Here is a 72,089-nt window from a genome sequence, read left to right on the forward strand (position 1 = left end):
CATTATTTCTTGTATGTATATAACAAATCTTGACAATAAAAAAAATGTAGACGTATTTAGACTTGCATCTAGAAATACCAAAAAGGTTAACAAGTATTAGTTCTTCGTTAAAATTTTTGTTTTTCTATACTTAAAATTTGTTTTGTAATGAGCATGACATATTTATGGTAAAATGAGAAAGCAAGCATAATTTTAAAAGAATTTATGAAGCATTAATACAGCAGTAGTATAGGAGTGATTTTACCCTGTTATTTTTGGAGCATGGGCAGTTGGGAAGTTTATATAAAAGTATTCTTAATTTCAGTTGACCTTTTAAAATAGTAGATTCATAGGGACCATAATGCCTTAACTTTCCTGGAAAAAATAAAGAGAAGACAACATGAGTAACTGGGCTCCTAGAGATAAGATATAAATAGAACTCATCTCTCCTGTGAGATGTATCTTCACAAAAGGGCTATGGACCTGTCATCCCCAAATGGGAAGATCTACACTAGTTGCTCATTGCCTCAGCATAGATCCAGCAATAACAGTTGACACTGTGGTCCAGGCAGCCCTCATCACAAACAGAGAAGGGGTGTGACTCAGCAAAACTGACATCTCGGAAGTCAGGAAGCTAAACACCTGCTCTACATAACATGTCTGATTATTTGGTTTTGTGCATGCATCAAAACTAAATATTTTATATTCACTGAGTAGATCCTTGAGAGAAATGAGGACTGAAATGTTTTCTAGCAAGCTACCATTGGACTTATCATTTCATGCACAGTCATTATACAATGGCCAAAGTCAAATAAAACTACAGTTTCACCAGCAGCCAGTAAGAAAAGGCAGATAAGACGAGCCTCAGTGACTATGGTGCTGCAGCACTCTGTCATTGTTTTCCATTCTGTCCAGAATTTTTGTATAGACTCTGAGCAGGGAGCACCCAAATCCACTTCTTGGGTACATTTACCTGGATGCTTTGCATGATTTTAGTTCCAGGGAAGAGGTAGTAATATTGTGTCATGGATAGTCTTTCAATCGTGGGCATCTGGGTCAGTACATTTGGGGTCTCAAATGTATGTTGAACCTAAAATAGTAAAGAAATCTTTTTTAAAAAAATTAAAAGGGAATTCTGGACTTCTCAGAAGTGAGTATATAGTATATAGTTTGTATTAAGGCTGTGGTCAGATAGTACAATATAAACAGAAGAACTTTTTAGCTTTTCCTTGGATATTGTACCTACACAAATGAAATTGTACTCTCAAAAGCACTCATTAAATAAGCAAGCCTGGGCTTCCCTGGTGGCGCAGTGGTTGAGAGTCCGCCTGCCGATGCAGAGGACACGGGTTCATGCCCCGGTCCAGGAAGATCCCACATGCCGCAGAGCGACTAGGCCCGTGAGCCATGGCTGCTGAGCCTGCGCGTCTGGAGCCTGTGCTCCACAGCAGGAGAAGCCACAACGGTGAGAGGCCCGCGTACCGCAAAAAAAAAAAAAAAAAAAAGCAAGCCTATCAGAATCAGAAAAACTCACTCTGGTTCTACGTAGTGTGCTTCCAAAAACTTCCTCTTTAAATAAACTTGGAGTACAGGAAGGAGCATCAAGATGACTTAAGAGCTTCAGGATTGACAGAAAAGCTTTGCAAACAGTTCTACAAAGTTTTCTGGGACATAAATTGAAAAAACATGGAGATTCCTACCTTTCAAAAAATCTCCTCCAAGTGATAACACCAAGAATATTCACTGAAGTAGTAGATAAGTTGGGAAATGAAGAGAGAGCCATTTGTGTCAAGTATCCAAGAAACATTACCTGAAAATAAACGGTTTTAAAATGATGGGGGAATTCAGCCACTATATAAGTGTACAAGACTCTTAGAGCCATAGCTTTTGAACAAAGTTTGATTCTGTTGCTTCATAAGAAGGAAGGAGGTCAAATCTGGATAATGTTGAGATGTTTCCATAACAGGCCCAGAGAAACCATTATAGACCCTCAATTATAAATTCCTTTGACTTTCTTAGTAGGCAGGGCCAACATTACGGACTTTAGGACTGCAAGTAGTAGAAAAGAACATAAATCCTTTGAGCATTTACTACATAATAGAATAAAAGAAGCCAGGTCTTGACAGTCCTTGACTCTGGGCCTCCTCTTCATCCATATTGTTTTAATACTATAATTTTTTGTACTCACTATTTTATTGAGTGAACATCTTTTTTTTTTTAACATCTTTATTGGAGTATAATTGCTTTACAATGGTGTGTTAGTTTCTGCTTTATAACAAAGTGAATCAGTTATACATATACATATGTTCTCTTAACTCTTCCCTCTTCCATCTCCCTCCCTCCCACCCTCCCTATCCCACCCCTCTAGGTGGTCACAACCATCAAGCTGATCTCCCTGTGCTATGCAGCTGCTTTCAACTAGGTATCTATTTTACATTTGGTAGTGTATATATGTCCATGCCACTCTCTCACTTTGTCACAGCTTACCCTTCCTCCTCCACATAGCCTCAAGTCCATGCTCTAGTAGGTCTGTGTCTTTATTCCCGTCTTACTCCTAGGTTCTTCATGACCTTTTTTTTTCCCTTAGATTCCATATATATGTGTTAGCATATGGTATTTGTTTTTCTCTTTCTGACTTACTTCACTCTGTATGACAGACTCTAGGTGAACATCTTTTGAATTACTACGTCCCTGTACCATTGCAATGTGATCAAATTTCTCTTATCAGAAAAAGCTTATATTCTCTTAATTGTCACTTTATCTGCAGCTACCTTCCTATTTCTCCTTCCTTTTTATAGTTAAATTTCTCCAATGTATCTATAGTCAACATCTTCATTTCCTACTAGCCTGCTCACTCCTGTCTGTCTTCTCCTTCCCACAACGACTTTACCAAATGACTTTCCACAAGGTCATCCATGACCTTTAATTCGTTAAGTCTAATGGTCATTTATCAGGCCTCACATTTACCTGGTCTCCCATTCACATCAGAAAATATTGGTAACTCCAACAGATTCTTTCTTCATAACTCTGACAACACATCCTCCTAGTTTTCTTATTCCCTGACCATACTTTCTTAGTATAATTTGCTGATTAATATTTATGTCTCAGATCCAGAACTCTAGAGTTCTTCAAACCTTAGCTTTAGGATCTATTCTCCTTCTATTCTCTGTTGCTAGATAAATTGATCCATTTTTAGAATATTAGATATCATTCTTAGGCAAGCATCTCCCAAAATTCAAACACTCTCTCCTCTGGAATATACAGCTATATAACTCTCCACTCTTCATTTCATCTTGAAATATGCCAAAGGCATCTCAAATTTTCTGGCAGGATTCCCATTTTAATGAATGAACTATAGTTCTCTACTTGCAAACTTGAGTCACCTCAATCATGTCTTCATGTTCATCAGACATACTTGCTAAACTACTAGGCCATATAAATTTTATATACTAATTATTTCCTGGATCTAAATATTTACCTCATCCCAAGAATATCATTATCACCTATGGCTTGTAATACTGCAACAGCACTTTAACCTATCTCCCTACATCTAATTTTGTGGCACTGTAATTCATTCTGCACAGAATCCTCACAGTGATCATCTTAAAAGAGACACACAGATGGCCAAAAGGGACATGAAAAGATTCTCAACATCACAAATTATTAGAGAAATGCAAATCAAAACTACAGTGAGGTATCACTTCACACTGATCAGAATGGCCAACATCAAAAAGTCTGCAAATAATAAATACTGGAGAGGGTGTGGAGAAAAAGGAGCCCTCCTAAATTATTGGTGTGAATGTATATTGGTGTAGCCACTATGGAAAACAGTATGGATTTTCCTTAAGAAACTAAACATAGAGCTATCATATGATCCTGCAATCCCACTCCTGGGCATATATCTGGAGGAAACCATAATTCAAAAAGATACATGCACCCCAATATTCATAGCAGCACTATTTACAATAGCCAAGACATGGAAGAAACCTAAGTGTCTATTGACAGATGAATGGATAAAGAAAATGTGATATATATATATATATATATATATATATATATATATATATATATCTCACAATGGAGTACTATTCAGCCATTAAAAAGAATGAAATATGTCATTTGCAGCAACATGGATGGACCTAGAGATTATCATACTATGTGATGTAAGCCAGACAAAGACAAATATATGATATCACTTACAAGTGGACTCTAAAATTATGATAAAAATGAACTTATTCATAAAATAGAAATAGAATCAGAAACATAGAAAACAAACTTATGGCTTCCAAAGGGGAAAGGGGGGATGGATAAATTAAGAGTTTGGGTTTAAAATATACACACTATGATATATAAAATAGATAACCAACAAGGTCCTACTGTATAGCACAGGAAACTATACTCAATATCTTGTAAAAACCTATAATGAAAGAGAATGTAAAAAAAAAGAATCACTTTCCTATATACCTGAAACTAACATAACATTGTAAATCAACTATATTTCAATAAAATTTTTAAAAGAAAAAAAAGCAAGAAAATCTTATCATTTAATTGCTTAAAGGTCACCTAAGCAATGAATTAGTATAAAGTAAAATTAGTAGTATAAAGTAAAATTAGTATTAAAATATATTAGTACAAAAGACCAAATCCTTCCTTAACATATGAGACCTCAAATTACGTGGCTCTTGTGTACTTCTCCAAATCCCTTCTGGTTACTGTCCCCTGGCTCTGTGTTTTAGCCACACTGGTTCTCTGGTTCTCTTTTCTAAGCTCCTTTCTTTCTTTCTCACGCCCTCCTCGTACACTGTTTTTTTTTGTTTGTTTGTTTGTTTTTGTTTTTTTTCCTGTCTGGAATATTCCTCTCTTACCCTTGTCAGCCTAAAAAATGTTAACAGGCAATAATCAAACAAAACCATTTATTTGGGATCAAATAATTGTTATTCAGGGCACACAGATTTGGGTAGCTATCCAAATAGTGTCCCACTAAGGATCAAAATCAGATGTTTTTAAAGACAAAAAAGGGAATGTTTACATAATTTGCTTACAAAGAATTTTGATCGCTGTTGCAAGGCAGAAAGCTAGACTTGACTTAACATGATTGGTTGCCAAGGTTATCACTCAGTAAAAGTCCATTACTGGAGCAAGTAGCCAGTATTCTTGCAGAGTTATTGGAATATTTGGCATATTTGTAGTTTGGTCCAGCTCAAAAGTTCATGTTTCAGCTGGTGAGATGTGCATAAAGCTCACTTCGTTAATGGCCTCTTAGCTCCATTTTCAAACCACGTGACATAAGTGACTCTGTTTGATTTTGTCTTTCATGCCCTTAATATGCTTAACTCCTTCATCTTTCAAATGTAAGCACAAATTTTTTTCCTTAAAACACATCACATTTGACAATCATTATTTATTTCTGTTAAACATAACAGATACTTTCCCCTAATTAATTTCTGTTTCTCTGGCCTGACCATACACTCTGTAATGTTTAGTGACCATGCCTGCTTTAGCTGTGCATCACATGCTCTGCACCTAGTACATTATCTGCACATAGTTATGTATATAAAAATATTAATGCAAGAATTTCACATGTTAGACTTTATTTCCTCAATTAAATTAAACAATCTCTTAGAGTATGTACCAGACTGCATATACTTTTTGAACTTCCTTTAATAGCTAAAAGCACAGAACTCTTCTTTCAAATAAAATATAATTAAAACTCCAATATGTAAAACAAAGAGAAGCAGAACTATTCCAGTTGTGGAATGGGTGTTTCCTGCATAGTCTTTTTCCTATTTCCCCAGGTAGACTCAGAGGGTCCTCTAATCCCTTCCTAGTCACAAGCAGCCATGAACCAACAGCACTGCATCACCATGGAGCTTTTAAAAAATGAAGAATCTCAGGCCCTGCCCCAGACATACTAAATCAGAAATCTATGTTTTAATGAGGTTCTCAATTATTCCCATGCACATTAAAATTTGAAATTACTACACTAAAGCACTTAGAACTTGTATAAACTGGGCTTTTAAAACTGCCCTTGTTGGGCTTCCCTGGTGGTGCAGTGGTTGAGAGTCTGCCTGCCAATGCAGGGGACACGGGTTCGTACTCCGGTCCGGGAAGAACCCACATGCCCGGGAGCGGCTAGGCCCATGAGCTATTGCAGCTGAGCTTGCGCGTCCGGAACCTGTGTTCTGCAACAGGAGAGGCCACAAATGTGAGAGGCCCGCATACCACAAAAAAAAAAAAAAAAAGAAAAGAAAGATATGTTCTTCCTCTGATCTAAGTGTGATACCACTCCTTATGAATCCCGTTCCCCCTCACACACAGGAACTTTACTCAAGCATTTATACAGCCCTATCTTCTAGAGCATCAATTTCTACCTCTCTCCCTTTTATGCTATCCCCGTTGGCATGTTAGAATCTTAATTTATCTTTTAAAAACATATTTCCTTGACTCTGTTTCCCCTCCATCTATTGTACCATTTTTCTGCTCCACTTCTCAGCACAGTCGTTAAAGGCATTGTCTGTTTTCACTATTTTCATGTTTTCAACTCTGATTTTTTTTCTTGTATGCATAAAATGGTCATTATCCTCACAACTTAAGCAAAGTACCTGTTACCAAGGTTACCACTGACTATTTGTTGCTTTCTTAGCATTTAGTATGGTTGAACACATCTTTCTTGAAAAATGCTCTCTAGGCTTCTGTGATCCTGCATTTTTCAGCTACTCTTTCTAAATCTGTCTGTGTTCATTGCTAACTTTTCCTCTTCTGTCAAACTTGCAAAAGTGGGATTATTCTATATTAGAGTCTCTGTTTTCTCTATCAACATCTCTCCCTAGGTGACCTCTTCTAGGTGGTACCAACATCTCTCTGTGAATTCCTCAGTTGTACATCACCATTTATTCAACATTTTTTCTTGGATGTAACATGTTTTAAACTAAACTTACAAAGAAGGACTTCTGATACCATCTTCTTCTACAAATAGGTTTCTCCCAAGTTTTCTCTAAACCACAAATTTTCTCTCTCTCAAAATTGGTGAATTGATATCTTTCACCCAGTTGCCAAGCCCAAAACTTAGAATCTTTTTTTTCTAGTTTTTTTTTTTTTTAATTGGGGTATAGTTGCTTTACAATATTGTGCTGGTTTCTGCTGTACAGTGAAGTGAATCAGCTGTATGTATACATATATCTCCTCTTTTTTGGATTTCCTTCCCATTTAAGTCACCACAGAGCACTGAGTAGAGTTCCCTATGCTATACAGCAGGTTTTCATTAGTTATCTGTTTTATACATATTAGTATAAAATACATACAGATTAGTGTATATATGTCAATCCCAATTTCCCAATTCATCCCACCTCCTTCTTTTCCCCCTTTGTGTCCATACATTTTTTCTCTACATCTGTGACTCTATTTCTGCTTTGAAAACAGGTTCATCTGTACCATTTTTCTAGATTCCACATATATGTGCTAATATACCATAATTGCTTTTCTCTTTCTGACTTACTTCACTCTGTATGACAGCCTCTAGGTCTATTCATGTCTCCACAAATCCTTCATCTCTTTCATTAGCCCATATCCAATCCATCTGTAGTTTCTGTTGACTCTATCTCCAAAATAGATCCCAAATATAACCACTTGTTATCATCTCTATTACTGCAACCCCAGCTTAAACGCTATTATCTCCTAACTGAAACACTTAAATAGCTTAAAAGTAGATTTTCTATTCTATGTTTATCACTCTGTTCAAAAACTTCTAAAGGCTTTGCACTGCCAATAAAATCTGAATTGTTTTGCATTCTCTCAGAGGCCCCACATGCTATGGCCCTCCCAGTCTATCTGACAGCTCCTGCACCCATATTCCCCTCATTTCCTACTCCCCAGACAGACCAGCCTTCTCTATTACCCTTTTATATGACAAGACCATTCCTGACTCACAGCCCTTGCTCTTGTTTCCTCTCTCCATGGAATATTTTTGCCTTAAAGTTTGGCACAATTCTCTCCCTATTGTTCAGGTATATACTGAACTATAATCTCAAAAGAGTTCTCATAACTGTTCACCCTGACTCATGTGTACCCCTCCCATCAACAACAATATTGCTTTCTATGGCTTAATCCTCTTTCTTGTGTACATCCCCTGAAATTATACTGTTTATTTTTTGAGAGTTTACTATATATCTGCCCTCACTACACTGTATGAAAGCAGTAACTTTATCTTTCTCACTACTATACACACAGTAATTAAAGTAGCATACTGTAGATTTTCAATTAGTATATGAATATATAATGTATGAATGGATATAACAATGAATAAAGATGACAAAGTTTTTATTCCTTTTGTAAGTTTTTCTGTAACTTTTGAAAATATAGCACTCAGAAGACAATACTATCATTACCCTTTTTCTGGATGCTATGGTTCTTTAATGTGGCCCAATAATTCATCAGATTCTTTGGTGACCACATAGTATGTGTGACTCATGCTGTTTTTTTTTTTTTAATGTGTTTTTCTTAATCACATCCTTATTCTGTTTTGTGCAGTTGGTAGTTGCCTATATCTTTGATGTTTTATGAATCCTTTCAAAGATGTTATCAACTCCATTTAAAAATGTGAGTCTCAGAAACGTTGGTTATACCAGCAAATATGGTTAATCAGTGACAGTGATGGGCTCAGTATTACACATTTCTTGGGTTTTACTTCAGTTCTCTTTCCACTACACAATAAGGAGTTTCTTTATCTGTCTTTGCTCTAATAATGTCATTATGTGTCCATGATATTACCTATCATAGTTAGAACAGATACCTGGGACAATCTAGCATTCTTCTCAGTTTCATAATCTTCACTTTCAACTTCTACATTCTTAGGAGAATTGAATATCAGGGATGTAAATGCTAACCTTACTTTTAAGGGACTTTGTTAGGTGCAGAGGAGAGAAATAAGCCAGATTTTCTGAGCCTCAGTTCAGTGGTCTTTCCACTATAATGTAGGGATATTGTACAGCTGCCTTAATCCAAGTAATGAATGAGGGTTCCCATGAGCCACTGGGTTTGGGGCAGTTACCTGTTAGAGGGAGAGCCAATGCCTGGGCTGATTCAACTTTTCCTCATCTCTACTTTTTTTCACTTTCATCTTCAGATTCTGAGGTGGAATGAAAAAATTTAAGGATCAATGCTCTATTCTGAAGGTTATTTCCAAAGTTGAAAACTGACTGAGAACATAGAATTTCTAGGTTTTTAAGGAAATACCTTCTAACAGCACTAGAGGTCTAAGAGTTTTCACTTGGGATGTGAGATTTGGAGGCAGTTACCTCTCAAAGAAGAAGATGACTGACTCAGTGCTCTCAGATTCATCATTCTCAGTTTCCGGATGAGATCCTGAAATAATAGTAAAATAAAATGTGTTAGCAGAACTCAGTTTATAGAAACTATACACTTCAAACTCTTTCCCTTGCACTGACTAAGAAATGACTATGCTCCTCATGGGACTGACTACTCCATGAAGCATGGAGATTTGCCCCATTCTCTAAGTTCCAGGTTTGTTTTAGAAAACTGTAACTTTGTGCCAAGTGAAAGAGGAGGCAGATTTTCTCTGAAACAAAGAAGAGCTCATTTATCTTCCTCTTCTGTAATTCAAGGGATATTCAAATTCATTAATCAAGGTTTTCTGAAATAGCACTTTTCATTATGAGGAAGAAAAATACATTGTTGTACAAAAGTTAGTCTTTCAACAATAGCAAAATAGTCCCAGAGGGTATTCCAAGAATTGGGGATATACTCATGCATAATTTTACTCTGAACTAGGGGTCAGTAAACTATGGCCCACTGTCCAAATTCAGCTTGACACCTGTTTTTGTAAATAAAGTTTTATTGGAACACATTCACACTTATTTTGTACTTACTTTCTATCGCTGATTCTATACAACAACAGTAGGCTTGAGTAATTATTGTAGAAGCCATATGGTCCGAAAAGCTTGAAATATTTAATCTCTGGCTCATCAAAGAAAAAGTGTGCCAATACATGCTCTAGAGAGAAGGACACATCTATGTTCCTCAAACTTTCAATTTCCCTTTGTCTTCCTTTAACAAGGAGAAATACAGGCTCTCAGAGATTTGTTCCTTGGGTAATCCACATCTAAGAAGAAGATGGTGGATTTTGTTCTACTGATCATTCTATATCTGGGAACGACTCTAAAGGCCACAGTGTATGGCTAGAGTAACACAGATTAGTTAAAGACTATCATTTAATTTAATACAGCACCATCACCCTTTATTCCTTTAACAAATAATTACTCAGCACCTAATCTGTGTCAGACTGGGGATGATGGAACAGGAACTGGGTATATCAGGGTATTTTGTGGCATTAAATAAGACAGACAGTCAGGCAAAGAAGGTGTTAAAAATGTGAATAGTATATTATCCACTTGCAAAAAGAAATACAAAGACAAAAACTGCATAAGGATAGTAGATAAAGAACAAGTTACTAGCCCTTTACTAAGATACTCACTTAAACTCAGTTTTTTCTTGAGGTTGAAGAAATGGTCCTTAAATATTTTGCCTGCCATTTGCGTTTTCTCAATGAGATCATCAACCAGGTCTCCAGCCCTGTTCACAATGTGGTCCACTTCTTCCCCTAATCTTTGTAACTCACACCTATTTAACATTTTATTTTCCATCAAATCATCAAAAATACCATCAAGCACGTTCCTGGCCATTAACTTCACCATGTTGACTGGTTCTTCTTTTGGTAGTCTCCTCTCTGTGAGGATGATAGGATTTTAGATACAGAAAGGAGCTTAGATATCTGATTCCAGTTCAGTGGTTCTCGATTTTAAAAAAGAATCTCTGGAAAAAGCTTGATAAGCAGAGCTTTTTGCACTCCACTCCCAGAAATTATTTTTTGATAGATCAGGGTGGAGCCCCTAAATTTACATTTCTAACAATTTCTGAGGTGGTGCCAAAGCTGCTAGTCTGAGGACAACACTTAGACTAATACCTACGGAAGTTCAATTATCTAATTTTTTTTGGATGGGGAAACTGAGGTCCAGAGAAGTGAAGCAACTTCACTGTACGTCAGTGAGAGTTGACTGACTCAGTTTAGTCTTTGTATCATCCATGATGCCTTCACTTCCTGTCATTTTTATCAATACCTAATTTAAAAACACATTATATTCAATATGTATAGCAGTAAAACATATTACACCTGTAAAAGAATGCATTTTTGTTTCCATGGGCAGGGCTGACAGGGCGACTCTCTGTGCAGAGAATGAGAGCATAAACTGCATCTGGTTTGCTCACTGTTATCAACTAAAATTCACACACAGAGCAGAAATATGGAAGAAACTCGAGTTACTCTGTATTTTTACTGCATGGCCTTTCACTGTGACAAGGTAACACTTGGGTGAGAACTCTGGGTCAAGTACAGAAGTCCAAAGAAAAGCCTAAAATCAACAAGAAAGTTTTAAGAACATAGGTCCAGATTTTCTAAATTTTCCGTTTTTCCAAGAAGTTGTAATGTATTGTCTAAAACACTTTGTTAGCATACTCATTACTGTGCCCAAAGCTTCCATCCCTTACAGTCTCAGAGTAAAATAGTTGTGTCTCGTGTGTGCCCCCTTCATTGCTCCTTCTCCTCTCACCCGTTCCTTCCTCCTGAGCTCTTTCTCCCCACAAAACATAACCATAAACAACAGAAAACCTAGAGCAACTCACCAGCCATTGCTGCTCCAGCTCCCTGGGCAGGAAAAGTGGTGAAAATGAAAGCAGTTTTCTTTCTTTGTTCTCAGTGGACCAGCATTACCTAAAAGGGAAACTGCAGTTTCTCAAATTCTCTCATACTTTGACAGGATAGAATTTGACTCCCCCTCTGATATGTAGCTTCTCTCTTTTAGAACACAGGAAGTGAATACTGACTTTTCTCCTTACTGTAACAAAGTCACCAGAATGAAATACATACACACAAACACACACACACACAGGGGCACAAACATAAATTTCTATGTTCTGTTTTCCAGACTATTTTTAACACAGTTAATAAGTCAAATTGACCCTTATTGTCTCTGTGCCACCCCTTAGCCACTAAATGGTAGGGGTGCCTCACTTGATTGATGTCTCCTCAACCCCGGAAATGAAGTGTGAACTTAGAAGCCTTGGGGGAAGTGGAGTGAGAAATTGATGTGCCAAACAATTCTAAAAACCCAGATAAATGATCTCTTTTCTTCTCTCCTCATCTGCTATTTTGTCAACTCTGGGTATTGTTTATCCATGAGATTCATGTGTATACTTTTATCTGTTAAATGCACAAGGAACTCTTAAAAATTTTCTTAAAATAATACATAGATGTTTTCCATGAAAATGAAACAATAGAAAATTTTGTGAAACAGAGTAAGATCATCCAGCTTCTTGAATTTCACATTACAAACATACAACACTATAAATATATAATGCAATTATATGTTTAGCTTGCATCTTTGTGAATCTTTTTCTATGCTTATAAAAAACACATAATACAATACTGATTTTATTGATGGCCATAATCATTGGCCTACTTGTATCCATGCCCTTTGCTCTGACTACAGACTGGCCTTGTAACTTGGTTTTGTCCAACATGATACAGTAGAGGGACATTGTGTAGTTCTGAGCACAGATATTCAGAAGCATTGTACACTTTACCCTCTTGGACACCTGAACCTCCATGTGAATAAGCCTGGCCTAGTTTACTAGAGAATAAGAGACATCATGTAGAGGAAAGCCCAGTTGTCTCAGCCAAGGTCATGCTAGACCAGCTTTTCTTTTCTTTTTTTTTTTTTTTTAATCAGGGTATAGTTGTTTTACAATGTTGTATTATTTTTTACCCTACAGTGAAGTAGAGCTCCCTGTGCTATACAGCACGTTCTTATTAGTTATCTATTTTATACATATTAGTGTATATATGTCAATCCCAATCTCCCAATTCATACCCCCCCAACTTCCCCCCCTTGGTGTCCATATGTTTGTTCTCTACATCTGTGTCTCTGTTTCTGCCTTGCAAACCGGTTCATCTGTAACATTTTTCTAGATTCCACATATATGCATTAATATATGATATTTGTTTTTCTCTTTCTGACTTACTTCACTCTGTATTTACACTTTCGAAAGACAGATGCTTTCCAAAAATATAGGAGGTCCCAACAATGTCAGTATAGATGCTTACCCTACATGCAGGTGATCTCAGACACATGAATAAATCCAAAGACAAGAGCCACTCAGTGAACTGGTCAACTTGTGAACAATAGTAAATGTTTATTGTTTTAAGCCACTGCAGTTTGGGGTAGTTTGTTACTCAGCAATAGATAACAGACAAACACATATTTACCTATAACTTCTTTCCCATATTATCAATAATTTGCTTTTAAAAAAATTGACAATGTATGACAAACCTCTAAAAAAGTCAACACATTAAGAACTATCTCATTTTTGATGACTATACAGTATTAAAGTGTTGATAGATTATAATTTAAAAATATTTTGTCAAATTATGCACACTTAAGGCAACTAATCCAGTCGTACAGCAAAGTGTTTAATAAAAACCATATTCTCCAGTATCTCTCCCCATCTTCGATCCCGTATCCTACATGTCACTTCCCTAAATGATTTCTATTTTTATTTTCTGGTGGTAATCTTCAGAATTCTCTATAACTTGCCTATTTTATCCCCCTATTTTCTTATATATCAAATACAAACAATGTTATTGATTACCTTGAAAAATGAGATGCAGTTCATTTACACCACCTCATTTACATCCTATTCTACCTAATATTTGATATCACAATTTTTAAATATTAAATAATATATTTAACCCTCATTTCCTCTTCCATCAGTGTTGCTCAGTAGCTTACTTTTCTTCTATGTAAATTGAAAAGTTTTGCCCTCATACAGTCTCCTCTGTCTTTTCTCACCTCCAATTATACCAATATTTTTAACCTATATTTTTATTTTACATTGTCAACTTATTAAGATTTTCATTCACTTGTGTATCCACAACCAAGCCTTCTGTGCTTTGTCTGTTATAATAACTAAATGTTAAAGAACTAATGAAGAAAATTTATATTATTTTTGGCTATGTACATATTGCCATCTGTCTGGAAAAGTGATATGTTGGGACTATACTTCCTTCTCTTTGGGCCCAATCTCCCAAATAATTTTATCACAAAGGATATTTCTAGTCTCAAGATATACTAACTCACAATTATCTGGTCTCCTATACTTGGCCTTCACTCCTGTAATTCTATCTAAGGCCAAGCCATCACTTTCTTCATTCTATTCACTCACTCTCACCTACTCAAGGACATTGTTTCACAATAGTCACATTGCTCTCTTACATCATTGATTTCCCCACTTACTCATATCAACACTATAACCATAAAAATACATTATAATACCCCATATTAAAAAACCCTCCCTTGATCCCACTTCCCCATAATTCCTCAAAAACAGTGTCTATCCTTGCTGTCTCCAAATGTTTTTTTATTCTGTCTTGAACCAGCTCCAATCACCCTTTTGTCTCTAGCCCCCTACCAAAATGACACTTGTTAAGGTAACCAGTGACTTCCACATTGTCAAATTAAATATTTAATCCCCAATAGCGTTTTTGACCTATAGAAGCATTTCACAGTGATATTTTCACCTTTTCCTGAAACCCTTCATTAATTAGCCTTCCAAATAACAACCCTGTGTTGATTCTCCTGCTACTTCAGCTGGCTGCTTCTTCTAGTAATGCTTGCCAGTTAATTCATAGCTTTGGTCTCTGCTCTGTTTTTCCTCACTTATTTAGCAGCCTCATCCAGTATCTTGGTTTTCAATACTGTTTATATATAGGAAGCCACCCAACATTTTAACATTCAGCCTATGCCTGTTCCCTGAATACCATATTCATATAGCCAATGTCAACGGGCATCTATTTGAATGTCTGGTAGATATCTCAATCTTGACATTTCAACCCCCACCTCCCATCTACCTCCTCTGAGAGTGTTTTCCATTTTATTCTTACAGTTATTAAAGCCAATTTCATTGTTCCAGTTATTCAGAGTGGAACATGTAATTCTTTTCTTCTTTCTCAAACTTTATCCAATATGTTGGCTTTACATTCAAAACATGAATTTTGCTCATGACCGTCACTTCTCCTCTTATCTATTCTTACTATCTCACCTTCCAAACAAACAGTATAAACAATCTGTCAAGTTCAAGAAAATACTCTGTTAGAGTTTCTATGGGATTCTGTTGGGTTTATAGATTAATTTGGGTAAAAAATTGAAATTTTTATTTATTTGTCTTATTGATGATGGTGATCTATCCCTCATTCTAGTCAATCTTCTTTTATATCACTCAATGTTTTTAAAAAATATTTTTCCACATATACTTTGCAACTATTTGTTTAGAATTTTCTAGAAGTATGTTATATTTGTTGCTTTTGCAAAGAGAGGCTTTAAAAAAGCAAAAAGTACTTCCTAATTGGTTGTCTTTTGAATATAAGAATGTTATTAAATGTTGTATATTGACTCAATTCTTGCAAATGTGGGAACTATATTATTAATTGTAAGAAATTTTCAATAAGTAATGTCATATTTTTCAGGAATAGTGATGGTTTTGTTTCTTGGCTTCCAAATATTTTTACTTTTGGTTTTCTTGTCTTGGAAATCTAGTGCAAAATTGAATTTTTAAAAAATGTTATTTTATCTAAAGATAATACTTTAATATTTCTGTACAAGAGAGCTATAGATTTTCTCATTTTAAGTGTTATTCCTGGGCTTCCCTGGTGGCGCAGTGGTTGAAAGTCCGCCTGCCAATGCAGGGGACGCGGGTTCGTGCCCCGGTCTGGGGAGATCCCACATGCCGCGGAGCGGCTGGGCCCGTGAGCCATGGCTACTGAGCCTGCACTCCACAACGGGAGAGGCCACAACAGTGAGAGGCCCACGTACTGCAAAAAAAAAAAAAAAAAAAAAAAAAAACGTGTTATTCCTCTGTTCCTATTTTCCTGATAGGCTTTTATTAGATACATGCTCTTAGATTAAGGGATTGCTTTTCTCTCTGTTTTTCTTTTTTATTATGAACAAATTCTGAATACTATTGAATGCCTTCTAAACTTCTTAAAAATATCACAATTTTCCCTTTAATCTCTTATTTTGAGGAATGCTATCATAATTATTTTTATTATCAAACTATAACTGCATTCCCAGAATAAATACTAACTGGTTAAAAAATACTAGTAATGTTTCATATATGGCTAGAATTGCTTTGTTAACATGTTTTTTAGAATGTTTACATCAATGTTCCTGAAAAATCAGCCTGTATTTTTCTAACTTTGCTTCTACTTCTCTAGTTTCATATCAATTTTGTACTAGATCTGTAAAAGAATTGGAGTTTACTTCTCTTTTCATTTTATGGAAGCATTTATGTAAAATTGAGTTTATCAATTTCTTAAACGTTTTGTAAGACATTTGTCTACAATCACTTGGGTCTGTTAGTTATTTTTGCCATAGATATGACAAAAATACTTAATTTAATGTTTATTGATCCATTTGGCTTTTCATTTCTTTATATATTAATCTTGTTAATTCACTTTTTCTAGAATTCCATCTATGTTATGTATTGTATTCTCTTATTTTTTTAATTTATGTTTATCTCTATTTATTGTACCTTTCTATCTCTAATATTGTCTTTGTGCTAATTCTACTTTTTCATGCTCAATCTTGCTGAACGTCTGCTATCTGACCAGTCTTTTTTAAAGGACCAGGTTTTTTTCTTAAGTGATCTGTTCAATTTTTTGTTTTGTTACCATCTCATATTTTTTTCTTTTAAATCTTTATTATTTGCTCTCTTCTATTTTCTAAGTGGTTCAGTATTTTTCTGACTTCTCAAGTTGAATGCTTAGTTTATACTTTTTTCCTTTCTTCTTTTTATATGTGTTTATGTATATTTCATAATTTATGTTTGTATATGTATATGCTATCTGTGTGTGTTTTTATTTCCAACTATGTGGAAATGTGTAGCAGTCTTTATGTTATTAGGTTTCTAATATTATCATGCAGTAGTCAGAGAATGAAGTCTCTCCCTGTATATTTTTGAAACTTTGTGATGTGTCTCATGTCTCCACATGGACAAATGAAGTCGAGAAACCTAAACATCATGAATCTTTGTAGTGTTAGTTAACCTTACAATTCAAACTTCAGTTAAATTGAAGTTTGAAATACAATTCAAACCCATACACTTTCAGTCTCTCCTTGCTTTGGAGATGTAAGGTGGTACAGTGGTTAATAATTCATATTCCAGAGCAAGCCAGATTGCCTTCAAATCCTGGTGCAGCCACCTACTGACTGTGTGACTTTGGGCACATCACTTAGCTCTATTTTCTTTTGTTTCCTTACCTGTAAAATGGGAATATTGATAATGATTACTTTATAGGGCTGTTATGAGGGTTAAAGTAGCTACTTATATACACAAAATATCTTATAACAATCAAAATCCTTAAAATAATCCTGACATACAATAATAAATATTACCTATTATGGTTGTATTTGATATCTAGTAATGTTTTTATTTTTTTAATGCAGTTCATAACGTACTAAAATATTTATTCAGCATTCTGTGTGTATGTAACAGAAGTGGTACATCTCCTTACTTAGTAGCTCAGATGACCATGTTGTCAAAATTCTTCTACCAAGATTCACCCTTCCAGAAATTTTAACATTCTCCTCTTCCATTGCTGACACTCCCCACTCTCTTTGCTGTTCTTTATCTAATAATATTTGTCTTTCCATACAAACATACTCAGTTACACAATCTTGAATCAAAAGCCCAATTTATTTTAGACAATAACCAAATGTTTGCTAAATAATAAAATTTTCCTGAAGCTTGGAAATATGCAGAAATCTGGAAAGAAAATAATCAACAAGAAAGCAAATTAACTTATAGATGGGAAGAAAGATACATACATGTAATTTGCTAAAATAACTTACTGAAGAAAAAAATGAACTCAAGTTATGATGTTGGTTAAATAATATATTAGGAAACTTCTTCTACACAATTCTAGGCCTGGGGTTTGATGAGTATATAAAGGAGGAGCTGACCAGTTTACAGCTCTTGTCTCCAGATGGGCACCATCTCCTTTCACCCTATTGCTGAGGGCAAGTCATGACCAGTTCCCTTCACTCAATGAAGTGCAGATATTATATGCAATAAAACTAGAAAATCCAGTTTGCTTCTTCCACTTCATTTCCATACATCCACCATTTTAACTGAAATTCTATTCTCTATTAGAAGACCCCCAAAAAAACTGTTCATTTGTTTTCATTTTCACTGAAAGACAAAAGGTTAAACATGTGTTCTGTACTGGTAAAAGTGCTTCTTGAAGTTGAAACAGCTGAACTTCCTGTGATTTTCTGAAGAAGAGAAAAAGAACAGAAAGTTAAGATAGTAATCCCTGGAAGCCTTCAATCCAACCCTTACTTTAATTCTTCTTTGATTTTCTTCCATATGCTTTTGCCATTTCCCTTGGCTTCTATCTGTGACCTTTGTAGTCTATTCATCAAAAAGTACTCAGAGTGATCTTTGCAAAATCTAAGTTAGATTATATCATTTCTCTGTTCAAAAGCTCTTGAAGGGTTTCCTATCTCACTTAGGATAAAAGATTTTAAAACATTTACCATGTGATCATCAAGGCCCATGTGATCAAGCTTCTCACCATTTTTCTGAATTTTACTCTAACATTTTTCCCACTCTTATTCTCTAGCCAGCTGCCTTCTTGCAGTACTTTAAATATCTTAAGTACACATCTGATTCAGGGCACCCATACTTCCTATTTCTGGTGTTGGGATGCATTTCCCACTAGAACCATAAGGTTCACTCCCTTACTCTATCCATTCTTTGTTCTGATTTCAAATCATTTCATTACTTCAAAGCAGCCTTTACTGAGTAATCTATTTATAACAGTATGGTATCCATCTTTTTTTTTTTTTTTTTTTTTTTTTGTGGTACACGGGCCTCTCACTGTTGTGGCCTCTCCCGTTGCAGAGCACAGGCTCTGGACGTGCAGACTCAGCAGCCATGGCTCACGGTCCTAGCCACTTCACAGCATGTGGGATCTTACCAGACCGGGGCATGAACCCGTGTCCCCTGCATCGGCAGGTGGACTCTCAACCACTGTGCCACCAGGGAAGCCCGGTATCCATTTTTTGTGTTTCTTTAGTCCTTTTCATTTTTATTTCTTAGCTCTTACCACTCTCTAAGGTATATTTACTTGCTTGTGTAATTAGAGTCTGTCTCCACTCACTAGTGTATGAGCTTTCTGAGAGCAAGGACTCCATTAATTTTGTTCACTGGTACATTCCAAGCATCTAGAACAGAACTTGGAACATAGTAAGTGCTTGATAAGTATTAGTCAAATAAATAATTCAATCCCCAAATATGGTTCAATTTGACTAATTAAGCAGTAAAAGCTATTCTGCTGAAGTATCTATGCATTTATATAGCCAGGGTGTCAGAAACCAGGGGTAGAAGATACTGGGTAAATATTTCAATAATTGAGATAAAATTTACTATAAAATATAATCTTAATTATGTTTCTGAGAGGGAGATTAATAATATGCTTATAATATAGTGTGATATAAAGCTGTTATGAGTGAGTAAATGATTGTTGGGTCTAAACTCAATAAACTCATTCTAAAATAATTTGACAAAAAATTTTTGTTTAAGTGTTAATATGGGTGATTGAAGGGGTTTCTGAGCAGTAATTAAGAATCTGAGAACTGACTCTGAATGTTCTGTGATCTACACTGTGAGAACAGTCAGAGAACCAGAGTCTTCATTGACACAAACTTTTCCAGGGTGCATTTTATACTGTATGGTAATGGTAGCTCAGTATCAGTAATATGACACCTGCACTCAGAGGACCACAGTCCTGCTTTCTCTACAGTCACCTCTTTTTTCTTTTTTTTTTTTTTTAATCTGAGGCAATATTTGGCAACTAATAATGTGTGTGTGTGTGTGTGTCAGAGAGAGACAGAGAGAGAGAAAGAAAGAGAGAGAGAGACATGAATATAAGTAATAATGGAAGAATGAGTACATGTCTATGCTAATAATTGTTACCCTGTGTCCTTCACTGTTTATTACTTTCTGTCTTGATTTGGCTTACCTTCTTGGTTGATTGATTTATTTAATTTAATTAATTACTTAATTATTTTTTTCGGTATGCAGGCCTCCCACTGCTGTGGCCTCTCCCGTTGCGGAGCACAGGCTCCGGACACACAGGCTCTGGATGCACAGGCTCAGCGGCCATGGCTCATGGGCCCAGCCACTCCGCAGAATGTGGGATCTTCCCGGACCGGGGCACGAACCCGTGTCCCCTGCATCGGCAGGCAGACTCTCAACCACTGTGCCACCAGGGGAGCCCTTGATTGATATATTGATTGATGATTGTAGAGATGGAGGGGTGGACGCAGATGCATATAAATAAAGTAAAAATTAGCAACTAATCAACAAACTACATTAACAAGGAATACTAATTTACTAATTTGACCACTAAAGCAACAGGCTGTCATTGGTCATTGGACCTTACTACTAATATCACTGTCCTACTTATTTTGCCTGCCAACAAAAACTCTTGATACTTACTATTTTCAATTGCCAGGAAAGAGGTAGAAATATCTTGTCATGGAGAGTCGTTCAATGGTGGGCATCTGGGCTTTAACAGTTGGTGTTTCAAATGATTTTTGTACCTAAAAACAGAAAGAGGTTCTGGCTCATACATACCTCTTATGCATTCTCAAAAAATGTTTTGCACAATGAGCCAAAAAATTCTTGGAATGAAGGGTGCTCCTAGGATTGATGGAACCAAGCCCTTGGACATTCTAATTCCCCATCACTGCTACCCTACCTCTAAGAAATGACACCTAATGTCAGAATATGTTCTTTATCTCAAAATACACACCTCATGCCTAATTCAAGTGTTTTCAAACTGCATTTTTTTTCTAGTTTCCACTTCTGATCTACAGATCTGATGATTAATTATCCCTTGATGTTCGTTCATGAGAAGTGGACCTCAGAGATCCTCTATCTTCAAACTCTAATAAGGTTAGCTCCTCAATTCAATGAGGTTAAAATCCCAGGATTTTGTCCTTAAAACCTGAATGATGAGAAATATTCACATTTACCATCAAGATGAGCTCTGAAGTCTTTTTCCATAGACTGATCAATGAGATCCTACTTACCTAGATCCACTATTTCTAATCTATTCTGAGGAATTCCCTTGAAAGTATAATGTCTAAATCCTATTCATCCAATAGTACTTAACTTCCTAAGTTCCTATTCACAGAGACTGTGACTCAGGTTACAATGCAATCTTCTCCAATTCACTAAAGGTATATCCTTCTTTTCCCATGGGAGTGCTACTGTTCTTTATGGTTTTAGTTTAAAAATAACCACATTTTCCCATGTTCTTAATACCAATAATTTTCTCCCTAAAAAAGGAGGGACATTTATTCACTTATTCATACATTTATTTATTCAGTGAATATTAATTCCTCCCTTCCAGCCTGTTGAGAGTTGAACAAATCCCTGCCTTCATGAGCTTGCATGCAAGTGAGTAAATACAGATAATAAACAAACAAAATATATACTGGGTGGGTGGTAGTAAGAGCTATTGGAGGAAAATAAATTAGGAAGAAGGGGCAAATAAGGAATGTCCTGAGCTGGGGAAGAAGTATCAAGCCTTCCTTTCTGAGCCACTCTATTCAAAGAATTTCTCTCCTACTTTCTCTTTCATGTGTCCTAGGACTTTCTCTTTTGGATCCTAACACAACCTGTATCACACATTTTTTATTGTTGTTGTTGGACTACTTATTCAGTACCCATCTCTCTCACAAGAATGTTAGTTCTAGGTAGCTTTATGTCACATATGTCTCATTTACCCCTGTGTCATGAAGATATAACCCATTACCAAGTAGACCACCCAATATATATTTATTTAATAAATGAAGCAGTGAAAATTAATCCAAAATACTTTCCATTCTTTGAATTTTAAGAACATATAGCCCATAACATACAAGCTCACGTGTTAAAATATTTTGTTCTATTTTGATCTTCTGCTGTGGTGCATTAACATAGTCTTTTTGTAAATCAGATTTTAAACACATGGATTACAGAAAGCAGTACCACTCTACTTTTGTTTGCCTGACAAAAATCTGTCATTGTCACTTGAAAGACAAATAATAGTAAAGTCTTCCTGAACAAATACATGATTAGAAAAGGAGAGAGGAGCTTACCTTCCTAAATACTTCCTCTAGATGACAGCGCCAAGAATATTTTTGGAAGCATTTGATGAGTTGAGTAATGAAGAGAGAACCTTCTGTGATGTCTCTCCAGGCCACATTATCTATGACAATAAGGAGAGGTAAGCCTTGGGCTGTGGCCTTCACCATTTTTTTTTTTTTTTTACTTTTTTTTGTCTTTTAAAACATAGCTTGAGAATTATCTTGACATGTTTAGGGGAAGAACTTACAACGTTTCATTAACTCATTTTCCATAAAGAAGTTGAACTAAAGAAGCAGCTCATCAAAACTGCAGGTCATTGCATAGTGATTACCTTGCATTTTGGGGATTGACTTTCTACTATGTGACTTATGCTTATTCATTTGGCTTTTAAAGGAGGCTTGAGAGATAATTGTAATTATCCCATTTTACAGAGGAAAAATAGAAGCTCAGAAGGATTAAAGAATTTCCTCATGTTCACACAGGTGATTGTTTACAGATTATATAACATGATGTCTTTCACAATCTAGTGAGCAAAATAAATGAAAAGATCTAATGAAACTTTTGGAGGGAAGGGAAATGTTTTTGGTATAGATAGTGGTAATAATTTCACAGGTATATACTTAATTCCAAACTGATTAAACTGTATACATTAAATATGTGCAGCTTTTTGTATGTTAATTATACCTCCATAAAGTGGTAAAAGTACTTTAAAATATGTAAATTAGAAACCCTCAGATACAAGCCTTCTCAAGATGATTACCTAGAGTTCAAGGACTAGATACTATTCCCCTGATAGTAGGCCTAATAAGTCCCATTGTATCATTTTCTTCTCCCTTTAAAAGGGCATCCACCTTCTTGCTGGGATACCACTCTAAATAGTACCAGATGGGAAATATGGAGAAAATGGCTTGGAGTAGATAATTTTTGAGAAATGGCCGTCAGTCCCTAGATCCATAAAAACTCTACTCAAAATGTTAAATGGATTTAATAGAAAACTGAATCAATCATTTGTTTTTAACTTGTGTGATGGTAAAGGGATTTTCTTGTATTAGGTTGTTTTAATGGTTACTATACCTTTGTCTGTAAAGAGCAACATATAATAAAAGTCAATTTTTAAAAGTGAAGAATAAGTAAAATATATTGACAGCATTCAAAAATTTCATCAAATAATTGCTGCCCGGAGCTTATCTTCATTTTTTAGAATCATTCAGAGGTAGCCTCAGACCCACAAATCCATGTCTGCAATTGAAAGACACATACGTGGGGTTGAGGAGCAGAAAGCAATGAAGTCCTTCTCCACATGGGTCTTGTAAACGGCATCCTCCTCCAGGTTCTCAGGTGACTGTGAAGAGCTGTCTGCCAAGGCTGCTGGAGAGTCACTGACCCACAATTCCCCACGATTTGCTGTAGAGACATCAATTTCCTACATACTGTGTGTCTCCCTCAGTATGACTATTACAATTGCCCACCTCATTCTTTTACAATGTTTATTCTAACCAGTTTCACATTCACATGTGCATACACACATACACACATACAGGTGCATCTCCGCCCCACATACAACAGTTTGCCTTTTTCTTGTGTTGTTGAGTAACATGCCAGTTAATAGTGACAGCATGGTAGAACTGGAAGAACCCACTTGCTGAGAATAACAAAGAAGTTAAAGCCTTATCTGCATAATTTCAGAGCATAGTTATCATTTTATAGCTAAATTATTTTGGCTTTTCATCTTCAAACACTGTTCCAAAAAGCTAAAAGGGAACTGGGAGTCAAGAAAAAAAAAGCAAAGAAAAATGTCACTGCAACCCCAGTTTCCCTCATCTCCTTATTCATTTCCCTTTCAATAATATATGAGAAAGAAAAAGATACTGCTATTGCATAATAGTCTGACTTTCAAATGAAATTATTCTCAAGCCAGAGAATGTCAAAATGTCTGTAAAACATTTACAAGTAAAGTTGTCATTAAAATGATTTCATTTCAAGGTTGGAATACTTTTGTTTAACTTTGATTTGAGAATTCTTGTGATCTCCTTCACCACTTACCTTGAATCAAATTGAACCGAAATTTCTCAGCTAACAAAACAAAGTCTCAAGATACCAGCCCCCTAAATGGAATTTCCTAATAATTCAATTTAGTTTATTTGCACTGGATGGGGTTTAAGATGTTTTCCCCTACAAAAAAAAACATACTACAATCCTCTGCAAACAACTTTATGACTTTTGGATTTTTCATCTCAGAACTCACCACCTCTGCAGGCCTGGACAATGATGACCTTAGGTTTGTCCTTTAGACTGAGGCAATTGCGGTTGTTGAATATCCGGAAGATGGTGTCATAAGGTAGCACATCTGGTTTTTCATCACTATGCGTAGTCCCACAGATCCCATCCAGGATGCCATGAGACATGAACACCAAGAATGTGCTGTCTGAAGATTTGTGCTCTTCACAGGCAGCAAATCTGCACAGCACTGATTCCATATCCTGAAAAATACTGCAAAGTCTTACTTTAACAGAACAAACATTAAAATTAAACTGACGTCCTATTTATCATGATCAGTATAAGAAACTTTTGTAACGTTCCAGTCATGGTGGCTTTATATAGTGGTTGCTTGATGATAGTTTTATTTTTATTTCTATAATGGATCAATGGCTTCAACTTTTTGTTCCTTCTGACATTATATAACCTGTCCTCTTAATACATTTTACATTGCTTATTGTCACTATATACTTTCATTTTCATCTCTGTATTTTCTCTCATTACTTAATAAAAACCTTGAATAATAAATGTATCATACCATTTCCCTTCTAAGGCACTCCCCATCATACTTAGAATAAAATAAAACTTCTGACATAAGTATACTTCTCCCTTCTGACATTCTTCCTCCTCCTCTAGGCTCTAGTCACACTGGTCTTTCATACTTTTCAAGTGCCAGTTTCATATAGGTTCAGACTTTTCACTTGTAGTCATGCCTGTTTGGAATATATTTCATTCACATCTTTCCAGAGCTATCTTGTCTCTGATAGTCATGTGTCAGATCCCATATTACCTCCTCAAAATGTCTTCCTTGGCCATCCCATCAAACATTATTACTCCCCACTCACCGATTTGTTCTTATGTTTCCTTTTTCCTTTTCATTTCCTTTTCACTTCTTTTCAATCATAGAGACACGCAGATACATCAAATCTCTGAAATGTTCTGTTTTGCTTATAGTTTGATCCCCCCCCCCCCAAGTGAACCTAGATCAATGTGAGCTGGGAACCTTCTGTCTCATTTACAGACCCATCCCCAATGCTAAAATAGCCCCTGGGACAGTCAGGATTCAGTATTTATATGGTGATCACACTCCTGCTAACATTCATTACTCCAGAATTTTCTGGGAAATATTGGGGCTGAATCTCAATCATCCCACTTCAGAATTAAGAATTATGTGGGTACATATGCCAATCACTTTTTGAACAGTTTTATGGAACTGAGGATATTTGAAGCTCTAAAGAGACGTAGATTTCACCTGTCCTAATATTTTTATTTTATAACACACATTCACACACTTAGATACACACACACACACACACACACCACAAATGCGACCTATGGTTGTTAAAGTTATTTGCTTAATATTATAAAGTTCACTTGTTAGTAGGAAGATATGTGTTGAATATGTATGTGTTTGGGGTGGGTGAGGGGCCCTTACCCTGGCTGTGAGTTTCTCTTCCACATCCACACTGTAGCCAAGGCCCTCAAGCAGCCCCTTCATTCCCATTATGTCTTGTGCAGCCCCTTGCCTGAGAGGGAGATGATCAAACTCTGTATTGCATATGATGAGAGCCAGACGAGTGCGGACCTTTATCTCCTTTATTGGATAGATCTGCAGGAAATTGATATGCAGTGAGCTTGATTTACCTAAATCTCTCTTAAACCCTCATACACCAATCACTGTTGCTTTTAAGGGCTTGCATAGCTGTCCTCTCTCCTACCCTGTACCAGAAGACACTGTCTTCTCTCTTTTAGTAATGGATTGAATTGACAATAGAAAGAAGTACAAATTGGAAGGGAATTATTTTTCAAAAGCCCAGACAATGATCCAGATTATATTTGTGATAGTTACTCGAGAATCTTCAGGAAACTAGAAAAATTCCTACCCTCTCCTTCTCCTCTTTCTTCTCCACTTAGTCAATTCTTTCTTAACAATCAAGGTTCATATCAAATTATGTAAAAACCAGGAGATATTTGCCATTGACTCCAGCTAAAAATAAATATACCAAAGATACTTTGCCTTGGGTAACATTATTCTGGTACTATTTTTTTTTCTGGTACATGGCCTCTCACTGCTGTGGCCTCTCCTGTTGTGGAGCACAGGCTCCGGACACGCAGGCTCACCGGCCATGGCTCACGGGCCCAGCCGCTCCGCAGCATGTGGGATCTTCCCGGACTGGGGCACGAACCCGTGTCCCCTGAATCGGCAGGTGGACTCTCAACCACTGTGCCACCAGGGAAGCCCATTCTGGTACTATTTTAATTTATAATGTTTTGCAGGTGTTAATAATTTTTAACTGGAATGCAAACAATTACTACTCAGCCATGTTATAAATACTTTGATTCTATGACTACAGCTAAAATTCTAATAAATCCCAAATATATAGGGCAATAAATAAATGAAAAATGTGAGAGACTTGTATTTTATTATAGGGTGAAAGAGAATTGGAATCTGTGTGAAGCCATGTGATTTCCTCCTGCTCAAAGCATCTATGAAAAAGGAATCCACTGTCCCACACTACCACTCTGTAACTAATGCTTGAAGAAATTGTGTAATTAGTGAAAGCAATTGTTTTTCTCTCTCCTCTCTTTCATGTACAGAGCACAGTACCTCTTCAGCCCTTTCTTTACACAGTTTAAGAAATTCTTCATGAGGGCAAAGCTTGAGGGTATCTGTAGTTTCTGCTGACTCATCTGGTCCAGTCACGATTTCCTCAGGAGCTGCAGGATACATTGCATAATATAAATTGTGATATCTGACTCTGTGACCCAGTTATCACCTAAGAAAACTGACAGAAAAGGGATATCCTGGGAAAAAGATTTTTAACATGTTGGGTTATAGTTGTATCTAACCTGTGTATGAGGAGACAGATGTATTATGACTGGGAAAGAAGGGAGAAATCCTTGGTAGTAAAAGCAGATCCACTCAAAAATGCAATAATAGATTTTGATATTATGAGGAAAACACCTTAATGATTTAGGGTCAAAGTTAGCCTTCCCTTACTCACGAAAACAGTTTGATTTTTTCCAGTGGTTTTACTCTAGGGTATTGCTCATCTGTGTGGACTTTCTATTGTCTCTGAGCAAGAGTACATTTAGTAAATATTTACCAGCATGCTATCTACTAGATATAGAACTGAGTCACTTTTTTTTTTTTTTTGAGAGTATGCAGCACTTATTACAAAGCCAAAAGATACAAATATACCAGGGCAGGAGGAGGATACAGCCACAGAACCTCAGACAGAGGACAAGGTGCAAACACAGACAAACCTGTTGGGGGACACCTGACCCCAAACACATAGGTTGTGATAGAGTCTTGCCTCCTCCCTTCATCCTGATCTGATCTATGCACATGGGAGGAAAAACTCGTGGGCGGGGGTCTGTCCCTCAGGGGGTGGACCACTTGACTTCTTGGGGATGAAGCTGAGGTCAGATCTCACATGTTCTGCCTTTTTGTGCTTTTAGATGCCTGTTGCTCTTTCCTGACTTGACCTCAGCCGCAGGTGGGTAGGGCACTGCAATTTAAAATTTTCTACTGTCCACATTGAATAAAAACAGACAGAATCAATTAATTTAATAATATATTTTGTTTAACATAATATATCCAAAATAGTATCATTTTAACCTGTTTCTAGCCACAATTTATGCACTTAAAAGCCACGTGTGCCCAGTAGCTATCATATTGGGTAATGTTACATCCCAAGTCCACTCCCAATTCACACAACAAACACAGACACATACACACTCAAATACTTAATAGAATCCTAAATCCTGTACCATCCAGGTATTATTTTTTCAGCAACCTCAGCGTGAATTCTTAACCTTTCCAGAGGAGATAAGATTCAATGATTCACCAAGTTGTGAAATCAGCTATTTAAAGGAGAAATGCTATGCATTAATCATAGTATTGCATCCAGTGTTGAAGGGACAATTTTTTTGTCAGAGATTCTACATTACTCTGAATGTCTTTGCCTCCAAAGTGCTGAATAACCAGCCCTAAATTTTCAACCCATGTTTTAAAATGTGAGGAAATAACTTCTCCTTGTTGGAAATGAGAAATGTAATATTTTCTGAAACTGTTTGGCCTCATTTGACTAAGATTGTGCAAGAGACTGGGAAAGTCCAGAGATCTCCCTTGGAGAGGGAAGGAAGAGATTCCTCATAAACAAAACTCAGAAGAGGTTTATCAAGACCTAACATAACAAGGTTTTTTTCTATGAAAGGAATAAACCTTTATGTTCATTTACATGAATGAACAAAGACAGTCTTTTACTTTAATTAGAAAGGCAATATTATCTTCTGTAATTTTTTTCAGTTTTTAAACTTTATAATTTTTTTTTCCATTTCATTTATTTGTTTCCATTAGTTTTTAAATATATATATTTTTTATAAATGTCTTTCTAAAAAGTATGCTAAAAATGTAAGCTCTGGAGATGCAGCAAATGGTACGTCTTTAAGGCTACCAAACTGTCTTAACATTTATTTCTGTAGATAAAATACAGACACATACTCTCCTTTCCTACCCCAGAAGATTCTGCCAATGTGAAGAAGTCCAGGGTCTTGGGATAGTTCCTGGTCAGAGGGTATGTTTTGTCATTGAAAGTCTCCTGTTTCCAGGTCATTTACAGGTTTGGTGTACTCTTGAATTTAATAAATGTCATCTCCTAATGACCATTATATGTCTATATATAGATACAGTATTTACAGATAAAACTGAAAATTAGACTATCTTATGTATAATAGTAAAATTAGCATGAAACTGAATCATTTCATTACAGTGTAATATAGTGTAGCCTGCTATTCAAAAGGAGTACCCATGGGCCTGACAACACAGCAAAAAGAAATAAGAAAATTAGCAGATTAGATAAAAACTTTAATATCTGAGTTTTATCAGTTACTTAATGAAATACTCAAGAAACCCCTTAAACTGAAACAAAACTAAAGATACTGATATTAGATAAGACAAGTCCTTCTCCCTTGGCAAGTAGGAATTTGAGTAATTATCTCTCTGACTAAATAACAGTGCTTGGCACATAGTATGTACATATACTGCTAACTAATTGAAACAAATAGCTTAGATTCTTCCTATCCCCCACTCCATTTCCTCAGTATCTCGTTAAGAAACCTCTGAATTATATCCATACCCAAAAGGCCTGGCTAGGGCTTTTACATATTCTAATAGTCCCACTCACCAAGCTTCCTGGTCTTCTGGGCCAGTATACTCTAGGTGTCCTGAGATTCCTCTGGATGTTCCATGTACAGTAGAACTCAGGGGCCTACTGGATACTTCATGAAACTGTCTATACCTGCCTCCTGCCTGACACAGACTCTACTGATGGGATAGGTTATTTCAGTTTAAGGCTCATTCTGTCTCCTGGGGTTGCTAAAATCATTTTGAAGTTCCCCTTATTTCAATTCTGATCCCCATTTGTTGAATTATCTCTGATCTTGTTTTTATTTATTTTATTTATTCTATTTGATTCGATTCCTTTATGGCTTATTTTAGGATATTGAATATAGTTCCCTGTGCTATACAGTAGGGCCTTGTTGTTTATCCATTATATATGTAATAGTCTGCATCTGCTAACCCCAAACTCCCAATCTATCCCTCCCCCACACCCCTCCCCCTTGGCAACCACAAGTCTGTTCTCTTATTTTGTTTTTAAATCCAAATTGTTTTTATCCCATCCCAGGTTTAAAAGAAAGTAATAAACCTGCACAAGGACCAACTTAAATGTTAATGATAACATAGCCTAGGCCACAATCTTGTACATCTATTAGACTAGCGTGTACTTCCTGCTGGTGGGAGTGTCCCTTGTCCATAGAGAAGAGATTATTGAAAAAACTTATTTGCTATAGTGAGGTCTCTACAGTTATGTTGCATTTTGTTTATTATTGCTTATTATTATTGATAAACTCTAGTATTCAGGCTGGAATTTTAGGTTAAACTCTATACCAAATTGAGTCCATCACTGGTGAGCTTGGATCTGAGGATATTTAGACTCTATTAATATTCATAATTCAATTAAAGTGAAGTTTTGAAAGATGTTAACATATTGGACAGTTTATATTGAACAAGTATTCTCCTGATCATATTTTATAACTCACAGAAATGAATAAGCACAGTAAACATTTAAATATTATAAGCTAAAGAATAATTCTGATAACTAATATTTATTACATGCATGTTCTTCATTTGCCTATTCATCCTATATTCATTACATGCCTGCTATGTCTCTGGCACTCTGCTAAGAGCTATTATTCATTGGTGAAGAAAACAGTTGTGATCTGGATTAAGGAATTCAGTGGATTATAGTTCTGTCTAATGAGATAGACAAGGGGTAGAAGTGTAATAGATTTGATGCGGAGAATAAAGTGTTTCATTTTATATATCTTAGCTTTGTGAAGCCAGTGGATCATTCAAGTGGAAATGTTGAATATGCAGCTAAAGCTAAATATATCTGGAGTTCAGAGGAGAGTTCCAGATGGGAGCTAAAATATTAGGAATTGTCAATCTGTGCCTGCCATTATGTTCCTAGCTTTACAAAGCCTGTGATGAAATATCTGAAATTGTTCCCATTTCACAGATGCTCATATTGATGCTTAGGGAGGTTAAGAAATTTGAATGAAGTCACATAGTGTCCAAAGTGACAGAAACCTTAGTTCAACTCCAGGTATCCCTTACTACAAAGTATCTGCAATTAGCTATCTCTATGATCAACCTAAACACAAGGACTCAACTTCTAAGCTAATTGGAAATTAGATGCCCTCCCACAAATGACAAACTGGCCTCTAAAAGGACAATGATAGGTTTAGTGAAAATTATACTTTAGTAATAGGAGGATGGGAAACTTAGAGGACAGTGGAGCAGCCTTGGAGCCAAGTAGATCTGAAAATTTTAAGATATTCCTTGAAAAGAATTTCAGTCTTACCTTTTATACTGGTGGAATTTTTGTCTATGTTTAGGAAGGTTTGAACAAAGATTTGACCTGCCTCATGACGTTTCTTTCGTATAGAGTCCACCAAGACCCGTGCCTTGTCTTCAAGCTTGGCATCATAAAGTTTTTCCTTCTCCTCTTCCTCCAATTTCAGGACATTTTTTCCCACCAAGTCATCCAAAACACCATTAATGAGTTCTTTGCCCACAGATTCCAAAATCTTAAGTGGGTTTTTGTTGCGTGTGTCTTCTGTCAGAAATACAAAGCTTCCTTTTACTTGATCTTGTCTCAATAAAAAATTCAGAATTGAAAATAATCTGATGACTGATCTTTCAATATGGTAGATCAATATGACACCAGGTTAATATATTACTGTCTGGGATAATTAGAATTTTTGTGGGTGATTAAGGAAGTCAAATTAATAAGTATTTTATTGTTATACCACAGGTATTATTGGAATGGATAGTGCATGAGCAGGCAGGGTATCTCATCAATACTTAATTAAATGTATAAAGACAGTTATAAATTTCATCTAGATATAAAGATAGTCTTGACACAAAATGACATATTCTAAAAAAAAATGCACCAAGAGATTGAATGAGAACTTCGCCCCAGAAGCACCAGCCTCATTGTTCATGTTATCTTTTTTTTTTCTTTTTTCGGTACATGAGCCTCTCACTGTGTGGCCTCTCCCATTGTGCAACACAGGCTCCAGACACGCAGGCACAGCAGCCATGACTCACGGGCCCAGCCGCTCTGTGACATGTGGGATCTTCCCGGACCAGGGCACGAACCCGTGTGCCCTGAATCGGCAGGCAGACTCTCAACTACTGCGCCACCAGGGAAGCCCTGTTCATGTTATCTTGAAGTATTCTTTCAATAAATGTTTATTGGGCAACTATTATGAGAAAGAAACATGGACATTACAAAGCATGAATAAAAAGTTACCCAATATCAGTTCATTTAATAACAGCTAACATCTATTATGCATTTAGGATTAAAAAAATAAATACATTTAAAGCAATATACAATATTATTATTATTTAAAAGTCTCTGTACTAAATACTTTATAAATATTAATATGATGGACCCTCACAATAATCCAATGAGATGGTTAATATTTCCCTATTTTACAGATCATTTAAATAAAATGCCCAGATCACACAAATTAGGATTCAAATTCTGTTCTTACACCATATTCTATAAAGTTAAACATAGCACAGCTTCAGTAATAATAGTTGATATTCATTGAGGCCCCATTGGTCTCAAGTGCTTCATATGAATCTTATAAGTTAAAGTTAATAAAAATTCCATGTAACATATATATTAATATTTCTATTATATAGTAAAGGAAACAGACACAGAGAAGTTAGTTAAATATTTGATCCAAATTGTGTGAATAGTACACCGTGTTTAGTAAGAGGGTAGGAAGGGATTCAAACTCAGGGGTTCAGAATTGAGTCCCCACCCAAATCATCAGACTACTTTACATGATACTTGGTAAAGAGTTACTTAAGAGAATAGAAAGTGATTCAGGGACTCAGAAAAGACTGAGTAAATTTCTGCAGATGAGGTCACAAAATGCTTCTTCTTAGAAAAGGTGGCAGAAACACTGGTCTTACACTAGAGTATACACATGTCACAACAGAGAGATTGAAGAATTATGAACAACATGCAGGTTAATCTATGAAATGTTTACTCTGACTGAATTCTGGGTTTCTATTTTATTTATTTCTGCCTTCAACAAGGTTGAGTGTTGACTGAATAAGTGGTACTGGGAGAAATATGGTAAACAATAAAACCAAAGAGTTTTTACTTTACATCCTCTTATTATCTACACATTCTCATGTCTTCAGTTATTAGCTTTAAATAATAACTAAATTATCTCTAAATTTATAGATTCAGCACAAAGGTGGATCCCAAAATTGAGGCTCATATATTCATCCCTTCTCTGTATCCCACAAACTCATTACACTCAACTTTTAAAACGTGAACTGCTCATTTTTCATCACCTGATTCATTCCCTATATGTACTAGTTAATGGTATCTTACAGTCAAGTGCACCAAATCAGTAAAAGCTGATGATACTGAAACTCTTCTGCTTTGTTTATATCTTATTTTCCATCTCACTTCAAACTGTATTGATTTTATCTGCTAAATGTTTACAGAATCTGACTACTTCTCCCTTTCTAACTGTTTGATACTCTAGTTCAGGCCAACATCCTTTCTTGTTTAATTACTCTAAGAATCTGATAAATCTACTCTTGTCCCCTTCTAATCTGTTCGTCTCAATGAAGCAAAGTCAGTGTTCTAAAAATCTAGACATAACCATGAAATGTCTCAACTTAATCTAATCTATGTCTTCTTATTCAGCCTCATCCTCTGCTACTATACCCACCTTGCTCATTACATATTAAACATTTTGCCTTTCTTTCAGGTTCTACGAAGCCTTTACTTAGGGATCCTTATGTGTACAGTTTCTCACACCCAACATTCCTTTCTATTTCTCAACTGCTTCCTGGTCTCAGATGACATGGCACTTTCTTTAGGCAATTCTCCCTGGTGCTTAAGACTAGGCTGAGTGTCAGAGCATTATGCTCCCAGGGAAACTTGTTTCTCCCAAGCTAGCATTTTTTTCCTTATAGCTGTTAACTAGTTAACAATGGCAATCAAACTCATTAATTTATGTTTATTGAGTCACTTTATGTGTTTTGTCTACTGCTTTTCAGTTTATTATATCTATTATTTAATGATGTCCTGATTCCAATTCAATAACAAGTAAGGTCATCCTGCCTAGTTAAAGAGGCAGCCATGAGTGTGAATTTAACATACTACTCCCCAGTCAAATGCTGTATGAGCATCATGAAGAAGATAAGAAAACAGTCAGTTCTTATGAAAGAAATAAAGAAACACAATAGCAAGAAAGTATGAGTGGGGGGAATGCAAGTGAATGTTTGTTAATGAAGCTGAAATCATGCTTTAGAGAGATTAATGGTAAAGTGAATAAATATATTTTGAAAGGTAGGAAAATCTGTCTGACAAGTTCAGACATGTTTTAAAAGGCAATACAGAGCCATTGCATGTTCCTGAGTAAGAAAATTGCATTTGTACATACCTAGAAGGTAAAAACTGAAAGATAAGGATCTGATCATCTTTCCTATCTTTGCTAATCTGCAGACGAACCTAGTCCAGCTAAATAAGAATCATTTGTAGATCTTTAAAAGATTATAAATGCTTACCGTCTATCCATGGTTGAGTAATTCGGGGTTATGAAGGGGGAAATAATCTAAATTTGTTAATGTCTACAGATTATTTAGATTTGTTGTAAGGTTTAGAAACCACTGATGTAGTTGAACCTCTTCTTTTTCAAATGAAGAAAATGAAGCAAAAGAAGTGATATACACACTTATATGTATAAAATGGATAACTAATAAGAACATGCTACATAAAAAAATAAATTAAATAAAATTCTAAATTCAAAAAGAAGTGATATGATATACCTGAATACTAGCTGTATAAATAGCCAATGATTCCATCTCTTATGCTTTCTGTGTGTAAGATATGTGACCTGAAAGCAGTATGCAGTATGGATAGGAGGGTTAAATCCTGGAGAAAGGGAGACCAGTTAAAAACTGTGATAGCAATCCAAGAAATACTGTGCTAGAGTAGTTAGCACCACAGCTAGAAAGGGGGGTAAATGTAGTTACTTTATAAAGACAAAGAGCATAATTCAGTATAGGATATAGTAAGGGGGGTGGGAATTCAAAGACTCACTTATCTGATTATGGGGACAATTTTATGGAACCAAGAGGAATCTGAGAAGATTTCAGAGTGCATTTAGGAATTTTCAGAGTTTTCTCACACATAAATAACTTACTTTATTTGTCTTTATCCACCCTTCACTTTGATTACCAGGAACTGCAAAAAAGGAAATAACTTCTTCCTGGCTCTGAGATAATCTGGACACCATACTCTCCTTCAGCGTCTCCGAGGCAGTGTCCTCCAGTTCAAGTTACACAGAGCTAATAAGGAGAATTTACCTTGCACAGGATTGGCTCACGTCCCTTTTGTATATTTCTTCCTGTCACAAAGCAATTAATAAGTGTTTTCTAAGACCCAAGTTCCTGACCCTCAGCTAGGAAAGGACCCTTACTCACCAGCCATATGTAATAACCGTAGTCCCTTCTTGATGCCTTGAGAAGAGCACAGGCTTGAAAATGAAAGTTACTGGACACTTCCTCCATTCAGGGGGCGGGGACTCCTAATCATAGATTGGGAAACTGCTGCTCAGAACTTCTGCGTTCACTGTCAGGAAGTCCCCTGTAGTCAGCAAATGGATTTCCCAATCCTTTGGGGAGAATTTTTTCTTCCTTTTGGAAGCAAGAAATTGAATTGACAAAATATTTTCCAGCCTATGTTGGAACCTCTGACTGTTTTTTCCCTCCTTTTCTTTTTCTTTCCTCATTGCTCCACACCTCTTTCTCTCTGTCCTTCTGCTTTTTATCTCTCAGTATTTATCCTTTGCTCAGCTACAAGTGCAAATCATGAAGAAGTTAAAAGTAACAGATTCCCTTTCATTTCTTGATAAGGATTACCCAAATGACTTTAGTTTCCTGTTTTAACTGTGCTGATCATGGCGGTATTATCCCCTCTCCATCTCCCTATCATTTTACACTTTTATTGGAAATAAGTTCTGAACCCTTGTCTCCATTCGTTTCATGATTTTCTTTAACTGCCTAAGCTTCCCTTAACATTTAATTTTTACTGAGGCTAACTATTCACCTCCCCTTTTTGTTATATTCTGAACAAAGACTGACCATAGAAGCAGTCTCAGGCTATAGTAGAATGATTGTGTGATAGTACAAAATATATATATCCAGAAGAATTGTTAGTGAAAGGAAAAAAAAAGACTATGAAATGCTCAACTTGAAGGTCTTGAAAAGGTCAGAAATACTAGATCCATCCATGTTGCTGTAAATCATACTAAGTGAAGTAAGTCAGACAAGAAAGAAATACCATATGGTATCACTTATATGTGAAATTGAAAAAAAATGGTACAAATGAACTTATTTACAAAACAGAAATAGTCACAGAAGTAGTAAACAAACTTATGGTTACCAAAGGTGAAGGGGGGTGGGAGGGATAAATTAGGAGATTGAGATTAACATATACACACTACTATAGATAAAATAGATAACTATTAAGGACCTACTGTATAGCACAGGGGACCCTAGCCAATATTCTGTAATAACCTAAATGGGAAAAATATCTAAAAAAGAGTGATTATATGTATATGTACACCTGATTCTCTTTGCTGTACACCTGACACTAACACAACATCGTAAATCAACTATGCTCCAAAAAAAAAAAAAAAAAAAAAATATATATATATATATATATATATATATATATATATATATATATATATACTCCAATTTAAAAAAAAAAGGTGTATTTTTGACAAGTCCAAAAAATAAATTTAAAAAACAGGACAGAAATTCACCTTCACTGTTAAAGGGTTAGGATTAGAAAAGGCTCATATTTGCAAGTACAATAGTAGTTTTTCCAGTTCTTCCTAAGTCTAACCTTGCTAAGTGAAAATTTCACCCCAAACTCATTATCTGTGCACCACACAGGGACATTGTTTTGCATACAAGTCATCCTAGCATTTATTCATAAAGTGTCATGTACTGTCTGCTGATTGTTTTATGTTTGTTGACTGTCCCATCTTATCAATGAGACTGTAAACTACTATGTACCTAGAGTTGAATCAAATTACTTTGTATATTGAAGAATCATTGTATCACTGGGATAAATCTCACTTGATCATGGTGTATGATCCTTTTAATGTGTTGTTAGATTCTGTTTGCTAGTATTTTGTTGAGGACTTTTACATCTATGTTCATCAGTGATATTGGTCTGTAAATTTCTTTTTAGTGTGATATCTTTGTCTGGTTTTGGTATCAGGGTGATAGTGGCCTTGTAGAATGGGTTTGGCAGTGTTCCTTCCTCTGCAATTTTTTTGGAAAAGTTTGAGAAGGATGGGTGTCAGCTCTTCTCCAAATGTTTGATAGAATTTACCTGTGAATCCATCTGGTCCTGGACTTTTGTTTCTTGGAAGGTTTTTAATTGCAGTTTCAATTTCATTACTTGTAATCAGTCTCTTTATATTTTCTGTTTCTTCCTGGTTCAGTCTCAAAAGGTTGTACCTTTCTAAGAATTTGTCCATTTCTTCCAGGTTGTCCATTTTATTGACTTACGGTTGCTTGTAGTGGTCTCTTATGATCCTTTGTATTTCTGCAGTGTTAGTTGTAATTTCTCCTCTTTCATTTCTAATTTTATTGATTTGAGCCCTCTCCCTTATTTTTTTCTTGATGAGTCTGTCTAAAGGTTTATCAATTTTCTTTATCTTTTCAAAGAACCAGCTTTTAGTTTCATTGATATTTTCTATTGTGTTCTTAGTTTCTATTTCATTCATTTCTGCTCTCATCTTTATGATTTCTTTCTTTCTACTAACTTTGAGTTTTGTTTGTTCTTCTTCTTCTAGTTGCTTCAGGTGTAAAGATAGTTTGTTTATTTGTGATTTTTCTTGTTCTCTGAGGTAAGATTATATTGCTATAAACTTCCCTGTTAGAAATGCTTTTGTCACATCTAACAGGTTTTGGGTGGGTATGCTTTCATTTTAATTTGTCTCTAGGTACTTTTTGATTTGATTTCCTCTTTGATTTCTTCATTGATCCTTTGATTGATTAGTACCATATTGTTTACCCTCCTTGTGTTTTGTTTATTAAAGTTTTTTTCTTGTACTGGATTCCTAAGTTCCTTGTGTTTTGGTCATAAAAGATGCTTGATATGCTTTTAATTTTCTTAAATATACTGAGGCTCACTCTGCGGCACAGCATGTGATCAGTCCTGGAGAACATTCCATGTGCCTTTCAGAAGAATGTGTATTCTGTTGCTTTTGGATGGAATGTCTTATAAATATCAATTAAGCCTATCTGCTCTATGGTGTAATTTAAAGTTTTTCCTTCCTTATTTATTTTCTGTCTGCATGATCTATCCATTGGTGTAAGTCACGTGTTAGAGACCCCCACTAGTATTGTGTTACTGTAGATTTCCCCTTTTATGGCATTTAGCATTTGCCTTATGTATTGAGGTGCTCCTATGTTGGGTGCATAAATATTTATAATTGTTATATCTTCTTCTTGGATTGATCCTTTGATCATTATGTAGTGTCCTTCCCTGTCTCTTATAACAGTTTTTATTTTACAGTCTAGTTTATCTGATTTGAGTATTGCTACTCCAGGTTTATTTTAATTTCTATTTGCATGGAAAATCTTTTTCCATCCCCTCAGTTTCAGTCTGTATGTGTCTCTGGGTCCAAAGTGGGATTCTTTTTTTTTTTTTTTTTGTGGTATGCAGGCCTCTCACTGTTGTGGCCTCTCTCATTGTGGAGCACAAACTCTGGACATGCAGGCTCAGTGGCCATGGCTCACAGGCCCAGCTGCTCTGCAGCATGTGGGATCTTCCTAGACCGGGGCACGAATCTGTGTCCCCTGCATCAGCAGGCGGACTCTCAACCTCTGCGCCACCAGGGAAGCCCCAAAGTGGGATTCTTGTACACAACATATAAATGGGTCTTATTTTGGTATCCATTCATCCAGTATGTGCCTTTTGGTTGGAGCATTTAATCCATTTACATTTAAGGTATTATTGATATGTATGTTCCGATTGCCTTTTGTTTTTTGCCTTGGGGTTTTTGTTTTTGTAGGTCTTTCTTCTTCTTCTCTTGTGTTTCCAGCCTAGAGAAGTTTCTTTAACATTTGTTTTAAAGCTGGTTTGGTGGTGCTGAATATTCTTAGCTTCTGTTTATCTGTAAAACTTTTGATTTCTCTGTCAACTCTGAGTGACAGCCTTGCTGGGTAGAGTATTTTTGGTTGTATGTTTTTCTGTTTCATCACTTTAAGTATATCCTGCCACTTCCTTCTGGACTGTAGAGTTTCTGCTGAAAAATCAGCTGATAACCTTATTGGGATTCCTTTATATGTTATTTTTTTTGTTTTTCCCTTGTTTCTTTAAATATATTTTTCTTTGAATTTTATTTTTGTTATTTTGATTAATGTGTGTCTCAGCATGTTTCTCCTTGGGTTTATCCTGCATGGGACTCTGCACTTCCTGAACTTGGTTGGATATTTCCTTTCCCATATTAGGGAAGATTTCTACTATAATCTTTTTAAATATTTTCTCAGACTGTTTCTTTTTATCTTCTTCTTCTGGGACCAGTATAATTTGAATGTCAGTGCATTTAGTGTTGGTGTAGACGACTCTGAAACTCTGAGACTGTGCTTATTGCTTTCCATTCTTTTTTTTTCTTTATTCTGTGTCTTGGTATTTATTTCCATTGTATGTTCCAGCTCACTTATTCATTCTTCTGTCTCAAATCAATCAATGTGATACACCATATTGACAAATTAAAGAAGAAAAAACATACAATCATCTTAATAGATGCAGAAAAAACTTTTGACAGAATCCAACACCCATAATAAAAACTCTCCAGAAAGTGGGCATAGAGGGAACCTACCTTAACATAATAAAGGTCATATACAACAAACCCATAGCAAAAATCATTCTCAATGGTGAAACACTGAAAGCATTTCCTCTAAGATCAGGAAAAAGACAAGGATGTCCTATCTCACCACTCTTATTCAAGACAATTTTGGAAGTCCTAGCCATGGCAATCACAGAAGAAAAAGAAATAAAAGGAATCCAAATTGGAAAAGAAGTAAAACTGTCACTGTTTACAGATGACATGACATTATTCATAGAAAATCCTAAAGATGCCACCAGAAAACTACTAGAGCTAATCAATGAATTTAGAAAAGTTTCAGGATACAAAATTAATACACAGAAATATCTTGCATTCCTATACACTAACAATGAAAAATCAGAAAGAGAAGGTAAGGAAACAATCTCATTTACCATTGCAACAAAAACAATAAAATACTCAGGAATAAAGCTGACTAAGGAAGTAAAAGACCAGTATGCAGAAAACTATAAGATATTGATGAAAGAAATCAAAGATGACACAAACAGATGGAGAGATATACTATGTTCTTGGATTGGAAGAATCAATATTGTGAAAATGACTATACTACCCCAAACAACCTAAAGATTCAATGCAATCCCTATCAAACCACCAATGACATTTTTCACAGAATTAGAATAAAAAAATTCACAATTTATATGGAATCACAAAGACCCTGAATAGCCAAAGCAATGTTGAGAAAGTAAAAGAGAGCTGGAGGAATGAGGTTCCCTGTCTTCAAACTGTATTACAAATTTACAGTAATCAAGAGAGTATGGCACTGACAGAGAAACAGAAATAACAGGATCAGAGTAACAGGATAGAAAACCCAGAGACAAACCCACACACCTATGGCCACCTACTCCACAACAAAGTAGGCAAGAATATGTAATAGAGAAAAGAGTCTCTTCAATAAGTGGTGCCTGGAAAACTGGACAGCTACATGTAAAAGGATGAACTTAGAACATTCCCTAACACCATACACAAAAATAAACTCAAAATGGATTAAAGACCTACATGTAAGATGGGAAACTATAAAACTCTTAGAGGAAAACATAGGAAGAACACTCTTTGACATAAATCACAGCAAGATCATTTTTGACTCACTTCCTAGAGTAATGAAAATAAAAACACACAGGAAAACAACAAATGGGACCTAATAAAACTTAAAGCTTTTGCACAGCAAAGAAAACCATAAACGAGACAAAAAGACAACCCTCAGAATAGGAGAAAATATTTGTAAACAAAGCAACTGACAAGGGATTAATCTTCAAAATATACAAACAGCTCCTGCAGCTCAATATCCAAAAGAGCAAATGAAAAGATGCTTAACATCACTAATTATTAGAGAAATTTAGATCAAAACTACAATGAGATATCACCTCACACTTGTCAGAATGGCCATCATCAAAAAATCTACAAACAATAAATGATGGCGGAGGTGTGGAAAAAAGGGAACCCTTTTACACTGTTGATGGGAATGTAAATTGATGCAGCCACTTTGGAGAAAAGTATGGAGGCTCATTAAAAAACCAAAAAAATATAACTACCATATGACCCAGTAGTCCCACTACTGAGCATATACCATGAGAAACCCGTAATTTAAAAAGACACCTGCATCCCAGTGTTCACTGAAGCACTATTTACAGTAGCCAGGACATGGAAGCAACCTAAATGTCCATCGGCACATGAATGGATAAAGAAGATGTGGTACATATACATAATGGAATATCACTCAGTCATAAATAGGAAAAGAATTGGGTCATTTTTAGAGATGTGGATGTACCTAGAGACTGTCATGCAGAGTGAAGTAAGTCAGAAAGAGAAAAACAAATATCATATATTAATGCATATATGTGGAATCTAGAAAAGTGGTACAGATGAACCTATTTGCAGGTCAGGAATAAGGATGCAGACATAGAGAATGGACATGTGGACATGGTGAGGGAAGGGGGCGTGAGATGAATTTGGAGATTAAGATTGATGTACATGTACTGCCATGTGCAAAACAGATAGCTAGTGGAAACCTGCTGTACAGTGCAGGGAGCTCCTGCACTGTGTGACCTAGATGGGCGGGAAGGGGGTGGGGGTAGGAGGTAGATCCAAGAGGGAGGGAATATATGTATACATATAGCGGATTCACTTCTTTGTACAGCAGAACCTAACACAACATTGTAAACCGACTATACCCAAATAAAAAAAGAAAAAAAATACTTTGTATTCCTGAAATTCCTTAAGGAAGGGTTAGAATTACGTAAACAATAGTCGTGACTTTTTCATCCCAAATTCTGGGATTTGGGATGTTTCTTATCATATTACCTTCTCTGAATCTCTTGTTGAGCTCTAAATTCTTTGAAGTCAGGTACCTACTGTAATTTTTTTCTGTATTCCTAAAGAAGAAAGTCTAGCAAATCGTTTCTAGAAGGAAATAATGGAGTTAGCCAGTTCAGTTCTTATGAAGTCTAAAGACTCCAAAGCCATTACTTGCTCCAAATTCCATCCCCTGCCTTCTAAGAGTGGTGGAAAAAAAAAAAAAAAGACAGCTCTTCATTTTTATTTCAGATTTATTGGAATGTTTAAAGAAACGTCTCTTTTCTGCTGACAGGATCCCAAAGCATGTATAGAGTGGCAGAACTCCTGGCTTCCTAAAGAAAAGGAAGATGAAATAAAAGAAAAAAAAATGAATCCTGCTAAAAGAAATTCAAGTTATAGAATCACTCCACCAAGGGGTCACACAGACTCATAAGAGGGAAGAGCCCATGTTATGTCTAAATATTGCCCTGCTGAGGTAAAGGGGAGGAACATCTAAAACTGAGCTTTCATCATCTCTGGCCACCTCTCAGTCTATATCAGCTAACCTTGAGAAAGGGCCATCTATCTCTGAAGAACTTTGAGAAGAGTGCAATGTGCTCTGCACTAAACAACAGAAAGACATCCTTTCATTATCCTCCGTTTATTATATTAGACCTTGAGATCTTGACCAGGATGTAGTTCAGCACTCTTCCTCCAACCTCACCCCACCCCTACTGCACACACACATCTGTCCCTACAACTTACTTTTTTAATATCCTGGAAAGAGGTAGAAACATCTTGTCAAAGTCACTCTTTCAGCGGTGGGCATCTGTGCCTTACCATCTGGCAGCTCAAATGAAAATCGAACCTAAAAGTAAAAGAAGGTCTGTAGAATTATTTTTTTTTTCTGAGTAGAAGGATTTTCACTTATGCTGGAAAAATTGCAAAAAGTATAGCAAAATAAGTGATAAAAACAAAAAGTTTGTGCCTCTGTACAGATCAGCAATATACATATCTAAGGATGGAATGACCAAGCTTTTAAAATCTACTGAATCTAATAGATATGGACACAAGCAAATTAAAGTCCACTCATTTGTCTATTCAGAAAAGAGGGGAGTTCAAATAATTGATTGTCTTCTAGGGGGTTTCTAGGTCATAAAACTTGGAACTGGCTTCCAGGTTGGCTGACTCACCAAAGACCCTCAAAACTCATTTGAAATGCAGAACAGTTTTTAGTAGAAAAACATGTCCAGAGCTGCTCCCTAGGTTTCCAATTAGAACAAACAGGTAAGTAGAGTGTAAGAAGTATCTAGAACCTACCTTTCTGAAAATGTCTTCCAGGTCACAAAACCAGGCATATTCTTGCAATTTTTCAATGAGTTTAATAATAAAAAGAGAACCCAATATGGGATGTCGCCAAGAAACATTATCTGTGAAGAAAACACATTCCAAATTTCATGCAAGGTCTTGCCTGGCCACAAAAATGGAGTCCTAGGATTTCTCTTCCAGCTGAGGCAGGCTGTTGAGTTTATGTTGTTTCCTACAGACTGTATGTCATTTTTAAGTGAATATATTCATCATTTTGTGTGTATATTTTCACTGATACTTGACAATAGTTAAAGTCATGTGAAGTATGCTATATAAGTACAGATGTTAGGGCAGCACAGTCTCTGAGTTCAAGGAAACACAAGTCTAGTAGACAAGGAGAGAAAGGCATAATGAGGTGGAGGGGAGTGACTGGGTTTTGAGAAAGAAATACCTGAGTATGGATCCCAGGAGTACTATTTAGTGACTTGATAGTTAATTATATGTTCTGAAAGGCAATGGCTTTGACAGCAATGGGTAGGGTAATAATTTCTGCCACAAAGATATATTTTCATATTAGATGTAATGTATCACAAGGATCTGGGAGAATATAGGATATGTAATACCCAGTCTATACAAGGTAATCATATTAATAATATTTCAGTTTATCTACTTTATAGTTTAATTAAAATCAAATAATACTGACCATAAGGTATTTAGACAAAGAAAACATTAACTAAATATGAAAATGGTACCAACAGAAAAGAAATACATACCTAGAAAAAAATTTAAGAGGGAAATATCATATTCTATTGGAGGACAAAACAGTCTTATGGAAAAGACATTGAAAAATAATAATTATACAAAATAGTAGGAACATAGATGTTATAAGCCATTTCAAAATTATGCAAAGGAATATATAAGAAAAGTATCAATAGCTGTGCATTTAACATGGATATATGCTTTAAAAACCTTTTTGCCAATAAACATGGTAATAAAATGTAAAATAGTAATGGATTAATATCCTATCTAAAACTACAACAGTCTTACGAAGCTGGTTCCAGTTAAAGGAAGTAGGTGGGAGAGAGTTGCAGGCTGGTATCCCTGTAAGTTCTTTGTGAAATTAGGTAGGGGACTGTCACTTTTCTTCAGAAGAGCACTACGTACAATGTAATTGGGATTAATACCAGAGAATGTGAAGCTAGGTTTACTTGTGGAAACTGAAGACAACTGAACTGGAGTTTCTTTGAATCATCTGGAAAGGAGGGTAAAGAAAGTGAATGAAAAGGAGACAGAAATCACCCAGATGGATGACAAGAAGACAAGGTGCTACAAAGCCTATAATTGCCAGAGGTAAGTCTCTTGTGGAAGGCTGGGATCAAAGGATTTTTAAAAAATAGTTATGTCTAATATTAAGTCTGCTAAATATATGCAAACTGTAAATGTGTGGAGGTTTTGCCTAGTTTCATTGTTTTCAATTGTTGAAAAAAATTGATTTCTACATCAAGATATAGTCAACACAAGAAGTGAGAGAGTGGCATGGCCATATATACACTACCAAATGTAGAATAGATAGCTAGTGGGAAGCAGCCACATGGCACAGGGAGATAAACTCGGTACTTTGTTTCCACCTAGAAGTGTGGGATAGGGAGGGTGGGAGGGACACGCAAGAGGGAGGAGATATGGGGATATATGTACACGTACAGCTGATTCACTTTGTTATAAAGCAGAAACTAACACACCATTGTAAAGAAATTATACTCCAATAAAGATTTTTTAAAAAAGTTATGATCAACACAATGCAAAAAGCAGGCTATCTCTGGAGAGATGGCACCATATTATAGAAAATAATCTGGAAATTAAACTATTTGATCAGAGGCAAGTCTTTAAGGTTGGAAGTAATCAAGAGAATGTCAATGTCCAAGAAATTCCAAAACATAGTGGATGAATTTTATTTAAGCCTTTATATGGAAAGTAACTCAAGGTAAAACCTTGAATTAAGTTACACTATAAAAACATCTTTAATAGTAGCCATCATTTAATGTGTACTTTACTCTGTCATGCTCAATATTTCATATTTATTATCTCATTTAATCCTTACAACAATGATATTTGTATTTGCATATATTAGTGAGGAATTCAAAGAAAGCCCAGAGAAGATACATACAGAGTACTAAATGACAGAGTGAAAATATAATTGGCAGTACTCTTAATCTAAAACCTCTAGGTTTTAGAGGTTTAGAATCATTCAGGTTGTTTCTGTTTCATAAACTCCATATTTCTGGTTGAAACAATTTTAACTTAGGGACTCAATATGCTTTGTCTGCTTTTCTCCTTCTCCCTACCCCCTTTATAACTACTACAGTTTTATAATACTTGTCTAGGCAAATTGAACTGCTGAGTGATCCCAACATGTAGAACTTTTTGTATGTGGAGTCAGATTCTAATTTACTTCAGTGTAGATATGTTTCTATTTATTTCTCACAGTCCAGGAAAATATTTTGCACCATGGGAGTTTACTAGTTACTAATTTAGTAAAAATATATGTATATTTATTTGGTCTCCATGGATAAGGGGAATTGAAGGTGTCACTGAGAGGAAGGCTTGAGTTAGTCTTCAAGAGTCTCATGAAAAGTTCAACACAGATATCCACACTCTAAAGGATGGTTGTGAGTTTCAAACGTGTCTTACACAGATATCCATTACCTGGTGTCGAAGAGCAGAAAGCAATAAAATCCTTCTCTATGTGGGCTTTCTTAATGGCATCATCCTCAAAATCTTCTGGAGCCAATAAGGAACAGTTTCCAGAAGCTTCTACTGAATCTTTTAGCCATACCATCCCATGGTTCTCTGGAAAGACAAGATTTGGTCTCTTGTTACTATCAATAGTCAAGAGAACTTTCTCCCCTAAACATCTGTACAACCATATTTACTAATCTATTTGTCATTAGCTTTAATTCACATGCAGATCCACACATACATTTCAGAAACTATCTTTTCAACAACTCTTATCTTAAGAGGCTTATCTTATCTCTCCTAGCCCTCAAATGAATATATCCCATCCATGTATCCCAACCAAGTATCAGTCTTAAGATTAAAAGTGATATCTCAGTTGAAAATGGAACAAATATCTTCCAACCAGTCATACAATTCATAGAAGCTACAATCTTGTTTGTAATGTCAAAGAACATCTACCGTCACCAAAAAAGATTGTAGCCTTTTTTGAGTAGACTCAAAGGAACTGAAAAATACTGGATACATACAGATGATGAGATCAAAACTTCAGCGTCTGTGTTCTAACAGACATCAGCACTCACCACCACGGCAGGCCTGGATAATGATCACCTTGGGTTTGTCTTTCAAACTTGGACAATTCCAGGTGTTCAAAATTTGAAAGATGGTGTTGACTTTTAATACATCTGGGACTTCTTCAGAGTATTTCTTCCCACAAACTCCAGTCCGGATTCCATGAGACATGAGAACCAGAAAAGTACTATCAGAGGTCCGGTGCTCTGGGCGAGCAGCAAATGCCTTCAGCTCTACAGTCATGTCCTGAAAGAGACATACCACTGATTTTGAACTATGTGATTGGTTATCATGGCACCTTGGAATCCAATAAAGAGACATTAAGGAATTCCTGGATGATATGAAAATCAATGAAATACAAAAAGAAAATTTAAGTTTCAATTCACAGAAAGGTGAAGAAAGTGTTATGGGATGCCATTCAGGGATTTCTAGTAGAATGTAAGGGACTGTTTATTTATTTATTTATTTATTTATTTATTTATTTATTTATTTATTTATTTATTTATTTATTTGGCTGTGGACATTACTGAATTAATAGAACACTTCCCAGTTAAAAGTTTTACCAGACCCTTGCTAAAAGACTCTAGGTTAGAAGCATGAAGTACCCTACAAGAACAAATTTAGATTTTAGACTGTCAAGAGTTTAAGTTTCTGGTTCTACAACCAATCTTTCTAATATTATTTAGGAATATAAAGGGCATGACCATTGTCTCTACATTATGACAGACTTTACCGAAGCAGTGAGATTTTCTTTCACATCCACACTGTACCCCAGACCTTCTAGTAGCATCTTCATGTTTCTGATATCAACATCAGCTCCATCTCTCCTGGGAAGATTTTCAAACTCTGTGTTGCAGATAATGAGGGCAATACGTGTGCGGATTGACCTTTCCATTATTGGGTAAATCTGTAAGAAATGTAGGTTGGATGAACAGTCTTGTTCTCTCTAATTAAATATTCATCTTGAATGTATAAGACAGCTTCTCTTCCCTTAGTCCTACCTAGAAACCTAATCTCTTGAAACATAGATAAAAACAGGGAGGGAGAATGAGTCCTACCATAGGAGTGGAATGAAATTTGCAAATGCCCAGATGGCAGCTGAGCACTTGATTTAATTACTTTTGAGAGTTAGGGCTGTGTGAGATGAACTGGCTTGGAGTCATAATGACTCAATTTTAAAATGTATTCCTTGACTTACTGGTTTAGCCAAAAGAGTTAACAATCCATGTCTCAGCTTCCTGATCTCTAAAATGGGTTATTTTGAGGGTTCAAGGTGTTATTACTTGCAACTTCCTTAGAACAGTGTCTGATTCATATTAAGCATTAAATAGATACTATTGTTGTTATTATTATAATTATTTACTCAGGGGATTGGACCAAACTTGGAAATCTCTACATAAACCTGGGAAATAGGAATCCTTTATGTAAGGGAAGAGCAGAATGGTTTTCCAGAACCTCTCAAGGAAATTAGCTCTAAGGCAGAACACTGCAGTTTAGAATGGTCTTCCATGTATATTTCACCCGGATCCTTATGTTCTGAGCACATCACCTCTGCTGACTTTTCTTTCCATATCCTTTGGGCTGTTTCTAGGGGGCAAAGCTTGAGGTTCCCTCCTGGCCCTGAAGATGCACGCTTAACTGGGTTGTCCTGCATTGCCTGAGGAGCTGCAAGAGACAAGAAACATTATGAATAATGGCATTCCTGACTGTCCCATTTGCTGCTCCTCCTAGAATCATCTGTGTGTGAAGCCATGGAGGAGGAAATTAATCTTTAGGAAGACAATCCTGGGCTAGTCCTTAGCATCATTAAATGCATCTCTGCTAAAGAAATATATTCCAAGCCAGAGATTTCCAGTGGTGTGATACAGTTATCACATCCCTTCATGTCTTAGAATCAGCATTTCACAAATCTTTTTCATTAAAATAATTGAAAGGGAGTTTTTTAAGGCCATGCATGATAAAATTCTCAGAAAACAATATGTTAGATATAATAGTTAAGATATAAATCTATTTCAAATAATTGAAAGATTAGGATAGTGGAGGTAGACCTTAATGAATCTATTTCAATGATGTTTTTTAAAAAATATGTTTATGTATCTATTTATTTAGTTATTTATTTGCTTAACAGGCATGATAGTAGACATTAGAGATTTGAAGGAAAGAAAGAAAGAAAGAGAGAGAGAAAAAAAGTAAGAAAGAAAGAAAGTGAACTTTTGTCCTAAACTTTAAGATCTCTCTACTGTGCGTACATATAGTGAGAAGGAGAAGATATTGAATACATGAACTAGAATGAATATGAAATAGAATGATAAATACTAAAATCAAGGTGTACTCTTAGAGAGATTTATAGCACTAAACATTGATTGCACAAATATATGAGGAATAGTTTTCGCAGTAGTTCATTTGAAAAAAGCCTTGGGGGTTTCTTTGATCACAAGTTCAACACCATCCAATAATGTGATGTATTTTCTAAAGAAATTAACATAATCTTTGTTTCAAAATAGAAATGTTTTCTTGATATTTGGAAGATCCTTTAGAAACTAAAGTATTCAAGCAAGAAACATATTCAATTTTGAAGGGGAATTTGAGAAACTATTGTAAATTCAGGTAAGCCAAGGTAGCATGAAGTGTGTTGACTGTGGAGAAAGTAAGAGATAATTAGAATGGATATATCTGAGAAAACTATAGAAATCATTATTATGTGGAAGAAATGTATTCCTTCATAAAGGAGTCTGAAGAACAATAGAAAATATTAAAGATAAATATTTGGATTTTATTAGAACTAATTTTTCTTATGGCATTTGGTTATATAGTGAGTGTCCCATCCCATGAAATAGCTAAGAAAATATGCACCCTTAATTGCTTCACTAGGGTAATTTCTAAACTTGGTGAAATATTTGCTTCTGTGGCCTCTAAATTTCTTCCAAATTAAAGGTATTTTTATTTTAAGAGAAAAAGGTCACTTTGTGATGAAATCTGTCTACAACTGTGGATGAAATACTGTTCCAGGACAAGTAAAGCAGTGATTATTTGGTAAGCAAGAGGCTGGATTCAGACAAATATAAGGTTTGCTAATAAGAAATCTAATGCATATTGACCTTGATTCAATAAAGCTGAGACCACCATTTTCAGGGTAGAGAAATGAAATATTTTTAAGAACTTCTTTGTGATTTGGGACCTAGGTATTTCTTGTGCTACCTTCGATATTGTGTAGAATGAAAAGTTTTTCATTTAAGTTTTGTGGCAGAGACTGGCTAGCTGTTCAACAAGACAATTTATTCTTTATTCCTGGACACATATCTGATCTATACTGCTAACCAATCCAGTGACTTGGTGTGACAATATAACTAAGTTCTAGACAATGGGATGCAAGCTGAAATACTGTGTGATTCATCCAGGTCAAGCCTAGCAAAATCTCTCACAAATGATCCCACATACTCTTTCCAATGTCATTAACTTGACTGTTGTTACCACAGTTATTCTGACAACATATGTTGCAGATATCAGAGCCATATGTTGGAAGAGGCCTAGGTATCTTAATTAGCACCTGGAAGAAAGCTGCCTTCTGATGAAAAATGCCCATTTTAGAATTTTTGTGATTTGGGAAAAACATTTCTATCATATCTGAGCCATTATAAAAATATGTCTGTGTTATAACATTCCATATCATCTTAACTGATACAGGTATGTGTAGTGTCATTTCCATCCCTAAATTTATGGCTGGCTTTAATTTGATGGTGGAGCTTCTTAAATGCCTATTCACTCACTATTCATATATTAATGTAAGTTCAATAAAAGCAAGACCCTTTCTTGTTTCATTCATTACTCTCTAAATAGTTTATAGAATAGGGTCTGTAACACAGTTGGCATGTGCTAAATATTTTCTAATGGCATAGCAAATAGTAGTGATTCTGGCCACATTATTTAGTGAAATAGTCTTAACAAATATATGTTCATAACATTACAGGTCAACTTCTATTAGATGTTATCTATAAATAAATCAGATATGTTCAATTTCCTCATTAAACTTAAAGTTCTGTGAGGGAAAAGGATGTATTTACTAAAAAAATGCAAGAAAAATATATTGAGAGTTATGACTGGAGAATTCTGGAACACTGTAACAATGGGGGCTCTGAAATCTAGTTGTAGAAGTAGAAATGCAGAGACAGATCTGAATTTGAGAGAGAAATCAATAAAATCTGGCTGCTGCTTGAACGTTGGAAGGAAGGAAGAAGAAAGTGTCTACGATAATTTCAGGTTTCTGGTTTGAATAACTGGGTGATGGTGTCACCATTAATCAAGATAGAGGAAAGCAGAAGGGAAGCAAGGTGGGGGAAGGATGGCAAGCTATCTCTGGGCCCATGTAGAGTAAATGTGTCTGCAGGAGATATGAGTGCATATGTTCAGTAGACACTTAGTGAAGTGTGGCACTCAAGTGGTTAGTCAGGATTTGAGATACAGATTCAGGATTTGTTGGTATAAACATGATAGTGAAGCTGTAGGGACAGCTCCTACTAAAGCAGAATAGATTAAGAAGAGAAAAAGATATAGAATAAATCTGTGAGAATTACTCATAGCCCCCCTTACCCTGGATTCATCCCATTAATCTGTAGTTAATGTCAGGGAAGATGGGGTTCAAAGAATGTCATTGCTTTGAAAATACCATTACCTGGGAAAGGAGGAACCACCGCTTGGGATTCTTGTGTATTAAAATAATTTCCAGATTGTGAACCTGAGGAAAGATGAAGGACATTAAAATAGTCACAGTCTGTGAAGATTCTTACCCCAATGTGTTAGACACACAGCCTCTGTAATCTGCATTTGCCTTACTCACTCAAATCTATTAATATCTTCTCTGGCGTCACTATACATTGTGATTGTCAATTTCAAGGACAGGAATTGAGATTAAATTTATTTAAGGTTTTATAAAGATCTCAATGTAGCAACACCCACCTGAGAAACTTATTCCAGAAACTTAATAATTGGCATGAGCCAACAACTGAAAAATACTCCAAGTTTTTCTCTCATAGTACCTATTGAAGACAAGATTTCCATAGGCAAAATATGGTTCATGTCTCTGTTGTGAATGTAGGAGAGCCCATAGGACATCTCACAAAACTTCAAGTCCGAGGAAGAAGGCTGCAGTTTGTCCCGTCTTTCCCATGTAGACTGCTGGACTAAATTAACCATCAATAAATTCAAGAACATTTTCGGGAGGAGGCCTTGCTATTGCAGTATTGTGTCTGCTAAGAATTTTTTTATATCTCTTCCTTTACAGTACATTTAAATATTACATCCAATTATCATATACTAGCACCCTGAAACAACTGGCAAATAGATGAGGAGGAAAAAAGTGATGACAACCCTGACAGAGGGGGCATCATCTGACAACTAGGGAGGCAGACTCCAGGAATTAGAGTTATCGCGAGTTGTATAAGTGCCTCTATGGTTCAAGAACTATGAGTTGAAAGAAACATGACAAGGAAGAAGACACTTTGGTTATTATACAAATATTCTAGAACATTATTGTTATTGATTGATTGTCTTTACTTCTTAAGGCAGGGGTTAATGTAAATGATGTATCAAAAACAAAACAAAACAAAACAAAGAAATTGAACACAAAAAAAACATTTGCTGTGTCACTCAGAGGAGCACAGGCTTCTCTCAATCCCTAGGAAAAAAATGGCTTCTTGCTTTCAAATAACATCTTCTTCCCCTGAATGACTTCCAGAAGCACAAAAGAAACCAGTAACTGTAAGTCCATCAGAGCTCCTTTTTTTTTTTTTTTTTTTTTTTTTTTATGGAGGAACTAGAGAACCACAGAAGTGGCAGCTCAGATGGCTGAAACTGTATTGGGCCCTCAGGAGACTAGAGTAGGGGAGCTGGGCTTCCCAGAATGGTCCCCAGCAGAGTACCATGTTAGTGCACCATCTTATTCAAAAGAAAATGCAAGGGGCAAGTTAAAGAGTCTGCTTAAAATCCTTACTCTTCTGTAAAAGTTAAATTTATTCTCTGAGTGTTCCACTATCCCTGAAATATATTTTATTCCACCTGGAGAGCAAAATTTTGGAGAGAAGTTAGACAAAGTATTTGATTACAGACCTTAAACCTTTGTGTCTGATGACTACATAAGTTCCTAGGGACCTCTAGGCTTTAATTATTTTAACTAACTAGATAAATCAACAGTGCCTTGCTAGGAGGAATAGAGGATACAGCATGGAGCTTTTCAAGACTGTTCTCATGACCTTCAACAAATGAGCTACAACATACTCAGGATAGGAAATGAGCTTTAATCAAAAGAAGGCAACTAAGGGCTTCCCTGGTGGTGCACTGGTTGAGAGTCCGCCTGCTGATGCAGGGGACACGGGTTTGTGCCCCGGTCCAGGAAGATCCCACATACCGCAGAGAGGCTGGGCCCGTGAGCCATGGCCACTGAGCCTGCGTGTCTGGAGCCTGTGCTCTGCAACGGGAGAGGCCACAGCAGTGAGAGGCCCACGTACTGAAGAAAAAAAAAAAAAAAAAAAAGAAGGTCATTAAGACCAAAACAACAGGAACAAAGAAGAAAAGAGACAGAGGGGATGCAAAATGACCACTGATATAGAAATGGGGCCCTGAAGCCAGAGGTAGGGAAGTTGTTTGCAAACTAACATGACCAATGAAGAAATCAGATGTTAGGCATAAAGAAACATGGTCTACATGAACTTCAGTCTGAGTTATTGACCCTTACCTGAGGAGAGCCCCAGTGTTCCTGCAAGGAAGGAGTCATCTTCACTAATATGACTGATGCAAATTTGGCATGCCTGGGGCCCTTTCCGAATAACAGAGTCTATCAAAGCTCGGGCCTTATCCATAACTGTAGCATTTTCATCTCTTACTTTCTCCATCTCCTCCTGGTTCAGCACTCTTTTCTCTAATAGTTCATCCAGCAAGCCATTTATTGTACCCATGCCCACTGAATGGACAAACAGCTTTCTCTTCTCCTTCAGGACATTGTCTGTTGGAAACATAAGGATGCCTCAAGTCACAGAAACAGCCTCATTTTCCTTTCATCTCAGCAACGGAGAATAGCCTCCTTTAGATTTAATCAATAAAATGTCCCTCCCCACACAGTGTGATAATCCTGAGGACACCCACATCTCTTATTCTTCCCTCAGTATTACCCATATATGCTCACTGAGTGGCCTGAAGACTGAGATTTACTGCCTCCAAGTTAGTACCTGAAAACCAGGGGTCATCATAACATGCCTCATGTTTATTCAACTGTGCATAATAAAATAATGAAATAGTGATTGTCCATTTCCCTTGGGGACAACAACTGCTTGTACCCATTCTATGCCAATTCTGCATCATCTGTCAGACTATGACATTTAAGAATTCAGTTAAGATTGCAAAATGACAGCAGGATACCAGCCAGTAAAGCCTGGTTCCTTTCTGGACCTTGTCTTCCCTTTTTAAAGACTGTGCGGCCTCTGGACCCCTTCTCTCCTTCCCTTTGCCCCCACCCCTCCCTCTCTTTGCACTCCCTCTGTTCTGCTCACCTAAACATTCACAGAACTTAATTATGGCTTCTGAAAAAGCCATCCCCTCCAAAACTATTCTTTCAAGAAAGAAACTCACCGGCCATGGTTTTTCTCTCTTAGCCTTGGTGTGTGGTATGAAACTGAAAGCATGTTCCACCTTCCTTTTCAGCAGGGAGTGTACACATTGCAAAATACCCATGACGCATGCATATATATGCATTTTTTGTTGTTGTTCCAAAGAAATTATCAGATTACTGAAACTGAGACAACATCAGGGAGTGTATCCTTCACCAGAACTTGACTCAGGTCAGGGTAGGAAGGGAATGGGGCTTACGGAATAAGAAAAGAGTGAGAAAGTATATATACAATTAAACTCACATAATAATGAAGTGTGATCTGCAAGAGCAACTCTTTCTTTGGTATTTTCATTCATTCAGGCTGCTGTAACAAAATACCACAGACTGTATGGCTTATAAACAAGAGAAATGTATTCCTCACAGTTCCAGAGGCTGAGAGTCTAAGATCAGGGTGCCAGCATGGTTGAGTTGTGGTGAAGTTCCTTTTATGAGTTGCAGACTGCCAACCTCTCACCATTGTCCTCACATGGCTGAAAGGACAAGGTATCTCTCTGGGAATTTCTGTTATAAGGGTTCTGCCCTCATGATCAATTCAACACCCAAAGGTCCCACCTCCTAATACCATCACCTTGGGCATTAGGTTTTGAACATGTGAATTTGGAACAGACAGTCAATCTACAGTACTGGGAGAAGATGAACCACTGCAATCCATGGTCCCACCTAAGGACTCTGGGCTGTGTCCTAGGAGCTGTGTGTCCCTGTGAAGCTTTTAGGAAGGGAACTTCCTAAAATTTCTACTGAAAGAACATCCTACATTTTCTATTTTTAGGAAAGAAACATTTCTCACCAGAATCAAATCTAACACTCTTCTATTTCAAGTGACGCTGTTTTGAGGGGCAATGCAGAGATAAAAGCATAGGCTCCAGACTCAGAATGTTGGACTTTTAGCATTTTAACTATCTGTTCTTGGGCAAGGTATAGAACTTTCCTATGCTTTGCATCCTCTATCTGTAAAATGTTTTCATTAATAGTACATACATACACAGTTTTGAGCATTAAGTAGGTGAAAACGTGGAAACTCCATAGAATATTTCCTGACACATGATAAACACACAATAAGTGGTGTTATTATTTATAATATAAATATTATACACTAGAAAAATAGCCAAGGTTAATTATCTGAAGATTTTCCTTTTATCTTTTGTGCATCTCATTTATTCATTCATTTAGCAAATATATATGGATGACCTACTCCATACCAGACACTGTTCTAGGTGCCAGGGTTTAGCCAAAACAAACAATGGTCCCCTACCCACCATGGCCTCACATCCAAAATGGAAAGACAAACATGAAACCTAATATGTGTAACTAGGATATTCAGAATATTAGATGTGGTAAGTGCTATGGAGGAGAAATTAATTAAGGAAGCAGGTTATGAATGTTGGAAGACTCATTAATACTGAAAATAGAGGAGTCCAGGAAGACACAAGAAGTCATTGCTTTTTGTAAACACATGTACAATTAATTATCCCAGAAATAAACTCAATGTGGTCAATTTATTTTACATATATTTGATATATTTGATGAAAAATGGGCTAGTAAAAAAATGCAGATATTAGGCCTTCATGCTTATCAATTTATTTACTGAAAATAGTTTTGGGGAATGTAAATTGGTAAAACCACTATGGAGAACAGTATGGGGGTTCCTTAAAAAGCTAAAAATAGAACTACCATGTGATCCAGCAATCCCACTCCTGGACATATATATGGAAAAAAACATAATTTGAAAAGATACATGCACCTCAAAATTCACTGCAGCACTATTTACAACAGCCAAGGTATGGATGCAACATAAATGTCCATCAACAGAGGAATGGATAAAGAAGATATGTTACATACATACAATGGAATATTACTCAACCATGCAAAAGAATGAAATAATGCCATTTGCAGCAACATGGATGGACCTAGAGATTATCATACAAAGTTAAGTAAATCAGACAAAGACAAATATCATATGATATCACTTATATGTGGAATCTAATAAAATGAACTTATTTCCAAAACACAAGCAGGCTCACAGACTTTGAAAACAAACTTATGGTTACCAAAGGGAAAACGTGAGAGGGAGGGATAAATTAGGAGTTTGGGATTAACATATACATACTACTATATATAAAATAGATAATCAGTAAGGGCTTACTGTCCATGGGAAACTCTACTCAGTATTCTGTAATAACCTATATGGAAAAAGAAGCTGAAAAAGAATGGATATATGTATATGTATAACTGAATCACTTTGCTGTACACCTGAATCTAACAGAACATTGTAAATCAACTATACTCCAATATAAAATAAAAATTAAATTTTAAAAATTTTAAAAATAAAATAAAAAATAAAACACTTTGGACCTTATTATCTTAAGACAATAAGGATCCAGAGTTACTAAAATGTTCTGTGTGTGTGTGTGTGTGTCTGTGTGTGTACATTCACACATGCATGAAATATCTAAATTAAATATTGATAGCTCTATTACTATTGTTTTAAAATTCTGTACAATGACAAACAAACTTGTTTTGCATGAGGGCACCAGTTTTGCTCCCTGCACTCTAGGCTAAGTGTTAAATTTATTTTAATTAGAAAATTCACTGTGTAGATTTTAATCCAAGGGTTTTCTCAGGGTTTTTTTTTTTTTAATCTTTACTACTTTGCTTAGTTATCCAATCAAGTTTGCAGCACAATCCTGTGCTCCTTGCCACAGGGAGACTTGCTGCAGGTAAGAAAGCAGAAATTACATGTACTTTTTTCCTTTCCATTTTTATAATTATTTGTTTAGTTAGTTATTTCCCAAATACCTTAAGGATTTCACATGAGGGTTTCTCCACCAGCCAGGGCCACATAGCACTGAGTTGAAGCATGCTGATGTGGCATCCAAGCCACAGAAGGATGGCTAGGCAGTATACTTGGGGATGTAGAACTCTAAGGACATGATCAATTGATTATCCCATTGATCTCTGGAAGCTAAACAGAGAGGCACTGCATAGTATGGGCCCACTGTTTCCACAAAAGTGAAGATGCTAAAAACTGGAAACATTCCAAATGCCCATTATAGGTGCTGGAGTAAACAAACTGTATTATATGCATACACTGGCATACTACTCAACAATAAAAAAGTAACAGGGCTTCCCTGGTGGCGCAGTGGTTGAGAGTCTGCCTGCCGATGCAGGGGACGTGGGTTTGTGCTCCAGTCCGGGAAGATCCCACATGCCACAGAGTGGCTGTTCCTGTGAGCCATGGTCCCTGAGCCTGCGTGTCTGGAGCCTGTGCTCCACAATGGGAGAGGCCACAACAGTGAGAGACCCGTGTACCACAAAAAAAATAATAATAAATAAAATAATAAAAAATAATAAATAAAATAATAAAAAATAAAAACAATTGAAAAAGTAACAAATTACTGAAACATGCAGAAACATGGATGAAAATATTATGTTATTATTATAACCGAAAGAACCCATATACAATAAATACATACCTTATGATTTCAATTATATGAAGTTCTAAAATAAGAAAAACAAATGCATTGTGATAGAAATCAAGTCACTAATTGCCTGAGGGGAAGATGGAAGGAAATTGAGTACAAAAGGCACAAGGTGACTTTCTGGGTTGATGGATGGAAATGTTCTGCATCTTAATTGGGGTGATGTTATACTACAATATACATTTGTCATTAATAATCAAATTGTACACTTAACAGAGATCCACTTTATTTTTTATGTAAATTATACCACAATAATATTGCATGTTAAAAACTAAAATCAATTGTTGTAATGATAGACTGGAAAGGATTTTCTTTCCTTGTTTTTCTGGACATTCTCGATCAAGCTCCACAAATCAGTCAAAACTCTGGTAAAAGGAAGAGGTTCCTATAGTGACAGAAATTGAATTATCTACAGTTGGATGGGGATTTGTAGACAGAATGAAAATAATTTATAGGGATAATTTATAGAGATGACCAGTTTATCAAATAAGATATGTACCTAGAAAGTAGTAATATATAGATAGAATATTACATAGATAAGATTGTTGTAAAATAAAGTAGCAGTCCAATTGTAAGTGTTTTAAAGGAAGCATAATGATTTAAAAATCCTCCTGTCAGAATTGTCTGTGATAGTCTGTTTGTGCAAAAGTATCATCTTTTAATAAAGGTAATATGAGAAGCTTTTACACAGAAGGCAGAAGATCCTGTGCTTGTGTTCTGGTTGTGCCATTTTCAACCCTTAGAAATCCACTCACCCTCTAAGTTTATCTATCTCTTGTTCTTCTTTATATTTTTAGGACATTGTGATTAATAAATCTTAGTAAGACAACTAACATGTTATTTTATCTTTTTTTTCGTCTAAAACCTTCCCTTCTGTACAGCTTATCATGATGGATTTTGAGATTCAATAGCCTTGGCATCAACTTCCATTTATTAACACTCGATATTGGATATTTATTTAATGTCTCTAAGCTTCTGTTTTCTCATCTGTATGGGAGAGCTCATAATTATTCTTATTTGTAGGATGGCATAGTATGTGTAAAGACCATGCCACAATGCCTCCCAGCTATAGTAGTCATGAGCTATATTCCAAAAGCAAGGCAATGTCAAAATATATTTTGTAAAGTACTTCTAAATGTTTCATATGCCATATTTTATGGCCTGTCATAACAACTGTGTAAGTTAGGTTAAATAAGCACTAATTATATCCTATGAAGAAGAAAACCAGGTAAACAGTTGGTTCAGAGGCTTGGAAAGCACAAGTTGCAGAATTTGGATGAGAAGACAGCTTTCCTCCCCATCCAATACTTGCTTTATGTGATATGCTGTGCTTCAGCCTGGACTCCTCAGGAAATATGGAGTGTAAAAGCAGAGGATAGAACTATGCACTTGTTCTTATGGAACTGAAGATAATTTGGGGAGATAAAATATAAACACTGATAAGAATTATAGTGATGATAAGTGAGGGCATTGGATATATCAGCAAAGGGCCAATTAAATATGACTTATGACCTGGAACAATCAGGGAAGAGTGCACATGCCGGCAGGAAAGATAGTTTTCAGATTGATAATGGAGGAGAGAGAATGTAACTAATTTATTGAGATATTTCTGTGTTCTAGGTACTGAGATAAGTCCCTTCACCCATTCAACAATACTGGAAACTTATTACTAGTATCCCAATTTTAAAGATCAGAAATTGAGTTTCTGAGTGGATACATCTCTTTGTCAATAGCAGAGTCCATGAGTACAAAATTTAATTTGATTGCTTAACTCTAAAGTCCATGATTTAAAAATAAATAAATAAATAAATAAATAAATAAATAAAAATTAAAAAAAAAAATAACTACAGAGCATAGAAATGTGAGACCAGAGCAATCTGATGGGGAGAATAATATAAACAAAATTTCAAGGCCAAAATCAAGGAAGGAGGGAATTTTTTTTTAATTTTGTTTGAATCAAAGGACATTTGTTTGAGATCAGTCGAAGGCATGTTTTGAGAGATAGACTGGATCTAGATTATGATGATTTACAGTAATCAGCCTCAGTGTTGAATTTTAACGGATGTGACAGGTAATAGGGAGCCAATGTAGCTTCTTGAGTAGGAGAGTCACATGAACATGCCTCTAAGGTAGCTATTTTGTATTGAGGGTTTAAGGAGAAATAGACATTGGAATGAGTACTTAATCTATATTTGTTCTGCTTGTGGAAACTTTTGAAAAAACTAATATTCAAGTTTACTCCAGATTATTGAACGAGAATCTCCAAGAGTGAGGGTTATGGCTATATAAAAATAATCCTAGGTATTTTGGATATATATCCTCTATGAATATCATTGCTGAATGTCCTAATCTAGTAGCATCAGGGATAAATAAGAGCTCTCTGAGACACCCATGCTCCACAGCATTGAGAATTTAACAGCACATATTCATTGAGGCATTGCTGGTCACATATGAATCAGGAGCTGGGCCTTGAGAAGCCAGGACATTCAGACCAAGATATGGGATGGGAGCACCTGGGATTTAGGGTTGGCTGGGAAAAGAAGCTGCAGAGGTTGTGAGCTGGAGTGGAACAGCGCAGAGCTTGAATGGACTGGCAGCAGTCAGGAGGAGTGTGTTCTCCTTGTTTCTATTCCAACAGTACTATGAAAATACTGACCTATGGAACCTCCACAAAGTGGAAAGGCTGACCTTGGAATCACACTGGGGCCAAATCCTTGAGGAGGAATGTAGGCCTTGAATCTTGTGTTGTCACATGGCATCTCAAGCAGAAGGAATTATTTTCCAATTTTGCCCCCCAAATTTTCTACTCAAAATAAGAACTATACAAACACACTAGAATGCAAGCCACTGTGACAATATATCAGCAGAAACAAGAAGCTACAAATTTATATCTCCAAGGATATGCAAGTGTTGGATTAATCAAATATAGAGTATATAATGTCAGTGTATGAGGGATTCAAATAAAGGGAAGAAAGCAATTATTTTATAAAAAGGAATAGTCAGAACAATTTAATGAAAATAGAACATGTATAAAGGACATACATCAATTGTAATTAATAATTGATAGATAAAAAAGGAAGATACACAAACTTTGTGAGAGCATAAATGATCTGGAGACATATACAAACAATTTATTTAGAATACAATAAACAGAGATGAGGAGCTGGAAATTTTGAAAGAGGGATTCAGAGATAAGAAGGATGGAATGAGAAATTCTAATATATATCTTATTAAAATCTGAGAAAGACATAACTGAGAAAATGGAAGAGAGACAAAATTTAAAAATAATTTTCTGGAAATAAGGAAAAATGAATCCACTGAATGAGGAAAAATGACATACCCCAAAAAGAATAAATCCAAAGAATGACTGCTTTATGACAGCCCTGTGAGTTAGGTATCTTTATGGGTTGAACTGTGTGCCACAAAAATATATGTTGAAGTCCTAACCCACAGTAACTCAGAGTATGCTCTTATTTGGAAAAAGTGTTCTTGAAAATGCAATTAGTTAAGATGAGGACATATTAGAGTAGGGTTGGCCCTTAATTCAATATGACCAGTGACCTTTAAAAAAAGAAAGAGACTCAGGAACAGAGACAAACATATGAAAACACAGACACACAAAAAGAAGGCAGCAATATTATACTGAATGCAAAGATTAGAGTTATGCACCTGTAAACCAAGGAACATCAAGGATTGTCAGAAACAACCGGAAGCTATCAGTGATATCATGGCCCTGCTGAAACCTTGATTTCAGACTTCTAGGCTCCAGAAGTATAAGAGAATAAATTTCAGTTTTGAGTCTCCCTGTTTATGATACTTTGTTATAGCAGCCCTAGGAAACAAATAAAGACATTGCTGATTCCATTTTGCAGATGAGAAAACGGTCTCAGAGAGATGAACTACTTGGTCACATAAGTGAGGGGCGATATCATCCACAAGGATTTATAATCTAGTGGTAGAACAGAGACCACATGAGTTAAAACAGAAGTCAAAAATTGGTGGCCCTCACAGACTGCATCATGAGCATCATGTACATTTTTGACACTCACAGATGTAATTTTATGGCACTGATTATTTAACAGAAGTTAAAAGTTATGAGATTTCAAATAAAATTTTGGACTATAGTCGTCTCTTGCCTGAATTTCCACATGACAATAATTAGATGGAACCAAATCCATAGAGCTACATTTATAGTCTTTCCTATTTTCCCTGTTCCCACCTAACCAGATTATCACAGTTTCTGTTCCTTGCCAAGCCCATGGTCTTGTTTACATTTGTGACCTCTGATTCAGGGATTAAAGGCTAGATTTTGGACTTAGCCATTCTTTTTTTTTTCCCCTGTCATATTTTTATTTTTACTTACTAATTTGTTTTGAATTTTTGAATATTATTTTATTTATTTTTATACAGCAAATTCTTATTAGTTATCCATTTTAGACATAGTAGTGTATATATATCAATCCCAAGCTCCCAATTCATCACACCACTGCTACCACGCCCGCCCCTTCCCCCCCTTGGTGTCCATACGTTTGTTCTCTACATCTGTGTCTCAATTTCTGCCCTGCAAACCCGTTCATCTGTACCATTTTTCTAGGTTCCACATATATGCATTAATATACGATATTTGTTTTTCTCTAACTTACTTCACTCTGTATGACAGTATCTAGATTGATGCACATTTCTACAGATGACCTAATTTTGTTCCTTTTATGGCTGAGTAATATTCCATTGTATATATGTATCACTTCTTCTTTATCCAATCATCTGTCAATGGACATTTAGGTTGTTTCCATGACCTGGCTATTGTATATAGTGCTGCAATGAACATTGGGGTGCATGTATCTTTTTGAATTATGGTTTTCTCTCGGTATATGCCCAGTATTGGGATTGCTGGGTCATATGGTAATTCTATACTTAGTTTTTTAAGGAACCTCCATACTGTTCTCCATAGTGGCTGTATCAATTTACATTCCCACCAACAGTGCAAGAGGATTCTCTTTTCTCCACACCCTCTCCAGCATTTGTTGTTTGTAGATTTTCTGATGATGCCCATTCTAACTGGTGTGAGGTGACACCTCATTGTAGTATTGATCTGTATTTCTCTATTAATTAGTGATGTTGAGCAGCTTTTCATGTGCTTCTTGGTCATCTGTATGCCTTCTTTGGAGAAATGTCTATTTACGTCTTCTGTGAATTTTTAGATTGGGTTGTTTGTTTTTTTAATACTGAGCTGCATGAGCTGTTTATACATTTTGGAGATTAATCCTTTGTCCATTGATTCATTTGCAAATATTTTCTCTGATTCGAGGGTTGTCTTTTCGTCTTCTTTGTAGTTTCCTTTGCTTTTCAAAAGTGTTTAAGTTTCAGTAGGTCCCATTCATGATTTTTGTTTTTATTTCCATTACTCTGGGAGGTGGATCAAAAAATATCTTGCTGTGATCAATGTCAAAGAGCATTTTTCCTATGTTCTCCTCTAGGAGTTTTAAAGTGTCCAGCCTTACCTTTAGGTCTTTAACCCATTTTGAGTTTATTTTTGTGTATGGTGTTAGGGACTGTTCTAATTTCATTCTTTTACATGTAGCTGTCCAGTTTTTCCAGCACCACTTATTGAAGAGACTGTCTTTTCTCCATTGTATATTCTTGCCTCCTTTGTCATAGATTAGTTGACTATCAGTGCGTGAGTTTATCTCTGGGCTTTCTATCCTGTTTCATTGCTCTATATTTCTGTTTTTGTGCCAGTACCATATTGTTATGATTACTGTAACTTTGTAGTATATATAGTCTGAAGTCAGGGAGTCTGATTCCTCCATCTCCATTTTTTTTTTCCCTCAAGACTGCTTTAGCTATTCGGGGTCTTTTTTGTCTCCATACAAATTTTAAGATTTTATGTTCTAGTTCTGTAAAAAATGCCATTGGTAATTTGATAGGGATTGCGTTGAATCTGTAGATTGCTTTGGGTAGTATAGTCATTTTCACAATATTGATTCTTCTAATCTGAGAACATGGTAGATCTCTCCATCTGTTTGTACCATTTTTAATTTCTTTCATCAGTGCCTTATAGTTTTCTGCATACAGGTCTTTTGTCTCCCTAGGTAGGTTTATTCCTAGGTATTTTATTCTTTTTGTTGCAATGGTAAATGGGAGTGTTTCCTTAATTTCTCTTTCATATTTTTCACCATTAGTGTATAGGAATGCAAGAGATTTCTGTGCATTAACTTTCTATGCTGCAACTTTACCAAATTCATTGATTAGCTCTAGTAGTTTTCTGATGGCATCTTTAGGATACTCTCTGTATAGTATCAGGTCATCTGCAAACAGTAACAGTTTTACTTCTTCTTTTCCAATTTGTATTCCTTTTATTTCTTTTTCTTCTCCGATTGCCATGGCTAGGACTTCCAAAACTATGTTGAATAATAGTGGTGAGAGTGGGCAATATTTGCTTTTTCCTGATCTTAGAGGAAATGCTTTCAGTTTTTTACCATTGAGAATGATGTTTGCCGTGGGTTTGTCATATATGGCCTTTAATATGTTGAGGTATGTTCCCTCTATGCCCACTTTCTGGAGAGTTTTTATCCTAAATGGGTGTTGAATTTTGTCAAAAAATTTTTCTACATCTATTGAGATGATCATATGGTTTTTATTCTTCAATTTGTTAATATGGTGTATCACATTGATTGATTTGCATATACTGAAGAATCTTTGCATCCTTGGGGTATATACCACTTGATCCTGGTGTATGATCCTTTCAATGTGTTTTTGGATTCTGTTTGCAAATATTTTGTTGAGGACTTTTGCATCTATATTCATCAGTGATATTGGTCTGTAATTTTCGTTTTTTGTACTATCTTTGTCTGGTTTTGTTAACAGGGTGATGGTGGCCCCATAGAATGAATTTTCTCATTCTATGAAAGGAGCGTTCCTTCCTCTGCAATTTTTTGGAAGACTTTGAGAAGGATGCATGTTAGCTCTTCTCTAAATGTTTGATAGAGTTCACCTGTGAAACTATCTGGTCCTGGACTTCTGTTTGTTGGGAGATTTTTAATCACAGTTACACCCTCATTACTTGTGATTGCTCTGTTCATATTTTCTATTTCTTTCTGTTTCATTATCTGAAGGTTATACTTCTGGTTCATTATTGGAAGTTTCTACCTTTCTAAGAATTTGTCCATTTCTTCCATGTTGTCCATTTTATTGGCATAGAGTTCCTTGTAGTAGTCTCTTAGGATGCTTTGCATTTCTGCAGTGTCTGTTGTAATTTCTCCTTTTTCATTTCTAATATTATTGATTTAAATCCTCTCCCTCTCTTGATGAGTGTGGCTAATGGTTTATCAATTTTGTTTATCTTCTCAAAGAACCAGCTTTTAGTCTTATTGATCTTTGCTGTTGTTTTCTTTGTTTCTTTTTCATTTATTTCTGCTCTGATCTTTATGATTTCTTTCCTTCTGCCAACTTTGGGTTTTGTTTTTCTTCATTCTCTAGTTCCTTTAGACATAAAGTTAGATTGTTCATTTGAGATTTTTCTTGTTTCTTGAGGTAGGCTTGTATTGATGTAAACTTTCCACTTATAACTGTTTTTGCTGCATCCCACACGTTTTGCATAGTCATGTTTTCACTGTCATTTGTCTCTAGGTATTTTTTTGATTTCCTCTTTGATTTCTTCGGTGATCTTTTGGTTATTTAGTAACGTATTATTTAGCCTCCATGTATTTGAGATTTTACTGTATTTTCCTTGTAACTGGTTTCTAATTTCATAGCATTGTGGTGAGAAAAGATGCTGATATGATTTCAGTTTTCTTAAATTTACTGAGGCTTGATTTGTGACCCAAGATGTGATCTATCCTGGTGAATGTTCTGTACGCACTTGAGAAGAAAGTGTAATCTGCTGTCTTTGGATATAATGTCCTATAAATATCAATTAAATCTATCTTGTCTATTGTGTGTTTAAACCTTGTGTTTCCATATTAATTTTCTGTCTGGATTATCTGTCCCTTGGTGTAAATGAGGTATTAAAGTCCCCCACTATTAATGTCTTAGTGTTGATTTCCTCTTTTATAGCTGTTAGCAGTTGCCTTATATTATTGTGGTGCTCCTATGTTGGGTTCATATATATTTATAATTATGTCTTCTTCTTGGATTGATCCCTTGATCTTTATGTAGTGCCCTTCCTTGTCTCTTGTCACATTCTTTTTTTAAGGTCTATTTTATCTGATATGAGCCTTGCTACTCCAGCTTTCTTTCAGTTTCCATTTGCATGGAATACCTTTTTCCATCCTCTCACTTTCAATCTGTATGTGTTCCTAGGTCTGAAGTGCATCTCTTGTAGACAGCATATATATGAGTATTGTTTTTTATCTATTCAACGAGCCTGTGTCTTTTGGTTGGAGCATTTAATCCATTCACTTAAGGTAATTATTGATATTTATGTTCTTATTACCATTTTCTTAATTGTTTTGGGTTTGTTTTTGTAGGTCCTTTTCTTCTCTTGTTTTTCCCACTTAGAGAAGTTCCTTTAGCATTTGCTGTAGAGCTGGTTTGGTGGTGCTGAATTCTCTTAGCTGAATGAGATCCTTGCCAGGTAGAGTAATCTTGGTTGCAGGTTCTTCCCTTTCATCACTTTAAATATGTAATGCCACTCCCTTCTGGCTTGTAGAGTTTCTGCTGTGAAAGCAGTTGTTAACCTTATGGGAGTTCCCTTGTATGTTATTTGTCATTTTTCTCTTGCTGCTTTCAATCATTTTTCATTGTCTTTAATTTTTGCCAATTTGATTACTATGTGTCTTGGTGTGTTTCTCCTTGGGCTTACCCTGTATGGGACTCTCTCTGCTTCCTGGACTTGGGTGACTATTTCCTTTCCCATGTTAGGGAAGTTTTCGACTATAATCACTTCAAATATTTTTTGGGTCCTTTCTCTCTCTCTTCTCCTTCTGGGACGCTTGTAATGTGAATGTAGGTACATTTAATGTTGTCCCAGATGTCTCTTAGGCTGTCTTCATTTCTTTTCATTCTTTTTTCCTTATTCTATTTCAGAGCAGTGAATTCTACCATTCTGTCTTCCAGGTCATTTATCTGTTCTTCTGCCTCAGTTATTCTGCTATTGATTCCTTCTAGTGTAATTTTCATTTCAGTTATTGTATTGTTCATCTCTGTTTGTTTGTTCTGTAATTCTTCTAGGTCTTTGTTAAACATTTCTTGCATCTTCTCAATCTTTGCCTCCATTATTTTTGCACGGCTCTGGATCATCTTCACTATCATTATTCTGAATTCTTTCTCTGGAAGGTTGCCTATCTCTACTTCATGGAGTTGTTTTTCTGGGGTTTTATCTTGTTCCTTCATCTGGTATATAGCCCTCTGCCTTTTCATCTTGTCTCTCTTCTGTGAATGTGATTTTTTTCCACAGCCTGCAGGATTGTATTTCTTCTTTCTTCTGCTGTCTTCCCTCTGGTGGATGAGGCTATCTAAGAGGCTTTTTTAAGTTTCCTGATGGGAGAGACTGGTGGTGGGTAGAGCTGGCTGTTGCTCTGGGGGGCAGAGCTCAGTAAGAATTTAATCCACTTGTCTGCTGATAGGTTGGGCTGGGTTCCCTCCCTGTTGGTTGCTTGACCTGAGGTGACCCAACACTGGAGCCTACCTGCGCTCTTTGTTGGGGCAAATGGCAGACTCTGGGAGGGCTCACTCCAATGAGTACTTCCCAAAACATATGCTGCCAGTGTTCTTGTCCTCACAGTGAGAGAAAACCACCCCCTGCCTCTGCAGGACACCCTCCAACCCTAGCATATAGGTCTGGTTCAGTCTCCTATGGGGTCACTGATCCTTGCCCTGGGTCCCGATGTACACACCATTTTGTCTGTGCTCTCCAAGAGTGGAATCTTTGTTTCCTGCAGTCTTGTCAAAGTCTTGCAGTCAAATCCCACTAGCCTTCAAAGTCTGATCCTTAAGAATTCCTCCACCCATTGACGAACCCCTGGGTTGGGAAGCCTGACATGGGGCTCAGAACCTTCACTCCAGTGGGTGGACTTATGTGGTATAAGTGATCTCCAGTTTGTGAGTCACCCACCCAGCAGTTATGGTATTTGACTTTATTGAAATTGCACCCTTCCCACCATCTCATTGTGGCTTCTCATTTGTCATTGGATGTGGGGTATTTTTTTTTGGTGAGTACTGTGTCTCCTTGTTGATGATTGTTCAGCAGTTAGTTGTGATTCTGGTGTTCTCACAAGAGGGAGTGAGAGCATGTCCTTCTCTTAACCATTCTTAATAATAGGAACACTTTACATTGGTGTAATGATTGGTGTGATAATTACTCAAGTCTCAATTTCCCTGCCTGTAAAATGTCTGCCTTGGAGAAGTTGGTGGATTAAATTTAATGCTCAAAACCCAATATCACTTGTTGAATAGTGGACAGCCATTAGTGTAATTATTGCCTTTACTTAATTCTTCAAATATCTGTAATGCTAGTAGAAAATGAGAAGGGCCATAAGACAAAGGTTTTCATAAGAGAAAAACAGTATATTTCTGTAAGGAGTTCAAAAGAGTGAAAAATTGTATCTGTTTCAAGGGTGGAGGAGGGTTGTATGAAGAGACATGGAGATTATATTGATTAAGACAAAAAATATTTAAGGCATAAATGGTATTACATAAATTTCATAAGCAATGTGGTATGCAATACTAATTTTCATTATGAATTTGAGGAGAATATTATCATCACATGCCATAGCCCTTTAGCCCACCTGATTTGAATGCCTTTATGGTGGAGATTTCCTTGCATGTGACTAATGTCCCACATCAAGCCACTGTGCATCAGGTTTTTTCTGTTTTGCTGTCTGGAGATTTTCACCAAAGTACTGTGGGCTGCTCAGCTGTGAGCACATACACCTAGAAATTTAAGTGTGAGTAAAGGTGTGCCCCCAGCAAACTTCAACTTATGGACAGTAATAGTCAGTTGATAAATATCTCCAATTTCCCATGTTCTCAGAAGGTAGATTCTACTGGATCCCAGAGGATCCCCAAGGAATATTGAAATCCAGTTGCTCAGTAGAGTTATGAATTCATTAATACAACTTTTTCAGGTGATTTTCTCCCTTTCATCTCCCTTTCCCACTCTGCTTCCAGGGGCATCCAAATTGAGAAAATATCTCTGTCACCATCACCATCATCATCATTATCATCATCACCCTTGTTGTTGTTAACATCATCTTAACTGAGTACTTTCTGTGTGGAAAGCGGCATGCTTAATTTCCTACATATTCATCTAATGTAATTCTTACTACACTGACATTGGTAGTATTATCTCTCCTCTTGGATAAAAATCTGTAGCTAAGTTTAATTACACATATAATCACACATCTTATAACAAGTTAGATTTGAATGCATATCTAAATTATTTTAACTCCCTGAAACCAGTCTAAACAGAGTACTAAGTTCATTTATTTTTAATAGCCTGTGCATCAATCTTTTTACCTTAATTTTTAAAGCCTGAAACTATGTTCCTGATGTGTCTTACCAGACTTATTCCCCAGGATATATATTCACTAACTTTAGGCAAAGCAAGCCACTAAATAATCCCTAAAGTATTCATCTTGTCAGCTTGGTCAGACTACAAGCTTTCTGTTTTTTGAGTTTTGTTTTGTTTTTGTCTGAGGATGTCTACATATCCCTCAGTTATTCTTTCACTACTCCTTGAAGAGATCATTAAATGACAGGTAAACTACATGTGGCAGGAATGTATAGACTTATTTTCCATGGATAAGTGGAACTGGAGATAACACAGAGAGGAATACATAAAACAATATGGAAAAATCACTATAAAAATTAAGACGTATTTCAGCTGTCTAAATTTCTTCACTTAGGTCTGCATATTGCATGGCCACCTGCTCTCTCCACTTTTTGATTTATTGAAGTCTGGGAATTGGTGACCTCAACTCATAAAAAATGTCTAGAAAACTATGTCCTTGAGATTGAAGTGTAGAAAGCAAGAAAAATCTTCCTTCCTTGGGCTTTGTTAGTGGAATTATCTGGGTCCAGTAAAGAAGTAATCCCAGGTATTCTAGTGATTTCTTCACCCATGCATGTTCTTTCACAGAGAGAATTGCATTTATTGCTAGTAGTCACTGAAAAAAATCAAGAAAATGTCATTCTAACATTTTTTAATCTTATAGCCTCCTTTCCTCTCTATCATTATACCCCACCTCTCCCTCTCTCTCTCTCACACCCACACAGAACACACACATTCATTCACAACACACTGCCCCCACCCCCCCACAAATAGTGAAATCTATATTTTGCTTCTTCTTAAAAAAAAAACAATTTAACCCCAAAGTCTTTGAAAACAGATTTAAAAAGAAACCTCTTTTTTCAGCAATAAAATATTGTATTAAACATTCATCTCCAAGTTGCTCAGTCACTTAATATCAAGATAAAAGCAGTAAGAATGTAAGGTCCCAAGAGGCACTGAACACATTCTTTGACTTTTACCAGGCTGCTAAGTACAGTTGAGTCAAGTGAAAAACACTGGATGACAACAAGAAATTTGAAATTCTATGTCCCTTGTGCTAACACAACATAGCACTCACTCAACAGTAGGCCTAGATGATGATCTTCAGTTTGTCCTTAAAATTAGGAAAAGCTCCAGTTGTCCCATAATTGTAAGACAGTAATGCAGCAATATTGAAGTATTCACTAGACCCCTAATAGTTAAAGTCTGTGCTTATTCCAGAAATACTAGAATTACCTGTAGATCATAAGAAATGCAGAATCTCACTCCTATGCAGACTTGCTGAATTTGAGTTTGCATTGTAGTAAGATCACCAGGTAACCACCTTAAATGTGTTTAAGTTTGGAATGCATTTAAGTTTGGAAACATTGCTCTAAATGTTTCTTCCCACTGAAACTCTCTGAGCTACTACAAGATATAAACACAAGAAAAGTTACCAGCAGCAATCCAAGGTTCTGAGCAGGCAGCAAAAAATTTAAACTGAAATCATATTTTGAAAATATTTCAAAGCCACTTAATTTGGATTCAGTTGAAGTACAGCTTACTCATTAAAGAAAATTCATAGTAAATGAATCTTAACTGAACAAATCCTTTGCTTTACTCTCAAAGTAATTTCCACTTACCTACTTTCTCATTGACAGTCAAGTGTATTTCCCATTAATGCACTCAAAAAACAAAGAGTTAATTATTTTTAGATTTATTGGGATACTACAAGAAATAACAAATGTGGAGGACTGGCAAATGTTCTTTTAGTCCAGAAGGCTAGACTGTCTGACATTTTCTACAAGAAAAAAAAAAGAGAGAGAGAGAGAGAGAGAACAGTTTGGCAAATGCTACCCTAAGACATTTCCTGAAATAATAGTAGCCTTATCATGTCCACTATTAGTCTCCAATCACCAAGTGTGTTTTTATTTGATGAAGAACGATAAGAAACTGCAAAGAGACATTGGTAGTGGTGCACAGCAACATTACTCTCAAATGACTAGGAATGGTCAAAAAATTTGACATAAGTGATAATGCGTGTTCTGCTAGGCTGATAATTTCTGTGACTGAGTGACTGATGACAGGTACTAAGAGTCAAATATTAGTTGGCTTATTAATTGTGATACTGAGTTAATTTCATAACATAAATTTTAAGAGTGTTGGTAATTCAAAGTGTACTAAAATGTACATAAGTTTCTTAGATGTAATAGCTACCTTTGAAATGAATAAATGAATAATTGACTGAACTTAACATACATATTCAAACAATGATTTTGACTGCAAAGAAGTTTGGCTTAGCATAAGAAGTTGAAGAAGTGTTTGAATAGTAATTTAATGATGAGGTAGTATTTTAAGTACCTGTGTTCTGCACTAGGAGAACATCCTTGAATAGGGAAACAATCAGACCAGTGTCAAAGTTAGATATATTCTAGGATACTTCACTATGATTTTAGATCAGAGTCACTTAAAGCTACTTGTGCATTCAGTTAATCAAAGACTTGGTTTCTCTATGGTTGACCAACTCTGTTAAATCAGAGTCTGCTCATTCTCATTGATA

General features: G+C 36.0%; 2 protein-coding genes across 2 annotated transcripts; both read right to left on the reverse strand.

Moving 5' to 3' along the window:
* Positions 1-60: 60 nt before the first annotated feature.
* On the reverse strand, positions 61-11,883 carry LOC309807173 (inactive caspase-12-like). Its single transcript, XM_082626487.1, is given in 6 exon segments — positions 61-354; positions 953-1,069; positions 1,680-1,682; positions 1,686-1,789; positions 9,273-9,339; positions 11,674-11,883. Coding segments are annotated over 5 exon segments (279 nt in total). The 5' UTR covers positions 9,319-9,339; positions 11,674-11,883; the 3' UTR covers positions 61-345.
* A 5,897-nt stretch (positions 11,884-17,780) lies between these two features.
* Positions 17,781-53,930, reverse strand: LOC309808123 (uncharacterized protein; the record flags this gene model as incomplete). Its single annotated transcript, XM_082628120.1, is given in 18 exon segments — positions 17,781-18,377; positions 20,608-20,711; positions 22,257-22,366; positions 23,506-23,649; positions 24,491-24,725; positions 25,937-26,110; positions 27,110-27,219; positions 31,431-31,685; positions 35,594-35,641; positions 35,644-35,674; positions 43,085-43,180; positions 43,633-43,742; positions 46,324-46,467; positions 46,935-47,169; positions 47,657-47,830; positions 48,473-48,588; positions 51,593-51,655; positions 53,651-53,930. Coding segments are annotated over 17 exon segments (2,424 nt in total). The 3' UTR covers positions 17,781-18,377; positions 20,608-20,612.
* Between the last annotated feature and the right edge of the window lie 18,159 nt (positions 53,931-72,089).

The sequence above is a fragment of the Mesoplodon mirus genome, assembly GCF_964341445.2.
Source record: "Mesoplodon mirus genome assembly, chromosome: 7".
Classification (NCBI taxonomy): Eukaryota; Metazoa; Chordata; class Mammalia; order Artiodactyla; family Ziphiidae; genus Mesoplodon; species Mesoplodon mirus.